General features: G+C 46.2%; 1 protein-coding gene across 1 annotated transcript; it reads left to right on the top strand.

The window, feature by feature from the left end:
* The first annotated feature begins 17,228 nt into the window (after positions 1-17,228).
* Positions 17,229-48,770, top strand: LOC137536822 (zinc finger protein 268-like). The gene is made up of 3 exons (XM_068259018.1): positions 17,229-17,253; positions 45,653-47,397; positions 48,462-48,770. The coding sequence occupies exons 1-3, from the start codon at positions 17,229-17,231 to the stop codon at positions 48,768-48,770; spliced, it is 2,079 nt and encodes a 692-aa protein (XP_068115119.1).
* The last annotated feature ends 23,319 nt before the right edge of the window (positions 48,771-72,089 follow it).

Here is a 72,089-nt window from a genome sequence, read left to right as displayed (position 1 = left end):
TGGGAATAGTAGTACACCGCTCGCTCAGCCACACTATATAGCATTGTGTTTACTGCCACTCTGTGTACACCGCTCACCCAGCACACTATATAGCATTGTGTTTACTGCCACTCTGTGTCTGCTGGGAACAGTACTACACCGCTCGCTCAGCCACACTATATAGCATTGTGTTTACTGCCACTCTGTGTACCTTGCTCAGCCACACTATATAGCATTGTGTTTACTGCCACTCTGTGTACACCGCTCACCCAGCACACTATATAGCATTGTGTTTACTGCCACTCTGTGTCTGCTGGGAACAGTAGTACACCGCTCGCTCAGCCACACTATATAGCATTGTGTTTACTGCCACTCTGTGTACACCGCTCACCCAGCACACTATATAGCATTGTGTTTACTGCCACTCTGTGTCTGCTGGGAACAGTAGTACACCGCTCGCTCAGCCACACTATATAGCATTGTGTTTACTGCCACTCTGTGTACACCGCTCACCCAGCACACTATATAGCATTGTGTTTACTGCCACTCTGTGTCTGCTGGGAACAGTACTACACTGCTCGCTCAGCCACACTATATAGCATTGTGTTTACTGCCACTCTGTGTACCTTGCTCAGCCACACTATATAGCATTGTGTTTACTGCCACTCTGTGTACACCGCTCACCCAGCACACTATATAGCATTGTGTTTACTGCCACTCTGTGTCTGCTGGGAACAGTAGTACACCGCTCGCTCAGCCACACTATATAGCATTGTGTTTACTGCCACTCTGTGTACACCGCTCACCCAGCACACTATATAGCATTGTGTTTACTGCCACTCTGTGTCTGCTGGGAACAGTAGTACACCGCTCGCTCAGCCACACTATATAGCATTGTGTTTACTGCCACTCTGTGTACACCGCTCACCCAGCACACTATATAGCATTGTGTTTACTGCCACTCTGTGTCTGCTGGGAACAGTAGTACACCGCTCGCTCAGCCACACTATATAGCATTGTGTTTACTGCCACTATGTGTACACCGCTCACCCAGCACACTATATAGCATTGTGTTTACTGCCACTCTGTGTCTGCTGGGAACAGTACTACACTGCTCGCTCAGCCACACTATATAGCATTGTGTTTACTGCCACTCTGTGTACCTTGCTCAGTCACACTATATAGCATTGTGTTTACTGCCACTCTGTGTACACCGCTCACCCAGCACACTATATAGCATTGTGTTTACTGCCACTTTGTGTCTGCTGGGAATAGTAGTACACCGCTCGCTCAGCCACACTATATAGCATTGTGTTTACTGCCACTCTGTGTACACCGCTCACCCAGCACACTATATAGCATTGTGTTTACTGCCACTCTGTGTCTGCTGGGAACAGTAGTACACCGCTCGCTCAGCCACACTATATAGCATTGTGTTTACTGCCACTCTGTGTACACCGCTCACCCAGCACACTATATAGCATTGTGTTTACTGCCACTCTGTGTCTGCTGGGAACAGTAGTACACCGCTCGCTCAGCCACACTATATAGCATTGTGTTTACTGCCACTCTGTGTACCTTGCTCAGCCACACTATATAGCATTGTGTTTACTGCCACTCTGTGTCTGCTGGGAACAGTACTACACTGTTTGCTCAGCCACACTATATAGCATTGTGTTTACTGCCACTCTGTGTACCTTGCTCAGCCACACTATATAGCATTGTGTTTACTGCCACTCTGTGTACACCGCTCACCCAGCACACTATATAGCATTGTGTTTACTGCCACTCTGTGTCTGCTGGGAACAGTAGTACACCGCTCGCTCAGCCACACTATATAGCATTGTGTTTACTGCCACTCTGTGTACACCGCTCACCCAGCACACTATATAGCATTGTGTACTCTGCCAGTCAGTGTGTATATTGCTGGAATCAGTAATACTCCACTCAACGTCAACCACTATATGAGCTCACCATGAGTTCCTCAGAGACCTCCGCTGTGAGCAGCACTCCCAACAACAGCAACAGCCAACGCCCCACGCAAGCTATAACATCCACCCCAGCAGCCAGTGGTCAGCAGCAGTCCTCCACGGAGGAGAACGTTGTGTCCATCGGTTCGGCGCCAGAGCGATTATTGAGGGCTGCCATTGAGGAGATGATGGGGCCTGATGTGGAGGAGGAGGTCGGGCTCAGGCCAGCATCCCAAGTTAATGTTGAGGACGATGAGGGGTCTGTGTCTGGGGATGTTGGGGTGGCAGAGGTGGTGGGTGGGTCAGACTCAGGAGAAGAGTTGTATGATGAGGATGATGATCGGGACCATCTGTATGTGCCTCAGAGTCCGACCCCGGAAAACATGTTGTATCGTGTGTTTAGGTACTAAAATCTGCGTTCCCACTTCCCAGTACTGCCCGGGTCCACGGATCCATATAATTTTTTGGACAGCACTATCAAACTGTGGTACTATGAGTGAGTTGCCATGGTCCTTCTGTGCTGTCACACTCACCTTCTGTCTGCAGATGGATTGTTCAACACAGCTACGCCATCTGACATGTAGTCCTTGACCATCTTCTCCAGGCGATTGGTGTTTTTTTTTTTTAAAGATTCTTTATTTTATTTTGAAGAAGAAAAAGCATTTTAAACAAAACAACAACAAGTGGTTCATCACAGTCTTGAACAAAATAAATACAGATAAAAATAACACTTAGTGGGGAGGGGCATTCCTAGCCACAGGTCAGATATAACATTCCAAACTATTGTGCACAACAGTTAAAATCCTAAGCCCAGGGGCCTATCCCTTCCCCCGTTATTAACGCTTAAAGAGTAAAACTGTAGTGTTACCACTATTAAACGGAGTATATGAAGAGGGGTAAGGGGAAAGAAAGAAAGAGGGGGAAGGAAAGAAAACCAGAGGAAAGGAGAGAAATAGAATGGGTCCTCTGAAGACCAGATCCAGAGAACCCATTAGAGTGAAATAAAGAAGGAAAGATTTATAGTAAGATCCGCACCGGGCCGAACCCAAATAGACCTTACATGATCTAGTAAAAAATCAGAATCAGAATCAGAATCAGAATTTATTTCGCCAAGCACGGTTGGACCGTGCCCGGAATTGGGTTTGGCACATTGATTGGCGCAGAGATAGTAGTAACACAGAGTTGGTAATAACACAGAAAAATAATAATACAACAACAACAACAAAATAATGCAGAGAAGTACAACAGAACACGAGCGATATAACAGAACAAGAGTAATACAACATTTGCAGTAGCGCAGTTACAGTTCCATCAGGAGTTACAGTGTGTAGCAGAGGGTATTGAAGCTAGTACAACTAGGCCAGCAGTAAGCAGGCAAGCAAGCAAGAGCAGCCGCAGCTAAAGTCGGGTCTTAGGCCGTAGATGGCAGCAGGGTGGGGAGGTTAGAGGCGTGAGAAGAGTTCAAGAGTCTAACGGCTGTGGGAAAGAAAGTGTTCATGCGCCTGGTGGTCTTAGCAGGGATGGACCGAAACCTCCGGCCCAGTTTGAGTCGGCTGAAAGACCTGTGACCAGGGTGAGAGGGGTCGCCCACAATTTTCAGTGCTCTATTACGCAGTCTGGTGTTATAGATGAGATCTAGAGGGGGGAGGGGTTTTCCGATAATCCTCTCCGCTGAGCTGATGACCCTCTGGAGTTTATATCTGTCGCTGGCGGTGCAGCTGGCAAACCAGACCAGAATGGATGAGCAGAGGACCGACTCGATTGTAGCTGAGTAGAAGGACCTCAGAAGTTCATGGGCCATGCCGAACTTCTTTAGTTGGCGAAGGAAGAAGAGTCTTTGTTGCGCTTTCCTCTGGGTTGCGGTAGTGTTTGCCCTCCAGGTCAGGTCATCAGAGATGGTTGTTCCCAGAAGGCGGAAAAAACTCAAGTTTATGAGGAAAAATGTGGAATCACCCCATTACGAAGGGGGAAATGTAAAATATTTATGTATCCTGGGGAATTTGTAGGTATTCTTCTGATTCTAGAAACATATCCCAGTGAATCCATGTACGTGAGAAGGCCTCATCCCTATCGTGTAAGGTGTGGGTCAAAGACTCCATCTGATAGACAAACTTTATCTCATTGATCCATTCCCTTATTGAAGGCACAGATTGTGATTTCCAGTGGCGAGCAATAAGGACTCTTGCAGCTTGGATCAAATGGCGAGAAAGAGAGCGCTTGAAATTTTTAAAGGGTTTTGGGGTATTATGAAGCAAGTAGTATGAGGGATCTTCAATCGGATCTCCGTCTGTTAAAATTTTAATGTATTTCTGGACCGATTGCCAAAATGGTTTTATAGCTTCGCAGTCCCAGAATATGTGGGTTAATGAGCCTACTGCATTGTCACATCGCCAACATTGAGAGCTAGTATTAGGGAAGATTTTATTTAATCTGCTCGGAGTCAGGTACCACATGGACAAGATTTTATAATTGGACTCTTTGATCTGAGAGGACATTGAGGCAGATTGATTTAGCGTGAGTATCTTCTGCCAACGCTCATCAGAAAATACACAGTTAAGTTCTGATTCCCATTTAGATTTGAGTTCTAGCGACCAGGTGGTATCTGAGAGCAGAAGTTGATATAACTGGGAAAGCGTTTTTTTAATGGTGCCTTTAGATAAACATAAATTCTCAAAAGTAGAGAGTGGTCTAGAAAGTTGCACCCTATTTCCCAGAGAACTGAGAAAGTGGACAAATTGCATGTGACTCCATTCGTCCAAAAATGGACATGAACGTGAGTCACGTATCTGTGAGAGTGGAATCCAAGCTTTATTTTGTATGAGGTCACGGCATCTAATTATGTCACCCATTCTCCAGCAGGCATAGCTTTGAGAAGAACAGCCTGGGGGGAATAATGGGTTGTTTAGTAAGGGCACCATAGGGGAAGGCCAAGGAGATAAATCTGGGAGATGGCGGACCCTAAAGAGAGCATTTAAGGTGGAGTTCACAGACAGATATTCATTTTGTATTTTAAAAGAGGACCAAGGATAAACACAAAGCTCCGTGCCAACAAGATCTTGCTCCAGTTGTACCCATCTTTTCTGATTGGAGTTCCTGTGCCAGTCAACTAGGCGAGTCAAGGATGCTGCGGAGTGATATTTTCCCATGTCCGGTACAGCTAAACCACCAGAATCTTTGGGCAGAACAAGTGCAGTGTAACGGATGCGTGGGGGCTTGCGTTTCCAGATGAACCGTGCAAACCGCTTCCGTAAAGTCTTAAAGTGTTCCGCTGGCAAGACTATTGGTATGGTTTGGTAAAGGTATAGTATTCTTGGTAAAATGTTCATTTTTATAATGTTGATCCTTCCTAACCAGGAAAAGCAAGGTTTGTCCCAACGCTGTAGATCGGAAGTTAGAGTTTGGGTCAAAGGGACAAAATTGAGTCTGTACAAATCATTTAGTGAAGAGGGAATACGTATGCCAAGGTATGTAATAGCTTGTGGTGGCCATTTATAAGGAAAGTTATTTTTGATCTGGGAACTTAAATTAGTTGGCATGGATACCCCCATAGCTTGGCATTTGTCTGGATTTATTTTAAAATTAGAAATGTATTGGTATGATTTTAATTCCAGTTCCAAAGAGGGGAGGGAAGTGTGGGGTTCTATCAGGTAAAATAGCAGATCATCCGCATAGGCCGCCACCTTGTGCTCTGAAGAGGGTAGTTGGGGGCCTCTGATATTCACATTCTTGCGGATAGTGCGTAGGAAGGGTTCTAATGATAAGGCAAATATTAAAGGGGAAAGGGGACAGCCTTGCCTTGTACCATTGGCAATAGGGAAAGAGGCGGAGACAACACCATTAACACGGACCTGTGCAGACGGGATGGAATAGAGTGACATAATCCACTGCAACATATGTTGACCAAGGCCTATATGTTGAAGTGTAGCCTCTAAAAAGCTCCAGTCAACCCTATCAAATGCCTTTTCGGCATCGGTGGATAAAAGAAGCAGAGGGGTATGTGTCTTATGCGCCCATTGGATAAGATCAATTGTGCGTATGGTGTTGTCTCTCGCCTCACGTCCTGGTATAAAACCAGCTTGGTCTGGATGAACTAGTGAATCCATAAGGGGGGAAAGCCTGTTTGCCAACACTTTGGCAAACAGTTTCAAGTCAGCGTTTAAAAGGGAAATGGGACGATAATTAGAGCACAGGGTGGCGTCCTTACCCGGTTTAGGAATAACCGATATCTGTGCAGATAGCATGTCTCTGGGTAGACTAGAGGGAGGAGCATCTTCCGATACTAAGGCATTAAGAAACGTCAGTAAGCGGTGGATCAGAATGTCTCCAAAGGTTTTATAATAATCAAGTGGGAGGCCGTCAGGACCGGGGGCCTTGCCAGTAGCTGAAGACTTTATTGCCTGTCTAAGTTCAAAGTCAGTTATAGGGGATTCTAGATCACTAACGATTTTTTCAGTCAATTTGGGCAGGCCAGCAGCTTGTAGATAAGTGTTTATGGCATGAGACCTTGCCTGGTTAGGAGGATCAGAGTTGTTAGATGGTAAGTTGTAAAGGGAATGGTAATAATCCCTGAAGACCTTGGCGATTGATTCAGATCTATATTTTTTAATTCCCGAACGGTCTTGGATATGTGCCACATTAGTGTGAGCATAGGTTTCCCGGAGGGCCCTAGCTAGCATTCTACTGCACTTGTTGCCAAACTCATAATATGAGCGTTTGCACTTAAGAGCCAAGTGTTTCTCCCTGTGGAAGAGAGAGGTTTTCAGTTTTTCCCTTTCCAATTGCAGATTTTGCAAATCAGCACATGATAAGGTTTTCTTGTGACGCGACTCCAGTACTCTAATAGTGTTTAAACTATGAAGAATGTCTTCCTGTCTTTTTTTGTGTCTGAAGCTCGCCTCTTGTATCATTTTCCCTCTAATGGTGCATTTGTGTGCTTCCCAGATTGAAGAAAGCGGGACTTCTTCAGTAGTATTTGTTAAAAAATACTCCTGAAGGGCGTAGGAAATGGAGTGTTTAAAGTCCTTATCTTGCAGAAGGGAAATGTTCAAACGCCATTGTCTAGGGAGGTGAGTTTTAGGGCGAATACCCAATTCCAGTGTAACCGGAGAATGGTCAGATAGCGTCATATTGCCAATCTCTGAGGAAATTTGTTCAGAGAGTAGATTTTGAGAGATAAAAATATGATCAATACGCGTATAGGAATTGTGTAAGTTGGAGAAAAAAGTATAATCGCGCCCGGATGGGTGCTGGATCCTCCAGATATCGACTAATTGGCGCTGAACCAATTCCCTCCTACACTTAGCAATTGCTCTGTTGGTCAGGGAGCTCTTACCGGTAGAGCAGTCCACAGATGGGTCCAGGATCATGTTAAGATCACCTCCCAGAATTAAGCTTCCCTCTGCGAAGCTATCAAGGGCATCGAGGGCCCTGACCAAAAAAGCCGGTTGCCCACTATTAGGGGCATAATAAGTGCCAAGTGTAAAAGTTCGGGATAAATAAGTACCTTTTATAAAAAGGAAGCGGCCGGAGTTGTCCTTGTGTTCCTGCAAGAAACGAAAATCGAAATCCTTGGACAGTAATATTGCTACACCTTTGGTTTTTGTGTCAGGCGAGTTACTGAAGAAGGCCTGAGTGTAATACTTATCAGTAAGTTTGGGGGCAGTATTTCCTTTGAAGTGCGTTTCCTGCAGGAACACAATGTGCACACGTTGTTTATGAAGTTGGCGTAAGAGGGCTCTACGTTTTTCAGGGAGGTTAAGTCCCTTCGTATTCAGGGTTTGAGTTTTAAGGAACATGAGGATGTGAATAGCGTGCTAAGGGTGAGGTCAGGGTCGGCCCGGCATAGATCTTTAGAAAACAAGAAAGAGACAGGAGAGGAAGAACATAGGAGAAAGAAGAGAAAAAGAGTAATGGGAAAGGAAAAATCCATATCCCATAGCATAATATTAACAAACTAAAAATTGTGCAACATAGATCTAAAACATTTGAAATAGCCTGTAAGGCCATAATGGGTGGGTTACGAAGGGACATTCCACACACAAGGAGTATCTCGGAGCCCCGGGCATACACATCTGTATAAATGGCTATGAGCCCATGAGAAGCTGGAAAACTGATAAACTGATTGACATTTGTATAGTCTTAAGATATGCACGGGGGAAGGGATGGCGGGGGAATAAAAGGAAAATATACGGGAGCGGGTATTGATTAAACCGCCATAATAATGTGTCTATAGGGACAGGATTAAACTCTCAGTGGAAATACAGCCGTGTATGTCACAGGGGTTGCGAAACATAAAAGTGCCCATTGAGATAAGAACCTATATCATGATGCACATGCAATATAACCATTAAAGGTAGAAAACAGACCAGCCACTGTGTAAAGGTCATACGTTTCGAACTGGGTAAAACAAATTAATGCAGGGAACAGGTGGTATATCAGCTATCGAAGTAAGTAAGTCCAGAACACCAGAAGAAAAAACAAAAAGAAAACAAAAACCAAAACAAGAGGAAAAAATGTGAGTCTTAGGTCCACTAAGTGCCTAGTTTAAAAAAAAAAAAAAACGGAAGTAAAAATAAGAGTGTTGATAGGTCACTCGTGAGAATAGTTCTTCAGAGAAAAGAAAAAGGGCTGAAGAAACACTTAAAACAACTCACAAGGATGAGTCACGCTGAACTTCTCTTGCCGGTTTCTTTTTCTGCGGTGGGTTAATCAGCAGTCGGTCAGGGTCCCATAGAGGAAGAGGTACTTGTTCGATCTCTAAGGATGAGCAAAAGGTAGGGACTTCAGCAGGAGTGCGTAAAATGGCTGAGCGGGAACCAATCTTTGCTTGAAGATTGAAGGGGAAACCCCAGCGGTAAGTCGCTCCCTCATCCTGTAAAGCTTGAAGAAGTGGCCGAAGTGCTTTTCTTTGGGCTAAAGTGAAGGGGGCCAAGTCCTGGTAGAGTGTGATCTGGGCTTCATCAAAGTCAATAGTACCGTGACGCCTAGCGGCTGCCATAATAGCTTCCTTAATAGGAAAATGGTGGACTCTGCATATAACATCTCTGGGCGGGGAGTCACCCTGAGGCATGGCGCGTAGAGCACGATGAACCCGATCCAGTCGGATCGGAGGTGAATGGATCTGATCGAGGACTTTATCAAATATAGCCTGTACAGTAGCTGGAAGATCCTCATTGCGTGTGGTTTCCGGCAGGCCGCGAATGCGGACGTTATTGCGGCGATTCCTATTTTGTAGGTCTTCTAGGCTGGATCGGTAAAAGTTATTCAGGGCAGTTTGTTTAATGGATGCTTCTTTAACCTCCCTGGCGGTAAGCCCGTGCTGAGCACGGGCTATGCCGCCGGGAGGCACCGCTCAGGCCCCGCTGGGCCGATTTGCATAATTTTTTTTTTGCTGCACGCAGCTAGCACTTTGCTAGCTGCGTGCAGTGTCCGATCGCCGCCGCTACCCGCCAATCCGCCGCTATATGCGTCGCCGCAGCTGCCCCCCCTCCCAGACCCCGTGCGCTGCCTGGCCAATCAGTGCCAGGCAGCGCCGTGGGGTGGATCGGAGTCCCCTTTGACGTCACGACGTCGATGACGTCGGTGACGTCATCCCGCCCCGTCGCCATGGCGACGGGGGAAGCCCTCCAAGAGATCCCGTTCTTTGAACGGGATCTCTTGATCTCCGATCGCCGGCGGCGATCGGAGGGGCTGGGGGGATGCCGCCGAGCAGCGGCTATCATGTAGCGAGACCTCGTCTCGCTACATGAAAAAAAAAAATTTTTTTCAAAAAAAAACGTATTTGCTGCCCCCCTGGCGGATTTTTACAAACCGCCAGGAGGGTTAAGGAGCTGTACATCTCGTTGTAGCTGAGAGATATTTGCTTCTGCTCCTGAGACCCTGTCTGTCAGGCCAGTAACCTCTTCACGCAGAGCAGCAGCTTCAGACCTCGTGGTGGTCAAAATGAGGTCAGTCTGTTTATCTAAGTCTTCCTTTGTTGGGAGGCTTCGTAAAAATTCCCAGATGTCCTCTAGACTTTTAGCCGAGGGAGAGGATGATAAATTGCCAGGGGCTGCTGCTGGGCCAGCTTGGTCTGTCATCTTGATCTTGTCAGGATTAGAGCGTGTGGTTGGGCCTGTGAAGTACTTCGCCACGGAGTTAGTGACAGTATTTACGACTGAGGTCTGGTTCTGTCTTGTTCCTCGTTTGTTCCCCCGTGCTGTGGTGGTATCAGGGAGAGGATTAGTTTCAGAATGCTTCTTCATTATAGGCAAAAAGACAGCTCTCAGCCCGGAGCTCCGGGAAGACACGTCCTCACAGTTTCATGCCTGGCTCCGCCCCCCAGGCGATTGGTGTTGGAGGACGTGGAACTGCCCGATTGCTGTTCTGTGGGCTGCTGCATGGGTGTCAGAAAATGTTCCCACTCCAAGGACACTGCCAATACCATTCCCTTTTGGGCACTAGCAGCAGCTTGTGTTCTTTGCTGCCCTCCTGGTCCTCCTGGGTTTGCTGAAGTCAGTCTGTCGGCGTACAACTGGCTAGAGAAGGAGGAGGATGTCAATCTCCTCTCTAAAGTCTCCATCCTCAAGGGCCTGCGGGAATTGTTCCATTTTTGACCTGTCTGACACTTTCTTCAATCAGTTTTTTAACATTGTGTTTGTATAAACTGGATATAAACCCAGTAATTGGTGTTGTCCAGAATAATGAATAATAATGAATAGTGAATAATGCGCGGGCCGCGTTCAATGCAGTCTAGCATGAATTGAGCCATGTGTGCCAGAGAGTCCTGCCAGACTCCTCTGTCTTCATGTTCTTGTGAGCGTTGTGATTGTTGTGATGCACCATATTCGTCACCAGCATCACTTTCTTCCTCTTCTGCTGTCCATTCCCGCTAAATTGTGAAAGTCCAACGTGCACCGCTCTGTCCCTCGGCAGTGGGGGCATCCAATTCCTGCTCCAACTCCAGCTGTTCCTCGTCCTGTTCTTTGTCATAGCTGGGACCAGCGTTTCCTGAGGCCGGTTGCCTGATGTTGGTATCATCACGCTGATCGTTTTCATCTTCAGATTCCCCCACTTGCATCATGCCAGCGGTTTCCATCTTCAACATTGATTTCTTCAGTAAACACAGCAGTGGTATTGTAATGCTGACTGTAGAGTTGTCACTGGTCAGTCACAAGCAACGTGGATTGCTCAAAATTTTGGAGGACTTGGCAGAGATCCAACATGGTGGCCCAATCAGATCCACAGAAGCTTGGTAGCTAGCTGCTGGAATGCGCCTCGGCACTGCGCAAAAGCGTGCTAGCATGTGCAGTGTAGAATTCCAGCGCGTAGGGAGGGACATCACCCAGCGAGCGATGGTGCGCTAGATTGAAGCGCTCCTGCATCTCTTGGTGAGTCCTTCAGAAGCGGTACTGGACTTTAAAAAATGTTTTTTTTTGTTTTCCTTCAACAGAAGATCTGCCACGTTGGAGTGAGGAGGACGCCGCCGACTAGTGATGCTCGGATACCCCTTTTTATAATTCGAGTTTGGTCGAATTCGAATAGTAAATTATTTGAATTCGGTCGAATATTCGAGTCGAATATTTTTTACTAGAAACTGTAGGTGGCTATGAGCGCTCCTCAATTAGATCTAAGTGTATCTCAATCAAAACTATGTATATCAAAAATACAGAAAATTTAGATAAATGAACATAAATGTCCCTCCGTATCTATGGATCGCCACACAGTGGGGGGTAAACACCCTATTTGCATATATAGTAGTTATCTGTGCAGGCGCTCAACATCAAGTCCCAACAATAGTGACAGTTCCAGTATTTCAAATCAATAGCAATAGTTCCAATTTCTGATAAACTTCATAGGTTAATGGTGACAATTCAAATAGCTGATAATCTTCATATACTCCACTTAAACAGACAGACCCACACTGGGTACTCTCACCGGATTTGTAGGCTGATTATATTACAGATCAGCTAAAACGCGTATTTTTGATGATATCCCATCGGTCTTCAGTAGAGATTGTATCTAGAACTCAAACAGGGATACAGGGACATAGCGTAATCCAGTATATACTATAACAAATGACAAGTGTAGCACTTTCACCCATACAGTGCCAAAAACCGTGATGACCCTCCACCGGTACTATGAAGGTAATGTTAACCGCTCACCAGATCACAGGGCTGACCACTTGTAGGAGATCAGCTAATGCGCTTTGTGATCCGCCTTCAAAGTATGCAGCCTTCTTCCTGATTGCCTTAAACTCAAAAACAAACGCTGCATAGCGTAACTCTGTATTTATTAAAAAGATTAAAATCACAGCAATACACTCACAAACATCCTTGAATCATGCGCATGTAAATAAATCCTCAGAAGGTCTCGTTAGCGTCCGTTTTCATCTACAGCGTGTCTCCCAGCTCACACTCGTACGGAAGCTCCGCCTTACTAGTTTCGTCATCTATGACTCATCAGAGGCTGTCCCCGGAGTGTGTGGGAGACACTTATCAATGCTTCATATGCTAATTTCGCTTCCGCACGGTGCTGCGTTTCAAGTCTCGCTGCTGCTCTAAGCATCTACTTCCTAGTTGTAAACCAAGCCTCATTTTGGATCTCCCATTGATCCCAACGGATATGTTACTCTATTCTCTACCTCTCCATAGTGTTTATACACATAGTAACAATATCTCCTAACTCTAAATAAAACGGTGCTAATGAGGCCATAAATAGTTTAAAAACACTAAAATCAATTGCAATCAAAAAACCACATACAGCTTTTATAAATATCCTTCATTACACCGGAATTCCAATCTTCTGCGCCGCGGTGAGCTAAAAAATTATCCCTCTGCACAGTCCAAATCTATTCAGTATTGTGTATCTATATCTTAAACATAATCCCCAATCCTAATGCAGGATATAAAGTTATATATACATAACCCCAATTAAAGTGCTCAGTGCGTCACAAAAGTGTAATCCTTTTGCATATCCATCCATATATTCCACTATTACACAATTACATAATAAGGTATATATATAAGGTATATATATACATGTAACCTGCTTAACTCATCCAACTATTATAACTGGGCTCCCAAGACCAGTTACGTGTGTTTCATATGTGCCTATTTTGTATCGTGAGTGTTTCCAAGGGCACTATTTGTACTGTGCCCCAACCTAGGGGGGTTGATAAAGGTTCTTCTAAGTTTAAAGTGACAGTGCCAGGGTATGAAGAAAGATAGGGACAAAAAAGGGGCAGAGAGGGAAGGGGGAGGGAGGAGGGAAAGGGGGGGAGAGGGGTTGGAAGGGGGTGAGGGGGGGGGGGTTGATACTGTGCAAAATGTGTGCAAAGTTATAAAGTGCCTATTCTAATCATCAGCTATAAAGCAGTTCAAGTCTAATTCCACATTCAGCCCGCCCGGGACCATTGACTTGAAGGTGTATATCCATTTCGTTTCCATTCTTGAAATTTCTCTCACCTTGTGGCACCCACGCCATCTTGTGTTAAGTTTTTGCAGTGCACAGAAATGCATTCCACTAGGATCCCTTTGATGTTTTTCTGCAAAATGTTTTGATAAATTATGACTCATAAATCCCTTTTCGATATTTTTCACATGTTCATTGATTCTCTCCTTTAGTCTCCTTTTAGTGCGGCCTATATACTGAAGGCCGCACGGACACCAAACAATATACACCACGTACGTGCTATTACATGTGATGAACTCTTAATTTTGAAACTCTCCCTTGTAACGTAGCATGCATTTTGCTGCTGCCTGTGTGCTTGTGCCATGCGACAGGGATTGCATTGTCTGCATGGAAAGAATCCTGTTTGTCCCCACATGTCCCTGTTGTCATATCTTGGTTCATCTATGCACGGCTTCACAAGGCTCTTTTGTAAGTTACTAGCTTTCCTGTAAATAAATTTTGGTACTGGGGGTATGTTTCGTTTTAAAAGGGGATCATTTTGCAACAGACCCCAATACCTTCTAATAATTGTTTCCACTTCTTTATACTATGTATTATAATCAAGACAGATAGCATAATCAAAACCTGCCCTGTTGTCTACCCCATCTTTGTCTGCAAGGAGTGCTCTCCTTTCAGTTTGTCTAATTCTTCCTAATTCCGCCCTTAATGGGGCTTCTTGGTATCCCTTTTCCATAAATCTGTTCAACAGGATTTCAGCCTGTGTTGTATAGTCAGAATCTTCGGTGCAATTCCGTCTAATCCTGGTAAATTGGCTTCTTGGGATGCTCTTAAGCCATGTTTTATGGTGGCAGCTTTTTATGGGTATGTACGAATTCCTATCTGTAGGTTTAAAAAACGTTCTAGTGGTCAACCTAGTATCCTTTTTGGAGATGACCACATCCAAAAAATCAATTTCATTCTCATCCCATTTGGCTGTTAGCTTGATACCTTTTTGATTATCATTGAGCCAACTGATGAATGTTTCCAATTCCAATTCTGTACCCCTCCATATCCAAATGAGGTCATCAATATACCTCCGCCATGTTATCACTTGTCTACTATTTGGATGTGCCAACGTGCCAAGCTCCCAATCATCCATAAATATATTTGCAACGCTAGGTGCAAACTTCGCCCCCATGGCGCATCCCAGGGTCTGTAGATAATATTGTCCTCCATACCAGAAGTAGTTGTGTGTGAGGGAAAATTTGAGCAGTTCCAAAATAAATTTGATTTGTTCTTCTCTCAGTGTTGTGTAGACTTCCAGGGCTTGTTTCACTGTTCTGATTGCCTCTGAATGAGGAATTATAGTATATAGGGATGACACATCAGCCGTAACTAGAATGTCACTACTAGAGACCTGTGTGTTATCCAATATTTGTAATAACTGTTTAGTGTCTCTCAGCAAGAGAGTTAATTTGGCCACCACAGGTTGTAGGAAGCTGTCCACATACTCGCCAACTCTTTGATTCAGGGACCCTATCCCGCTGACTATTGGTCTACCAGGAGGTTTCTGAATATCCTTATGAATCTTTGGGTTATGATAAATGACCGGGATCCTGGGTGCATCAATAACCAGATATTTAAACTCCGCATCTGTCAGGATCCCCTGATCTAACCCACTTCTAAGGATCTGCCTAAGTTCTTCCATGTATATCCTGGTAGGGTCCCCTTTCAACTTTTTGTATGTCAAATGGTCTCCGAAGATGGCTTCCATTTCTGCCTTATATTGATTTCTGTGCATGATAACAACACCCCCGCCCTTGTCAGCCGGTCTCACAAGGACCTCTTTATTCTGACTCAGTTTCTTAATTTGTTGAAATTCCCTCCCCTCTTTCTTGATTTGGATCTTCTCCAAGTCTTTAAGCACCATATTCTTAAATACCTGAACTGTGCTGTCCCGGGCATTATCTGGTGGATTGAATGTGGATCTATTTTTGAGTGAAGTGTGTACATATGGTTGCCTGGTGTCAACCGTGTTTGCTCTGGTATTGGGCCCCTCCTTGGACAAGAAGTATTTTTTGATATTTAACTTCCTGACATATTTGTTAACATCAATGAATGCAGAAAATTTGTTGAGACTTTGTTTTGGGGCATATTTTAGTCCTTTATCCAACATCTTAATCTCCCCCTGTGACAGTGGTACCCCACTGATGTTGAAAATTCCTTCTCCAGTCGTTACCTTCTCCTTTTTATGGCATCTTCCTGCCCTTCTACCTCGTCGATGCCCCTTTTTCTGATCATTCTCTGGTTGTACTCTAAATTCTCCCATTGTCCTCCTGGTGATTCCCCCCCTAAAAAATTGTGGTGCACTATTTCTGCCGTGTGTCTCTCTAGGGGCTCATACCGATTAAACGTAGGGAATGTCCCATCTTTTTCCCTGTCCGGATAATGGTATTGAGTAGATTGATTATACCTTTTGTTGGGATCATAATATGGGCCCTTATATTTGTTCCTATGAGGGCCTGCATAACTCAGATATGCATTGTCCCTCACCTGTCCATATCTTTGCTGTTGCCATTCATCCTCAGATGGTCTTCTAACAGGTGGTTGCGGTCTTCCCCTTGGGGTTTGGTGATACTGATAACTTCCTCTAATCTCTCTGTCAGTGGGTCTCCCTATGTTTTGATTAATCGTATTCACCTGGCTTTGATTAACTCCTTGATTATGCTTTTGTTCTGCATGTGCTCAATGTTGTGCTACACTCTGTTGTGCCTGACTATTAGTTTCTGTGGTTTTCTTTCGCTTATTTTGCTCTACTTGCCATTTATATGCTGTTTTATTTTTGTATTCCTGCCAGTCATTTTGAAATCTTTTAATTCTGATCTCACTAACATCTTTTTCATTTCTCTGTATGTTTTTAGTTAATACTGCAGCATTTTCTACAAAACTTTCCTCCTCTTTGAATTCCTCCATCTTAGTTTTTATCTTCTCTATCTCCTTGCCTAGCTTTTCCAATCTATTTTGTTTCCTTTTCCCCAAAATTTTCAGGAGCCCAACCCCACATTGGTTCAGATAATCTCCCAACTCCTTGTCGGATTCATCATTCTCCTCCCCATCTGTTGGTAGGATATCCCACCTGAACCGTCTAGGGATAATGCCTTCTTTTGCACATTTATTTAAACTAGCCAAATCCCACCAGGTGGTGGTTTCCCTAATCATTAGGGTTTGCAATTGTCTGAATAATGTGTCCACATTTTGGTACTCAGTACCAGGTTCTGTTACAAATACTCGGTCTAAATCAATAATCCCTCTACTCCTAATATTAAACATCTCCATTATTGTTGAGTGTGCAGCCCTACCACAAATTACCGTATAGACTAGAAACTGTAGGTGGCTATGAGCGCTCCTCAATTAGATCTAAGTGTATCTCAATCAAAACTATGTATATCAAAAATACAGAAAATTTAGATAAATGAACATAAATGTCCCTCCGTATCTATGGATCGCCACACAGTGGGGGGTAAACACCCTATTTGCATATATAGTAGTTATCTGTGCAGGCGCTCAACATCAAGTCCCAACAATAGTGACAGTTCCAGTATTTCAAATCAATAGCAATAGTTCCAATTTCTGATAAACTTCATAGGTTAATGGTGACAATTCAAATAGCTGATAATCTTCATATACTCCACTTAAACAGACAGACCCACACTGGGTACTCTCACCGGATTTGTAGGCTGATTATATTACAGATCAGCTAAAACGCGTATTTTTGATGATATCCCATCGGTCTTCAGTAGAGATTGTATCTAGAACTCAAACAGGGATACAGGGACATAGCGTAATCCAGTATATACTATAACAAATGACAAGTGTAGCACTTTCACCCATACAGTGCCAAAAACCGTGATGACCCTCCACCGGTACTATGAAGGTAATGTTAACCCCTCACCAGATCACAGGGCTGACCACTTGTAGGAGATCAGCTAATGCGCTTTGTGATCCGCCTTCAAAGTATGCAGCCTTCTTCCTGATTGCCTTAAACTCAAAAACAAACGCTGCATAGCGTAACTCTGTATTTATTAAAAAGATTAAAATCACAGCAATACACTCACAAACATCCTTGAATCATGCGCATGTAAATAAATCCTCAGAAGGTCTCGTTAGCGTCCGTTTTCATCTACAGCGTGTCTCCCAGCTCACACTCGTACGGAAGCTCCGCCTTACTAGTTTCGTCATCTATGACTCATCAGAGGCTGTCCCCGGAGTGTGTGGGAGACACTTATCAATGCTTCATATGCTAATTTCGCTTCCGCACGGTGCTGCGTTTCAAGTCTCGCTGCTGCTCTAAGCATCTACTTCCTAGTTGTAAACCAAGCCTCATTTTGGATCTCCCATTGATCCCAACGGATATGTTACTCTATTCTCTACCTCTCCATAGTGTTTATACACATAGTAACAATATCTCCTAACTCTAAATAAAACGGTGCTAATGAGGCCATAAATAGTTTAAAAACACTAAAATCAATTGCAATCAAAAAACCACATACAGCTTTTATAAATATCCTTCATTACACCGGAATTCCAATCTTCTGCGCTGCGGTGAGCTAAAAAATTATCCCTCTGCACAGTCCAAATCTATTCAGTATTGTGTATCTATATCTTAAACATAATCCCCAATCCTAATGCAGGATATAAAGTTATATATACATAACCCCAATTAAAGTGCTCAGTGCGTCACAAAAGTGCAATCCCTTTGCATATCCATCCATATATTCCACTATTACACAATTACATAATAAGGTATATATATACATGTAACCTGCTTAACTCATCCAACTATTATAACTGGGCTCCCAAGACCAGTTACGTGTGTTTCATATGTGCCTATTTTGTATCGTGAGTGTTTCCAAGGGCACTATTTGTACTGTGCCCCAACCTAGGGGGGTTGATAAAGGTTCTTCTAAGTTTAAAGTGACAGTGCCAGGGTATGAAGAAAGATAGGGACAAAAAAAGGGGGAGAGAGGGAAGGGGGAGGGAGGAGGGAAAGGGGGGGAGAGGGGTTGGAAGGGGGTGGGGGGGGGGGGGGGTTAGATACTGTGCAAAATGTGTGCAAAGTTATAAAGTGCTTATTCTAATCATCAGCTATAAAGCAGTTCAAGTCTAGTTCCACATTCAGCCCGCCCGGGACCATTGACTTGAAGGTGTATATCCATTTCGTTTCCATCCTTGAAATTTCTCTCACCTTGTGGCACCCACGCCATCTTGTGTTAAGTTTTTGCAGTGCACAGAAATGCATTCCACTAGGATCCCTTTGATGTTTTTCTGCAAAATGTTTTGATAAATTATGACTCATAAATCCCTTTTCGATATTTTTCACATGTTCATTGATTCTCTCCTTTAGTCTCCTTTTAGTGCGGCCTATATACTGAAGGCCGCACGGACACCAAACAATATACACCACATACGTGCTATTACATGTGATGAACTCTTTAATTTTGAAACTCTCCCTTGTAACGTAGCATGCATTTTGCTGCTGCCTGTGTGCTTGTGCCATGCGACAGGGATTGCATTGTCTGCATGGAAAGAATCCTGTTTGTCCCCACATGTCCCTGTTGTCATATCTTGGTTCATCTATGCACGGCTTCACAAGGCTCTTTTGTAAGTTACTAGCTTTCCTGTAAATAAATTTTGGTACTGGGGGTATGTTTCGTTTTAAAAGGGGATCATTTTGCAACAGACCCCAATACCTTCTAATAATTGTTTCCACTTCTTTATACTGTGTATTATAATCAAGACAGATAGCATAATCAAAACCTGCCCTGTTGTCTACCCCATCTTTGTCTGCAAGGAGTGCTCTCCTTTCAGTTTGTCTAATTCTTCCTAATTCCGCCCTTAATGGGGCTTCTTGGTATCCCTTTTCCATAAATCTGTTCAACAGGATTTCAGCCTGTGTTGTATAGTCAGAATCTTCGGTGCAATTCCGTCTAATCCTGGTAAATTGGCTTCTTGGGATGCTCTTAAGCCATGTTTTATGGTGGCAGCTTTTTATGGGTATGTACGAATTCCTATCTGTAGGTTTAAAAAATGTTCTAGTGGTCAACCTAGTATCCTTTTTGGAGATGACCACATCCAAAAAATCAATTTCATTCTCATCCCATTTGGCTGTTAGCTTGATACCTTTTTGATTATCATTGAGCCAACTGATGAATGTTTCCAATTCCAATTCTGTACCCCTCCATATCCAAATGAGGTCATCAATATACCTCCGCCATGTTATCACTTGTCTACTATTTGGATGTGCCAACGTGCCAAGCTCCCAATCATCCATAAATATATTTGCAACGCTAGGTGCAAACTTCGCCCCCATGACTACTGAATAGATTTGGACTGTGCAGAGGGATAATTTTTTAGCTCACCGTGGCGCAGAAGATTGGAATTCCGGTGTAATGAAGGATATTTATAAAAGCTGTATGTGGTTTTTTTGATTGCAATTGATTTTAGTGTTTTTAAACTATTTATGGCCTCATTAGCACCGTTTTATTTAGAGTTAGGAGATATTGTTACTATGTGTATAAACACTATGGAGAGGTAGAGAATAGAGTAACATATCCGTTGGGATCAATGGGAGATCCAAAATGAGGCTTGGTTTACAACTAGGAAGTAGATGCTTAGAGCAGCAGCGAGACTTGAAACGCAGCACCGTGCGGAAGCGAAATTAGCATATGAAGCATTGATAAGTGTCTCCCACACACTCCGGGGACAGCCTCTGATGAGTCATAGATGACGAAACTAGTAAGGCGGAGCTTCCGTACGAGTGTGAGCTGGGAGACACGCTGTAGATGAAAACGGACGCTAACGAGACCTTCTGAGGATTTATTTACATGCGCATGATTCAAGGATGTTTGTGAGTGTATTGCTGTGATTTTAACCTTTTTAATAAATACAGAGTTACGCTATGCAGCGTTTGTTTTTGAGTTTAAGGCAATCAGGAAGAAGGCTGCATACTTTGAAGGCGGATCACAAAGCGCATTAGCTGATCTCCTACAAGTGGTCAGCCCTGTGATCTGGTGAGCGGTTAACATTACCTTCATAGTACCGGTGGAGGGTCATCACGGTTTTTGGCACTGTATGGGTGAAAGTGCTACACTTGTCATTTGTTATAGTATATACTGGATTACGCTATGTCCCTGTATCCCTGTTTGAGTTCTAGATACAATCTCTACTGAAGACCGATGGGATATCATCAAAAATACGCGTTTTAGCTGATCTGTAATATAATCAGCCTACAAATCCGGTGAATATTTTTTACTATTCGATTCGACCTCGGACTTCGACCTCACTATTCGAGTCGGTATTCGAGCTCATTATTCGAGCTGACTATTCGAATTGACCTTAAATAGCTTCCAACACTTGTTTTGAGGGTGAATGATGCAAGAAACATCTTTTTTTCCAAGTAACAACAGCAAGTGATTATGTGGGGATGTTCCTTTAAAAAAAAAAAGGTGGAAAGAGAAGTTGTGTCCAAAATGTTGTTCAGTACTGTATATACTTCTTCTTCTTCTTTATCTTCTATATCTTCTTCTTCTTCTTCTATATCTTCTTCTTCTATATCTTCTTCTTCTTCTTCAAAAAACCCTCCCTGGACCCAGATGCAATGACCAGCTACAGACCTGTCTCTAACCTCCCCTTTCTGGGAAAGCTAATTGAAAAAGCTGTATACCTCCAGCTAGAAGCCAGAATCCTACAAAATAACAGTTATGACCCGTTCCAGTCTGGCTTCAGGAAACACCACAGCACTGAAACTGCCCTCATCCAAATATGCAACCACCTGCTCATGGCAAGAGACCGAGGAGAGTGCTCGATCCTCATACTGCTAGACCTTTCTGCAGCCTTTGACACAGTTGACCATGACATCTTGATAAACAGGCTACAGGAATACTGCGGCATTGATGGCATAGTACTTCAGTGGTTCCAATCCTTCTTGAGTGGCAGAACCCACAAAGTGTCTATGGGGCCCTTCCTGTCCACCCCTGTAACACTTAAGTATGGGGTGCCCCAGGGCTCAATCCTCTCTCCCCTGCTTTTCACGATTTACATGCTACCGTTGGGAAAACTAATCCAAAAACAGGGCCTGACATACCACTGCTATGCAGACGACACCCAACTATATCTTTCCTTCAAGCCTGGTGTGACAGACCCAACTCTAACTATAAACGCCTGCTTACGTGAACTACAGCAATGGATGAATGACAACTGGCTGAAACTAAATGCAGACAAAACTGAAGTCCTTCTGATTGGAGGGCAGAGCATGATAACAAAACAACTTAACTTGCAGTCTTCACCACTGGGAATAGGAGGCACGGATCTACGCAGCTCTGATCATGTGCGTAGCCTGGGAGTTCTAATTGATGGGGATTTAAACTTCAGAACTCAAATCTCTGCTGTGGTGAAATCATCCTATTTTCACCTGAAGAACATTGCAAAAATCAAGCACCTCATACCCCCAGAAGATCTGCCAACCTTAGTCCACGCCTTCATCACATCCCGACTGGACTACTGCAATGCTCTCTACACTGGCCTTCCAAAAAAGGCCTTGTACCGCCTACAGCTGATACAGAATACTGCTGCCAGACTGCTAACCAACCAACCCCGTCACTGCCACATAACGCCAGTCCTGCATTCCCTTCACTGGCTACCTATAGAATGGAGGGTCCTATTCAAGATCGGCCTACTGACATTTAAATCCCTGAATAATCTAGGCCCTGGATACATGAAAGATATGTTACAGCTGCGAAGCAATCCCCGCATTCTCAGATCCACAGGTTCTAATAATCTAGTCATACCCAGAGTCCACTTAGAAACTTTTGGTCCCAGAGCCTTCTGTCATGCTGCCCCTACGTTTTGGAACTCCTTACCTCAACAGATCAGGACAGCCCCATCCCTGGACGTGTTTAAATCCAGACTGAAAACCCACCTGTTCAGTCTGGCATTTGCAGAAATATAACTTTTGTTGTGTGAATACTTCATCCTACTAATTACTGAATCTGAGAGAGCCTAAGCGCTTTGAGTCCTATGGGAGAAAAGCGCTATAGAAATGTTATTGTATTGTATTGTATTCTTCTATATCTTCTTCTATATCTTCTTCTTCTTCTTCTATATCTTCTTCTTCTTCTTCTATATCGTCTTCTTCTTCTTCTTCTTCATCATCTTCTTCATCATCATCTTCTTCTTCTTCATCTTCTTCTTCTTCATGTTCTTCATCTTCTTCTTCTTCATCTTCTTCATCTTCTTCATCTTCTTCATCTTCTTCTTCTTCATCTTCTTCTTCATCATCTTCTTCTTCATCATCTTCTTCATCTTCTTCATCTTCTTCTTCTTCATCTTCTTCATCTTCTTGTTTTCAATCATTTTTATTAAAGTTTTAAATTTTAACATATCATGTAAAAGACCACAGCATTTTTGTAATACATGGTATATAAGCAAATAAGTTGGCGTTTGCATAGAAAAGCGAAACTGTTAACACAGATTAAGGGTAAAGACCATTCATTTGATGTTACAATTATTAAACCGAGTAGTGCAGCCAAGGGATTTAAAAACAATGTATGTAATGGAAACAAAGGTTACATATTAATAAACCTAAAGAAGAACAATCAACATTTGTCTCTTCATCCAGGTATAATGGGTAGGGTGTGGAGCCTATAGTGTGCGATTTAAAGGGAGTCAGGAACCACCCTTTCATGAAGCCAAAGAGGCCGGGTAGGACCAGACTCCCTGCAATAAATGGGTTAAAAGTTTAATTGGCCTAATCACCAGCGTGACTAGGCGGTGCTGAGTTACAATATTCACCAGGGAGGGAAGTATATTAGGGATAGGTCATGGCGTTACTCAGCTGTTTTCTATGAGGAATAATAAGCCAACACAAGTTTCAAATAGATAGTAAGTGATTGAGTATTAAACGTATGGAAATACGCAAAGGTAGGAAAGAGACAGAGAGTGAAGAATAAGAAGTAACGACAAGGAAGTATAGGAAGTAAGGGAGGGGGAGTGAACTTCCAGGAGATTGAGAGCCATAAAAATACATCCAACCAGCACATCGTTAGATCAGGTAGCTTGAATCCAATTGTCATAGTCCGGGCCATAAAGGTATTTTATCAAAGGTTGCCAAATTTTGGTAAATTTCCCCATTTTATCTTCTATTCTGGCTCTTAGTTTTTCGAAAAATAGGATGCGTCCAAGTCTATTCCTAACTTGGTCTATTGATAGAGACCTAGAGCTCCAAGCAGAAGCTATAGTAAGTTTAGTGGCAATAAATATGTAGTTAACTAGGGAATTTTGAGCATGGGATAGTTCAGTGTAAGGAAGGCTCAAGAGAGCATGAGCAGGGTGTCTAGGAACATGCACATGAAGTAAGGATGATATCCAGGTACATACCCTCATCCACAATCTCCTGGCTATACTACAGGACCACCAAATGTGACCATGGGTGCCCTGAGAGGGACAACCCCTGAAACAGTTGGGAGTATTAGACCTATTAAACTTAGCTAGTCTGGATGGTACTAAGTACCAACGGAGAAGTACCTTATAGTTGATTTCTAATAGGTCGGCATTGATTGAGGTAGTAGGGATATTGTTCCAGATGGCTAGAAGATCCTCGTGATCAATTGAAATATTAAGGTCTTTTTCCCAATTTTGAATGTATGTTGGCGTATTTGTGTTACGTATTAGTGTCAGTTCTTTGTAGATTAAGGAGATGATTCCAGGGGAGAGGGGGTCTGTAGCACAGATATTTTCGAATGTAGTCCGCGAAAGAGGAGAGTTGGAGTATGAGAGGTGTTGCCTTACAAAGTGGGTGATCTGCATATAATGAAAGGTTTCGGATTGAGGGATTTGATTATGTTCCCAAAGGTATGTAAGCAAAAGAGGGCCTGAAGATGAGGATAGATCGTAGACTCTAGTTCGGTGATTGTTTATCCACCATAGATATGGTTTCGAATTAGATATTGCTGCAGGAAATTCTGGGTTACCAATAAAGGATGCTAACGGCCTATGGGGGGATAGTAACCTAGCAGAATATTTGCAAGTATCCCATATTTTGAGGGAATGCCCTATTATTGGATTATTGATTGTTTTCCTGAGATGAGGAGGTATCCATAAGAGATTGCTTACATTGGCTGGCTGTGTTAGATGGTTCTCTATGTCTACCCATGAGGGTGTATTCTTTTCGGAGTGCCAGGAGGTCAATTGGGCGATTTGAGACGCTTGGTAGTAGTGGAAAAGATTTGGAACTCCCAAGCCACCCTCAGCCTTTAGGTTAGATAGATATTTTTTATTTACCCTTGGTTTTCTAGGGTACCATATAAAGTCGAGTATTTTTTTCTGTAAAGAGGCTAGAATGTGGGAGGGAAGTGGAATTGGAAGGACTCTAAAGACATAGAGAAGTTTGGGTAAGAATGTCATTTTTATCGCCGCTATCTTCCCAAACCAGGAAATAGAATATCTTTTCCAGCATTCTAATAAGGAAATCAGTTCCTTGATAAGCACTGGATAGTTGTGTTGGAATAGAGTCTCATAGGCGTTGGTGAGAAAGATCCCTAGATAAGGGAGTCTGTGCTGTTCCCAGTGAAATTCGAACGTGTCCTGTAGGGCTTGCATCAGGCGAAAGGGAAGATTGATATTTAGGGCTTTAGATTTGGTTGCATTAATTTTAAGTCCTGAGATATGCCCATATTGATTAAGTATATTAATCAGCGTGGAGATAGATTTGGTGGGGTGTGTGAGGCAAACTATCAGGTCATCGGCAAAAAGGCCAACACGGTGATCTTTCCCTCCTAAATATATTCCGCCAATGTCTGGGGAATTTCTAATGAGAATTGCTAGAGGCTCAATTATAAGAGCGAATAGGAGTGGGGATAGAGGACATCCTTGTCGGGTTCCTCTTGTGATCGGGAAGGTGGAGGATTTAAAACCATTATATTTGATAAAAGCTGAGGGAGATGAGTATAGTGCCTTGACCCAAGTGAGAAAATTTTTACCAAAACCCCATTTACACAGAGTTTGTGTTAGAAAAGCCCAAGAAACTGAGTCGAAAGCTTTTGTGATATCTAAAGACAAAAGGAGAGAGGGTTGGTGACTGATTTTGGCGTGGTGTATTAGATGTAGTAATCTTCTAATACTATCACTTGCTTGCCTTTGGGGCATGAAGCCCACTTGATCCTTAGCTATTAGGTTAGAGATATCCGTGGATAAGCGAGAGGCAAGGATTTTAGCTAGGAGTTTAAGGTCTAGATTAAGTAATGAGATTGGCCTAAAGTTAGACCAAAGGGAGTGATCTGTGCCTGGTTTGGGGATCATGCTTATACTAGCTGTAGTGGAGTCTGCATGAAAATGTGCATCGCGAAGTATGCTATTAAAAGCCTTTACTAGTTCAGGAGCTAAGACATCTGCAAACTTTTTATAGTAAATGGCTTGGAAGCCATCAGGCCCAGATTGTTTATTAATTTTAAGGGTTTTGATCGCCTGTTGCACTTCAGGAAGGGTTACCTCTGCTTCTAATCGTTCGTTGAAACCTAGTGGGAGGGGGGGGAAGGGAATGTCTGAAAGGAAGTTGTGGATTTGTTTGGTTGAGGCAGAATCTGAGGTATTGTATAGCCGTTCAAGATTAACACGAAAGGTGTCTACAATTTTGATTGGATTCGCTGAGCTCTGATTCTTTCCCACTTGTAGGTTAATTGGTTTGAACGTATTGTCTGATTGGCGTAATCGTCTTGCTAGGAGAGTGTCGGGTTTATTACTTTTTAGGTAAAATTTTAGCTTGGCCCTTGATAAGTGTTTATCGGCCACTTCGGTTAAGCATAAGTTAAGTGCCTCTTCTGCTCTAGATAGCTCTCGTTTGGTTGTTGAATTGGGGGAGGCAGTGAATTGGTCATATTTGGCTCTATGCTCTTCTTCTAGTTTTATAATAAGTTTATGTTTTTCCCTTTTTCGCCTAGAGGCAAGCTGAATCACTTCTTCATCTTCTTCATCTTCTTCTTCTTCTTCTTCTTCATCTTCTTCATCTTCTTCTTCATCTTCTTCATCTTCTTCATCTTCTTCATCTTCTTCTTCTTCTTCATCTTCTTCATCTTCTTCTTCTTCTTCATCTTCTTCTTCTTCATCTTCTTCATCTTCTTCTTCTTCATCTTCTTCATCTTCTTCATCTTCTTCATCTTCTTCTTCTTCATCTTCTTCTTCTTCTTCTTGTTCTCCTTCTTCTTCTTCTCCTTCTTCTTCTTCTTCTTCTTCTTCTTCTTCTTCTCCTTCTTTTTCTATATCGTCTTCTTCTTCTTCACTTATTTCTCTTTTATATTTTTTTTAAAGAAATGCAGCTATTTTTGAGCGTAATAAATAGCTGGTTGCGCACGCATGTTAGAAGCGCCATTGTATGTGCTCCCTGGCAGTGGAAACACACAGACAGCAGGAGGTAAATTCAGCAGCAGGAGGAGGAGGATGATTGTGTGGCAGCAGGCAGTCAATGAGGCAGGCAGCGAGACGAGACATAATAGGCTGTGGTACCTAGCGGTGGTACCAGGCCGTAAATACACAGCATGTTGTGAAGCCCACATCATGTCCAATACACAACTGGGACAACACAGTTTTCAACCCGGGCACCTCAGAAAAATTAAACCTTTTTTTTTTTTTTTATGGTTTATTTGTTTTGTTTTTACAACAAATTACACAGACAGATATAGCTATTGTTTGACGTAATAGCTGGTGGCAGAGTGACAGCAGAAGGTAATTCTGTGTACCCTGGCAGTGGGAAACACAGACAGACAGCAGCAGCAGCAGGAGGAATGGAGGAGTAATGTGAGCAACTATTGTTTGACGTAATAGCTGGTGGCAGAGTGACAGCAGAAGGAAATTCTGTGTACCCTGGCAGTGGGAAACACAGACAGACAGCAGCAGCAGCAGGAGGAATGGAGGAGTAGTGTGAGTGTGGCAGCAGGCCAGGCAGGCAGCGTGACATAATAGCCCTGGTACCTAGCGGTGATAGCAGGGCTGTAAATAAACACAGCAGGAGGTCCCAGACAGCAGTCGTGCAGCCCACATCGTGTCCAATACACAACTGGGACAACACAGTTTTCAACCCGGGCACCTCAGAAAAATTAAACCTTTTTTTTTTTTATGGTTTATTTGTTTTGTTTTTACAACAAATTACACAGACAGATATAGCTATTGTTTGACGTAATAGCTGGTGGCAGAGTGACAGCAGAAGGTAATTCTGTGTACCCTGGCAGTGGGAAACACAGACAGACAGCAGCAGCAGCAGGAGGAATGGAGGAGTAATGTGAACAACTATTGTTTGACGTAATAGCTGGTGGCAGAGTGGCAGCAGAAGGAAATTCTGTGTACCCTGGCAGTGGGAAACACAGACAGACAGCAGCAGCAGCAGGAGGAATGGAGGAGTAGTGTGAGTGTGGCAGCAGGCCAGGCAGGCAGCGTGACATAATAGCCCTGGTACCTAGCGGTGATAGCAGGGCTGTAAATAAACACAGCAGGAGGTCCCAGACAGCGGTCGTGCAGCCCACATCGTGTCCAATACACAACTGGGACAACACAGTTTTCAACCCGGGCACCTCAGAAAAATTAAACCTTTTTTTTTTTTTATGGTTTATTTGTTTTGTTTTTACAACAAATTACACAGACAGATATAGCTATTGTTTGGCGTAATAGCTGGTGACAGAGTGGCAGCAGAAGGTACTTCTGTGTACCCTGGCAGTGGGAAACACAGACAGACAGCAGCTGCAGCAGGAGGAATGGAGGAGTAATGTGAGCAACTATTGTTTGACGTAATAGCTGGTGGCAGAGTGGCAGCAGAAGGAAATTCTGTGTACCCTGGCAGTGGGAAACACAGACAGACAGCAGCAGCAGCAGGAGGAATGGAGGAGTAGTGTGAGTGTGGCAGCAGGCCAGGCAGGCAGCGTGACATAATAGCCCTGGTACCTAGCGGTGATACCAGGGCTGTAAATAAACACAGCAGGAGGTCCCAGACAGCGGCCGTGCAGCCCACATCGTGTCCAATACACAACTGGGACAACACAGTTTTCAACCCGGGCACCTCAGAAAAATTAAACCTTTTTTTTTTTTTATGGTTTATTTGTTTTGTTTTTACAACAAATTACACAGACAGATATAGCTATTGTTTGGCGTAATAGCTGGTGGCAGAGTGGCAGCAGAAGGTAATTCTGTGTAACCTGGCAGTGGGAAACACAGACAGACAGCAGCAGCAGCAGGAGGAATGGAGGAGTAATGTGAGCAACTATTGTTTGACGTAATAGCTGGTGGCAGAGTGGCAGCAGAAGGAAATTCTGTGTACCCTGGCAGTGGGAAACACAGACAGACAGCAGCAGCAGCAGGAGGAATGGAGGAGTAGTGTGAGTGTGGCAGCAGGCCAGGCAGGCAGCGTGACATAATAGCCCTGGTACCTAGCGGTGATACCAGGGCTGTAAATAAACACAGCAGGAGGTCCCAGACAGCGGTCGTGCAGCCCACATCATGTCCAATACACAACTGGGACAACACAGTTTTCAACCCGGGCACCTCAGAAAAATTAAACCTTTTTTTTTTATGGTTTATTTGTTTTGTTTTTACAACAAATTACACAGACAGATATAGCTATTGTTTGACGTAATAGCTGGTGGCAGAGTGGCAGCAGAAGGTAATTCTGTGTACCCTGGCAGTGGGAAACACAGACAGACAGCAGCAGCAGCAGGAGGAATGGAGGAGTAATGTGAGCAACTATTGTTTGACGTAATAGCTGGTGGCAGAGTGGCAGCAGAAGGTAAATCTGTGTACCCTGGCAGTGGGAAACACAGACAGACAGCAGAAGGGCAGTACACAGCAGCCCACTGTAGGTGTAAAATGTGTGGCTGCAGGCGACGTAATAGTCAAAGTGAACCAGGCTGGCTTAGTGAGCAGGAGCCAGAAGGTGGTAAAGGGTGGTAAGGCACATTAACGATGGTTCTTAGCCAGTTCATGTCCCCCTCTCGCCGACAACAGGGGCCAGGAACTCGCCTTCCACCCACGCCTGGTTCATCTTGAGAAACGTCAGTCTGTCCACAGACTTGTGAGACAGACGTGAGCGTTTCTCGGTGACCACGCCACCAGCTGCACTGAAGCAGCCCTCGGACAGCACGCTGGAAGGGGGACAGGACAGCACTTCCAGGGCGTACTGCGCCAGCTCGCTCCAGATCTCCAGGCGCTTGACCCAATACTCCATGGGATCAACAGGGGCATCGCTGTCAAGCCCGCTGTAGGACCCCATGTAGTCAGCCACCATTCGGGTCAGGCGCTGGCTGTGACCGGAGGAGGATGCTGCTGCATGCACCTCCTCTCTAGTCACTGCTGCTGGAGCCTCTACAGTCCTGTAGAGCTCGTTGCTGAGAGACAGCAGGTCTGTGGGGCACTTGCTGCTGGATGCAGGCACCTGCTGCTGCCTCTGTGCTGGCTGGACAGTGGGGGTGGAAGGCTGGGGGAAGGCTTCCTCCAAGCGCTCAACAAGGGCCTGCTGCAAGCTCCTTATTTGTTGCGCTGGGTCTCCACCTGCAGGCGGCAGGAACTGGCTCAACTTCCCCTTGAGGCGTGGGTCCAACATCATGCTGATCCAGATGTCCTCCCTCTGCTTCATCTGGATCACCCTGGGGTCCTTGCGCAGGCACGTCAGCATGTGCGCTGCCATTGGGAAGAGGCGGGCCACGTGTGCTGGCACATCGGCGGCAGAGCTGTCCTCATCCTCCTCCTCTCCCTCCTCAGCCTCATCCTCTCTCCACCCCCGCACCAACTCAGCTGCACTGTGCTGATCCCCCTCATCAGCAGCACGGTCAGGGACCTCCACCATGTCCTCCTCCTCCTCCCCCTCAGAGGTGGACTGTGCAGCTGCATGACGCTCCTGCTGGTCCAAGGCTGCCGATCCCTGTTCCAGCAAAGCATCGAGGGCCCTGTTCAGCAGACAAACCAGGGGCACCCACTCGCAGACCATAGCATGGTCCCTGCTCACCATGTTAGTGGCCTGCAGAAAGGGAGCCAGCACTAAGCACACCTGCTGCATGTGCCTCCAGTCATCATCGGGGACGATGGACGGGATGTTGCTGGTCCTGTCCCTTCTCTGAGCGGCGGACACAGTGGCCAGGGCAAGGTACTGGTTGACAGCGTGCTTCTGTTCAACCAGACGCTCCAACATCGCCAGGGTGGAGTTCCAGCGAGTCGGAACGTCAAGGATCAGCCGATGGCGTGGCAGCTCCAGCTCCTTTTGCACGTCTTCCAGGCTCGCACAGGCTGCAGCCGAGCACCGGAAGTGACGCACAATGTTCCTTGCCGTTTCCAGCAGTTCGCCCATCCCCTGGTAGGTGCGCAAGAACTTCTGCACCACCAGGTTCAGCACGTGGGCAAGACAGGGGATGTGGGTCAGGTTTCCCCTGTCTATTGTGGCAACCAGATTGGCCCCATTGTCGGCCACCACCTCTCCGACTCTGAGGCCTCTGGGGGTCAGCCAAATCCTCTCCTGCTCCTGGAGTTTGGCCAACACATGGGTTGCCGTCAGTTTGGTCTTCCCAGGGCTGACCAAGTGCAGCAGCGCTTGGCAGTGGCGGGCCTTCACGCTGCTGCTGAGGCGGGGGGTTTTGACAGGTGTGCCGGAGGATGGCAGAGGATCGGAGGAACCTGCTGCAGTTCCCCTGACACTGCGGGGTGGCACCACCCACTGTGTTGCTGCTGCTGCTGTGCCCGCTGCTGCTCTCCCATCCTTACCCCCTTCCACCAAGCTGACCCAGTGGACAGTGAAGGACAGGTAGCGGCCTGTCCCGAAGCGGCTGCTCCAGGAGTCCATGGTGACGTGGACCCTTTTACCAACCGCGTGCTCCAGCCCTCGCTCCACATTGGCCATCACAAAGCGGTGCAGTGCAGGAATGGCCTTGCGGGCGAAGAAGTGTCTGCTGGGGAGCTGCCAGTCTGGGGCTGCACAAGCAAGCAGCGCACGCATGTCGCTTCCCTCCTGCACGAGCGTGTACGGCAGGAGTTGGGAGCACATGGCCCGTGCCAGCAAGCCGTTCAGCTGCCGCACGCGATGGCTGCTGGGAGGCAGAGCCCTAACCACCCCCTGGAAGGACTCGCTCAAAAGGCTCTGGCGTGGCCTTTTGCTGGCACGGGAATCAGCAGACACAGCAGAGGAGGCCACTGAGGACTGGCTGCCAGAACAGGCCTCAGTGTCGGCGGCAGGAGTTGCAGAGGGGGGAGGAGCAGTGCGTTTCCGCACTCCTGCTGGTGCTGCTGGAGGAGCAGGAGGGCGGGTGGCTGCTGTTGCTGCTGCTGCTGCTGCTGAAGGCTGTGCAGTGATGGGTGTGGTGCCACTGCCAGCACCAGATGCCTTCAGCCTCTGGAACTCCTCAATGGAAATGTTTCGCAGCAAGGTGGTTGATGAGCGAGCTGGTGCTGAACTTTAAGGGGTCTGCACCTCTGCTCAACTTCCGCTGACAGTGGTTGCAAGTGGCGTACTTGCTGTACACTGTGGGCATGGTGAAAAACCGCCAGATTGGTGACAAAAACAACCCCCTACGGCCTGGAGCCGCTGCTGCCTGTCTCCCTGTGGTGGTTGGGGCGGGGGCTTGGGTGCAGCTGGTGGTGGTACTGGCAGATGCTGCTGCTGCTGCTGCTGAGCCTGAGACACCAGCAGGCTGTGGGACCTGCCTACTGCTGCCAATGCTTGCAATGATGTGCCTCCTTGCAAGGCCCACAAGCGCATCCTCCTCCTCCTCAGAGCTGCTGATGACGACATCCCCAGGAGCTGGTGGCACCCAGTCTTTGTCTGTCACCGTGTCATCATCATCATCCCCCTCCTGAAACATGTCCTGCTGGGATGATGACCCCCCAAACTCCTCTCCTGATGCATGGATGGGCTGCTTGACTGTCGCCACAGTCTTGCTGTCCAATCCCTCCTCCCCCAAAGTGCCCATCAGCATCTCCTCCTCAAAATCGCCAACAACAGCAGACAATACCCTGATGGTGCCTGGGGTAAAAAAACTGCTGAGTGACATGTCGGCGACTGACGGTGAACTGGCCTCCTCCCCAGGCCCTGCTGGGCGGCTGCTGCGAACAGGGGTGGTGATGGTGGTGGTGAGGGTGGAGGCCTCGGATGCAGAGCTGATGGCGGGCTGCTCATCCTCTGTCATCAGATGCACCACAGTGGCTGCATCCTTTTCCTCAATGGGACGTTTCCGACCCGGCTGGAGGAAAATCGGAGAAGGTGCTACACGCTGCTGCTGCTGTGTCTCTGCAGCGTGAGTTGCAGATGCTCCTGCTGGGCGGCGCCCAAGGCGTCCACGGCCAGTGGCTATAGGAGGAATGTTAGCCACTGACGCTGCTGCTGCTGCGGAACTGTGCATGGTGGCGCGGCCGCGGCTTGCCACAATGCTGCTCCCTCTCCTCCTGATTCCTTTGCTGCCCTTCCCCTTGCCCAAACCGCGCTGGCTGCCACTTCCAGACATCTTAGATGTTTTGGGCGTAAACACAAAAGTTTTTAAAAAGGGCGGGTGAAAAGTGGGGTACTTTAATGGAGTGGGTTGGTGGGTGAGGTGACACTAATCACTAAGTGATTAGATCGCTAACTGATTAGTACAGTACAAATACAAAATACAATAATCGGTAATCAGTAAGTGTGAACAGTGAACAGTGAGTGTGTCCCCTAGTACACTAACTAGAAAATACAATAATCAGTAGTAATCACTCAGATTCAGTAGAAGGAAATAGAGTGTGTGTACACTACAGACAGTGAGTGCACGCACGCGCACACACGCGCAGGAGCTAGCCTATGAACAGTGACTGAGTGAGTGTCCCTACCCTAGTACAGTAAGTAAGTAGTATTAGTCAGGAAGTACAACTAGAAATTACAATAATCAGATTCAGTAGTAATCACAAGGAAATAGAGTGTGTGTACACTACAGACAGTGCACGCGCACACACACGCAGGAGCTAGCCTATGAACAGTGACTGAGTGAGTGTCCCTAGTACAGTAAGTAAGTAGTAACAGTCAGGAAGTACAACTAGAAATTACAATAATCAGTAGTAATCACAAGGAAATAGAGTGTGTGTACACTACAGACAGTGAGTGCACGCACGCGCACACACGCGCAGGAGCTAGCCTATGAACAGTGACTGAGTGAGTGTCCCTAATACAGTAAGTAAGTAGTAACAGTCAGGAAGTACAACTAGAAATTACAATAATCAGTAGTAATCACAAGGAAATAGAGTGTGTGTACACTACAGACAGTGAGTGCACGCACGTGCACACACGCGCAGGAGCTAGCCTATGAACAGTGACTGAGTGAGTGTCCCTAGTATAGTAAGTAAGTAGTAACAGTCAGGAAGTACAACTAGAAATTGCAATAATCAGTAGTAATCGCAAGGAAATAGTGTGTGTACACTACAGACAGTGAGTGCACGCACGCGCACACACGCGCAGGAGCTAGCCTATGAACAGTGACTGAGTGAGTATTCCTAGTACAGTAAGTAAGTAGTAACAGTCAGGAAGTACAACTAGAAATTACAACTTAATCAGATTCAGTAATCAGTAGTAATCACAAGGAAATAGAGTGTGTGTACACTACAGACAGTGAGTGCACGCACGCGCACACACGCGCAGGAGCTAGCCTATGAACAGTGACTGAGTGAGTGTCCCTAGTACAGTAAGTAAGTAGTAACAGTTAGGAAGTACAACTAGAAATTACAATAATCAGTAGTAATCACAAGGAAATAGAGTGTGTGTACACTACAGACAGTGAGTGCACGCACGCGCACACACGCGCAGGAGCTAGCCTATGAACAGTGACTGAGTGAGTGTCCCTAGTACAGTAAGTAGTAACAGTCAGGAAGTACAACTAGAAATTACAACTTAATCAGATTCAGTAATCAGTAGTAATCACAAGGAAATAGAGTGTGTGTACACTACAGACAGTGCACACGCACACACACGCAGGAGCTAGCCTATGAACAGTGACTGAGTGAGTGTCCCTAGTACAGTAAGTAAGTAGTAACAGTCAGGAAGTACAACTAGAAATTACAATAATGAATCAGTAATCAGAAGGATATAGAGTGTGTGTACACTACAGACAGTGCACGCACACACACACGGTCACACGCAGGAGCTATGAACAAACAGTGACAGTGAGTGTCCTAGTACAGTTATATAACTACAATACAAAATACAATCACTCAGTAGCTAGTAAAGGACAGCAGAAATACTGGTATGGATGAGAAATAAACTAACAGAGGACAGGAGAGAACAGCTGAGCTGCCCACACAGGCAGGCCCTGAGGCCTAAAGTTGTGTAAGCTTGCCTGCAGCAGCTGGCTCTCTAGTAACACACAAGCTACTAACTAAAATACAATGTCTATCTAACTAACAACAATATAGGTGTATATAGGAGGTGTATGTGAGCAAAAACGCTAGGTAAATGACCACAATAAAGCTCTTGCTAAGCCAAAGCACAAAGGAGCAGATCTCTCTCTGTACAAAGTCAGGCAAGGACGGAAAAACCTAACATGACGGCCGCTATTTATAGGGTAGGGGCTGGCCAGGGTCCCCCTCAGTGATTGGCTGCCGTCAGAGGGCCTGGGAGCCCTCTGATTGGCTCTGAGGACATCAATCTGGGCTATGACGCTATTCGAGCTCGGTATTCGAGCTCGAATAGCGCTGTTAGCTCGAATAGCGCGAATAGTGAATGTGCTATTCGAGTTCACTCGAATAGCCCATTCGAATATCTCCAGCTATTCGGAGCTCGAATACCGAGCTCGAATAGCTGAAAAAGAGCTCGAATATTCGAGCTACTCGAATATTCGAGCTCTGTTGAGCACCACTGCCGCCGACCCCGACACCAAGCTGAACCCCGGCGAACTCCAAGCAGAGGATCTTCTGGAACCCTCAAGGCTTTGAGCAAGCTGAGGAGGATCAGCAGTCCCGACGAGACCTCTCCTCATATGTGACTGTGTGCAGTGGAGTAGAGCTCCCCAGAACAACCTCTCACTTGTCACTTTGTCACTGGTCACTTTGTCACTTTGTCATTTTGTCACTTTGTCACTTGTCACTTTGTCAGTCACTTTGTCACTTTGTCACTGGTCACTTTGTCACTTTTCACTTTGTCACTTGTCACTTGGTCACTTGTCACTTGGTCACTTGTCCAGATGATCTCGGTACACCTCCTGCAATTCAAATTCCTGCACACATTGCTCTGGGATTTGGGTGTGATGAATGATGCATCTAACTGGCCACCGGAGGCAATTAAGGCCTTCAAAACATTGAAAGCAGCTTTCTGTTCCGCCCCCATTTTGCGTCATGTTGAGTTGTTGACGTCATGTTCATCCTCAGCCTCGCCTTGCATTTCAGTGCGAGGTGCATTTTCCACAGAAAAAGGTTGTGAATCCGGGCACAACATTTGTGGCTGTTCCATTGACCTTTCACAGGTAGAAGATTGTGGGGGTGGGAATAGCTCCTCCGAATAGCCTATTGTGTCCTGAAAACTACTCATTGCATTGCTTTGCGCACACATTTTTTTTGTCCTCATGCAAGGCCTGAGTTGCGCCTGAAAGCGTGGCCTTCTCCTCCTGCGCCTCCTCCTGTTCCATCACGTCTGCTGCTGCTGGGTTAGCGTTGCCGCCCGGTCCCTGTTTATTGAACCTCTTATCTTTATTACATTTATGACTGCATGGCGGTACAAAGCATGCTATCCGCACGCTTCTTGTCCTCATGCAAGGCCTGGGTTGTTGTGTCTCAAAGCGTGGTCTTCTCCTCCTGCGCCTCCTCCTGTTCCATCACGTGTGCTGCTGCTGCTGCTGGGTTAGCGTTGCCGGTCCCTGTATATGGAACCTCTCATCTTTATTACATTTATGACTGCATGGCGGTAAAAAGCATGCTATCCGCATGCTTCTTGTCCTCCTGCAAGGCCTGGGTTGTTGTGTCTCAAAGCGTGGCCTTCTCCTCCTGCGCCTCCTCCTGTTCCATCACGTGTGCTGCTGCTGGTGCTGGGTTAGCGTTACCGGTTCCTTTTCCTGGAACCTCTTCTCTGTATTACATTTATGACTGCACGGCGACAAAAAGCATGTTACCTGTACAAAGAAACATGACATTTTCCACATTTAAAAGACAGTTTTTCCTTTGAAACTTTACAATCAATTTTCTCAAAAACTATAAGCTCTTTTTCAAATATTTTTTTCCCTCTTGTACCCACTCCCAAGGTGCACATACCCTGCAAATTTGGGGTATGTAGCATGTAAGGAAGCTTTACAAAGCACGAAAGTTCGGGTCCCCATTGACTTCCATTATGTTCGGAGTTCAGCGCGAACACCCGAACATCGCGGCGATGTTCGGCGAACGTTCGCGAACCCGAACATCTAGGTGTTCACCCAACACTAGCTACAGCATGTAAAAAAAAAAAAAACATTTATCAACTTATTCCCTCCACCTCACACAAATGACGCCCCCTTTCCGTAGTCACATGAACTGTAGCCTGCAAAATCCTCCCCCCCCACCACCACCACACATACACACATACACAATTTATAATCATTTCCAAGCCAGCCGCTTTGTCTGTAATTCCTTCCACCCCTCCCCCATTTTTTAAATGCTACACTTCCTACAGCTTTAGGGGCAGTGGTGCTCACCGCCAGGTCGTGATCACGCTTACGCGTGGATTCACGACCATTTTGACGCATTCCGCCTCGGACACGCTAAGCCATGAATAGATTTTCAACCACGAAAATCTGCTTCGGCTTCGCGTGAATGCGGACAGAAATCCGCATTCACGCTTGTGAAACCCGGCGCTGAAGTCGTGGTTAGCGGAAATGCGTCAAACTATGCGGAAGTGACACATTGCAGGCCAATCAGAGGGCCCCAGCCAGGCCCTATCAACCAATCACAGGAGGGGAGCTATGCCCTCCCCTCCTGAATATAAAGCGGCGGCCATGATGGAAAAGCTCTGTCCTTGCTAGACTGTGGTGCTGAGAGGATTATCTCCAGGCCATTGTTGTTTGAGCAAGTGCATTTATTGTGTTAAAAACAAAGCGTTTTTTTTGCTAACACTGCTCTTATACTGTACACAGTTAGCTAGTCAGTGAGTGATTGCTGTAGTTAGTTGTAGTCAGTGTAGTGTAGTGGGAGTTTGGGAGTCTAGTGATTATTTAACTGTGTGTAGTGCAGGCAGGTTCAGTGCTGCAGTGTAGTCAGTGTAGTGGGGGTGGGGATTATCTGTGTGTAGTGCAGGCAGGCAGGTTAGTGCAGCTGCAGTGTTCACTTGTATATTCCAGTGACAGTTATACACTTGTAGTATTTGCAGGCAGCCAGTCACACCGCCGGCGCCGCCACTCTCTGCCAGCGCTGTTCATTCATTCTGTCAGTGACCTTGTGCCGTGCCCAGTGCCCACTGCTCGCTCGCTGGCATATAAGCATCTCATTACACAGTGTGACATCCTTGTGTGCCCACTGCATCCTTCAGTGACCTAGTTGTATATCCAGTGCCCACTGCTGTGCCCACTGCATCCTTCAGTGACCTTGTACTGTGCCCACTGCATCCTTCAGTGACCTAGTTGTATATCCAGTGCCCACTGCTGTGCCCACTGCATCCTTCAGTGACCTTGTACTGTGCCCACTGCATCCTTCAGTGACCTAGTTGTATATCCAGTGCCCACTGCTGTGCCCACTGCATCCTTCAGTGACCTTGTACTGTGCCCACTGCATCCTTCAGTGACCTAGTTGTATATCCAGTGCCCACTGCTGTGCCCACTGCATCCTTCAGTGACCTTGTACTGTGCCCACTGCATCCTTCAGTGCCGTTGTACTGTGCCTGGTGCATCCTTCAGTGACCTTGTACTGTGCCCACTGCATCCAGTGATTCATTACTAGCAACATGTCTGGCAGGGTTTCGCGGGGTGAGAGGAAAGGGAGTTCAATTGCCTCAGCCACTTCTGGGACTGCTCCACGTCCAGGGAGAGGACGCCCAGCTGTACGTGGTCGTGATGCAGCAGAAAGGGGGGCAGCGAAGCCTGGGCCGAGTCAGCGGCCAAATCCAAATATTTTAAAGTTTCTGGTCCCCGTGTGGTGGTTGAGCAAATGGAACCTGACGTACTCATGGACATCATGACTTCCTCCCAGACCTCTACTGTGAGCACCACTCCAAGCAGCAGCAGCAGCAGCCAACGTCCCACGCTTGTTGTGACATCCACCCCAGCACCCACTGGTCAGCAGCCCTCCCAGGATGACAGCGTTCTGTCCCTCAGTCCGGCATCTGGGAACCTGCTGATGCAAGAAGCTCAGGACTTACTGGGGACTGATGTGGCAGAGATTGAGATCGGGCCACAATCACAAGCGTTGTTGAGTTCTGGTGATGAAGAAGAGGGGTCTGTGTCTGGGGATGTAGGGACAGAAGAGGAGGCGGGGGAGTCAGAGGAAGAGCTGGATTATGATGATGCTGCTGATGATGACGACGTTGTGGACCCTAACTATGCGCAGCCTGCTGAGTCCGGGGAAGAATGGTCAGAGCAGGATGACGAGTCACCTCGGCCTAGGCAAGGATATCGCCATATGTCAGGCAGGGGCAGGGGCATCGGCAGCAGTGGGCGTGGAGGAAGTAGACAGGACACTGCTTCAGCCGGCACCACCACCATGCAACCCCCGGCAACTACTACCACACATTGTTCCGCTGCACCCTCTGCTAGTGGGGGCCGCAGTAAATTAAAGTCACCAGTGTGGGATTGCTTTGACGAATGTACTGATGACAAAAGGTATGCGGTGTGCAGGTTATGCAGCAAAAGATTGAGCCGTGGGAAAAGTCTGAGAAAGATGGGTACCTCATCCCTCCAGGGCTACCTGAGAAGCCGCCACTGCCGCGAGTATGCGGAGTTTAAGAGGAAGCAGGCACTGCTGGCAGGGGTTCCTGAGAGCAGAAGGCCCACCAGCACAGCAGCATCATCCCTCCCTCAGGGTCGTGAATCCCCCACAGCAGCAGCAGTAGTAGCACGCAAGCGCTCTTCCACCTCGGCTACTCAGGACACAGACATTGAGGCTGGCAGCCAGTGGTCGTCTCTTTCCTCTGTCTCCCCTGCATCCCAGCGTCGTCAGACCCTGCTGAGCGACACCTTTCAGGGTCTGACCAAGCCTCTGCCTCCAAGCCACAGGCGGATCCGCAAACTAAATGGCTTGCTGGCCCGGGCCATGGCATCACAGCTGCTTCCCTACTCCCTGGTGCAGGAGGGGAGCGCCATGCGGACGCTGCTCCAATTTGGCATCCCTGAGTAGCAAGTCCCCAGTCGCCACTATTTCAGCAGGAGCGCGATCCCAGCACTCCACAAGTTTGCGGTGGAAAACGTGGCCCGTTCCCTGGACTACTCTGTGGGCAAGCGGGTCCACGTGACCATGGACTCGTGGAGTAGCAGATTTGGGACAGGTCGCTACCTGTCCTTTACGGCCCACTGGGTGACACTGATGGAAGGGAGGGAGGACAAGAGCGCATCAGCCCAGCTAGTGGTGCCACCACGCGGGATCAGGGGGGATGCAGAAGGGTCCTGTCACGACACTCCCTCTGCACCCGGAAAGCAAGCCCGCCTCGGCAGCAGCAGCGCCAAGCCTCGGCACTGCCAAGCCCTTTTAAAATTGGTGACCCTGGGGAAGGAGAGGCTTATGGCCACCAACGTCCTGGCCGCCCTCAGGAAGCAGGAGCGGAGGTGGCTGACCCCCAGAGGCCTGGAAGTGGGGTATGTGGCAGCCGATAAGGGGGCCAACCTGGTGGCAGCAGTGCAGCAGGGAAACGTCCTCCAGCACATCTCCTGCTTGGCCCACGTGCTCAATCTTGTGGTGCAGCGCTTCTTGCGCACCTACCAGGGGATGAGCGAGCTGCTGCAGGATGCCCGGGCGGTGGTACGCTTTTTCCGCCTGTCAGCCACTGCCTCTGCACTGTTGTCCACCTTACAGCAGCAGTATGGAAGGCCACAACACCGGCTGATCATCGTCATGCCAGTTCGCTGGAATTCGACTCTGGACATGTTGGAGCGGCTGTGTCAGCACAGGCTGGCTCTTAGGGCCTACATGCTAGACCCAAGTGTCCCCAGCAACCAGCAAGTCCCCATGATTACTGCCACTCAGTGGACACTGATGCAGCAAGTATGCCTGGTGCTGAGTCCCTTCCTGGAGGCAACCAAGATGGTCAGTGAGGAGCGGGCCTCTGTGTGCCAGTGGGTGCCCTTGGTTTGTCTAATGGAGCAGGCAATGGACAATTTAATTGAGCGTGGGGATGAAGCCCTGAGGCAGTTGGAAGAACAGGAGCAGATGGCAGCACAGTCCAGCTCAGAGGAGGGCTCACAGCAGGTAGTGGAAGAGTTGGAGGTCCCTAACCTGAATGAGGAGGAGGAGGAGGAGCAGAGTGCAGCAGGCATTGTACGTGGATGGCGGTTTGAGTAGGACAACGACATGGCACAGGAAGAGGACAGGCATGCGTTATGGGACAATGGCGAGGACGAGGAAGATCTTGCTGGCAGGGCCCACTTGTTTCCCATGGCTGTGCACATGTTGCGCTGCCTTCGCAGGGACCCCTGGGTGATCCAGATGCGTTCAAGGGAGGACATCTGGATTACCTTGATGCTTGATCCCCGTCTGAAGGGGAAGCTGGGAGACTTCATGACGCCATCCACCACCGAGCAACGCACAAGGGAGTTGAAGGAGGCCCTTGTGCGCAGACTACTGGAAGCATTCCCCCAGCCTTCCACCCCCACTGTAACTGCTCTGCCAAGCCAGCAAGAGGTGCCTGCCATTGCCACTAGCAGCACAACAACAACCACCAGCAGCAGCAGCAGCAACTGGCGCCCCGGAGACCTGAAGAGCCTAAGCAAGAGCCTGTATGCAGTGCAGCAGCCCAGAACAGAGGTGCTCGCCACAGCATCCACCACCAACCAGCACAAGCAACGACTGACCACCATGGTGTCTGACTATATGGGGTCATCCAGCGGGCTCAATGACACCGACAGCCCCGTGGACCCCTTGGAGTACTGGGTCAAGAGACTGGACATCTGGAGCGAGCTTTCCCAGTACGCCCTGGAACTCCTATCCTGCCCTCCTTCCAGTGTCCTCTCAGAGAGATGCTTTAGTGCGGCCGGTGGCGTGGTCACAGAGAAGCGCTCTCGGCTCTCCCACGCCTCTGTGGACAAACTCACCTTCCTGAAAATTAACCAGGCTTGGGTGGAAGGTGAGTTCCTGGCCCCTATTGTCGGACACAGGGGGACATGAAGTGGCTGCTGCATGTGCTGTTGTTAACTATGCCTGCCTTTATAAAGACAGTTACTACCTGCCTAGTGCCTACCTTGGTTAATTTTTTGGTGTTATGGTACTACTACCAGTAAGTTGCCATGGTACTCCTTCTGAGCTGCTGAACTGACCGCCCGCTTTGTCCTCCTGACTCAGTTGCTACTACACTCTGCGTTCACACTGCCCGGGTCACTGGGTGCATTTAATTTTTTGGCCAGCACTATGACGCTGTGCTACTACTACTACCACCAGTATGTTGCCATGGTCCTTCTGTGCTGCTGAACTGACCGCCCGCATTGTCCTCCTCCTCCTGACTCAGTCGCTTCCACCAATGTACTCTGTCTGCGTTCACACTGCCCGGGTCACCGGGTGCATTTAATTTTTTGGCCAGCACTATGACGCTGTGCTGCTACTACTACCACCAGTATGTTGGCATGGTCCTTCTGTGCTGCTGAACTGACCGCCCGCATTGTCCTCCTCCTCCTGACTCAGTCGCTTCCACCAATGTACTCTGTCTGCGTTCACACTGCCCGGGTCACCGGGTGCATTTAATTTTTTGGCCAGCACTATGACGCTGTGCTGCTACTACTACCACCAGTATGTTGGCATGGTCCTTCTGTGCTGCTGCTGCTGCTGAACTGAACGCCCGCTTTGTCCTCCTCCTCCTCCTGACTCAGTCGCTACCACGGTACCACCAATGCACTCTGTCTGCGTTATCACTGCCCGGGTCACCGGGTGCATTTAATTTTTTGGCCAGCACTATGACACTGTGCTACTACTACTACCACCAGTATGTTGGCATGGTCCTTCTGTGCTGCTGCTGCTGAACTGACCGCCCGCATTGTCCTCCTCCTCCTGACTCACTCGCTTCCACCAATGTACTCTGTCTGCGTTCACACTGCCCGGGTCACCGGGTGCATTTAATTTTTTGGCCAGCACTATGACGCTGTGCTGCTACTACTACTACCAGTATGTTGCCGTGGTCCTTCTGTGCTGCTGAACTGACCGCCCGCATAGTCCTTCTCCTTCGCTACCACCACTGCACTCTGCGTTCACACTGCCCGTGTCCACTGACAACTCTGCTGCGATGTCATTGCTAATTGCTGCAAAAAAAAAAAAAAAATTACAAAAACCTCTCTGGGGCCTTTTTGGCGACAGCCACTCATCCTCCTCCAGCGGTACCTTCGCCGCCAAGTGCCATTGGAACTCGCCTTCACCTCTTTGATTGCTTAACGCGTATATCCCTTTTTAAAACCACGTATTACCAATTAATAGCCCCATTTACAGTGGTGATTTGTCTTTAAAAGCCATTAAAAAAAAAAATTGGAATTTTTTATGTTGAAGTTATGTTGCCCCTTATCACCTCGATAATCCATGCAATTTGGGGGATTGTAGCATGTATGGGGGCTTTGTTATTAACGTTAAAAGAAATTCCGCCTCCGGGCGGGAATCCACGCGTGATTACGCCATTCACGGCAGAAAATCCGCGTGGTTGCGTGGACGCGGACGAAAATCCGCATGCGGCGAGGCCGAATGCGGATTTTTTTTTGCAACCACGCGGATTGCCGAATTCGTGGATGAGACACATCCGAGCACCCCTGTTTAGGGGTACAAGCACCAAACTTTCCGCACTTCTTTGCTTCATAGCAGCTTCCTGTGCTTTACCAAGCGATCCCACCCTCCGCACCCCTGAGATAGACCACCGAAGACCCCTTTTTTGCCATTGACTTTGACAGAGAAAATGTTATAATCGCTGCCAGTTGTAGTTTTGAAGCTGCCGTCTCCAAACTTGAACCATTTATTCTTGATGTCAACATGAATTAAAATGTGAATTTTGAGGACAAGCCTTATAGTGGTTGGAGCTTAAAACATCCAATCATTATTTAGCTATTTTCTAATCGCTGCCAAAAGTACTGTTTTGAAGCTACAGTCAACTTGGACCAAATACTCTTGACACCGGCAACTTTCCAAAATTCAGGAAAAGTGTGTGGAGCCTACAACAGCCAATCAAATTTCAGACATTAATTTTAAAAATGTAAATGGTTGCCATTGTTAATAATAGTGTGCTCAAACTTGGTAGAGTGGGTCACAGGGTGACTGGGATCAAAATTAGACACAATCAGATTTTTCCAATCAAATTGCACAATTGGTCCAATCTGACTGGTCCATTCTGATTGGTTTAATTGTGCAATGTGATTGGTCCAATCTGATTGGTAAAATTGTGCATTCTGATTAGTCCTATTACGCAATGGGATTGGTCTAATCGTGTAATGTGATTGGTCCAATTTGATAAGTCCAATCCTGCAATGCGATTGGTCCAATCTGTGTGGTCCAATCTGATTGCTCCAATGTGATGGATCCAATTGGATTGGTCCAATCTTTCAATTTGATTAGTACAAAGTGATTGGGCTGCTATAATTGGCCCAATCATCCAATGTGATTGGTGTAAACGTGCTGTTCAAATGGTCTTGTCAGATTTTACCAATGGAATTGCACGACTCATCAGTCTGATTGGGCCAATCATGCAATTCAATTGGTACAATCTGATTAGCACAATCTAATAGGTCCAGTCGTGCAATCCTTGCCTGGGCAATGTACCACATGCCACCAGCTAGTAAAAAATAATTCTGAAAACATATTCCACCAATTCACATGCATCTCCTCCAACAATCAAATGAGCTGCAAACCCCACCCCCACTCTTCTTATAGAGCTGCAGCAAGTAAAATTCTCTCCACCTCACCTGCATTAGGGCCTATTTCCACTACACACAGATTGGATGCAGAATTGATGCAGAAAAACTGACTCCAATGAATGCCTATGGGAAAATCTTCATCAGAAAAATTGCGTTTAGTGGAAACAGGCCCATAGACATTCATTGGAGTCAGTTTTTCTGCGTCCATTCTGCATTCAATCTGCGTGTAGTGGAAACAGGGCCCTTAGTGAGTATTAGTGAGTATAAGGAAATCTTTAGGGAGGCTGAACAAAAAGGCTCAACATGCTGCATCCAGCATGCAGGCCACACTTTGGGGATCACATGTGTAGAGGAAGGCCTTGTAAATGACTTAGCTTGCAGCTGCGGATACACTAGGGTAATGTATTTCAATGGGAGTGTGCACACCAGAGCGGGAGGAGTTTTGCAGAAACGAATCCTCCCGGGGTGAGGCATTTTTTGGATTGCGGAGGTGTTTCTGCCTCAATGTTAAGTATAGGAAAAACGCAAACCGCTCTGAAAGACGGCAGATCAGAGCGGTTTGTCAGGCGGTTTTGTTACAGAAGCTGTTCAGTAACAGCTTTACTGTAACAATATATGAAATATGCTACACTGAAATCCGCACCAGCAATCCGCAAAACGCTAGCAAAACGCCTCATAAAAATAAATAAAAAGCGTTGAAAAATCTGCTAGCATTTTGCGGATCTGCTAGCGGGTTTTAGTGTGCACCGGGCCTAAGAGTGAGATCTGAGAAATAATTGGTTCAGTCTATATAAATATTGTATCAAGCATGGGTTTCTTTTTTTTTCTTTTACACATTTTTGGAGAATGGGGGGAGAATGCAAAATATGTTTTCTTTACAGTTCCTCCAGTATATTGTCAAGACTGATATCTGGAAGTCGCTCACCTATCTGTGCAAGCAAAATGCAGCAATTTCACCCCTAAACACCACCTTTGGAGCAGTCCATATCACCAGGTCATCACTACCACAACTAACTATCAATTAAAGAATCCTCAATAGTATCATCAATTCCATATACAATATTATGGTGATAGAATGGAGGGCCCATGCATAAGAATAAATAATTTGTCAATTAGTTAGAATACTTGCCTTTTCACATAGACTTTAACTGCTGGCTTCATTTGTATAATTCTCATTTTGGCTTTTTAAAGTTTAAGTTTGGAACATCAAATCTCCCATCAGCTGCACAGACTATAATATAAGGAACAATGAAATGAAAAGAAACAAATAAAACAGATATTATAGAGAGTTTTGTTGTAAGTGATAAATGACAGTTGTTTCTGTTACAGTGGTTGTTACATGTTCCAAGAGAACTTCCAAGAAAACAGACATCATGCCAGATTCCATCCATGGTGACCAGGAACCAGAAGAGCAGAATGTGACAGATGACAGATTAGTGACATCAGATGAACAGGGTGACAGCAGCAATGAGTCACAGTACAACCCCTCTAATGATGAGCTGGAGTCCCACTCTGACACAGAGAAGCAAGAGCAAAAGACAACATCCAAAGGAAAGTCAGAGTTCTCCTGCAATACTTGTGGGAAACACTTTGCATCCAAATCCTATCTAACTATCCACCAGAGGCTTCATACGGGAGAGCGGCCTTATGAATGTTCAGAGTGTGAGAAACGTTTCACTCAAAAATCATCTCTTCATACTCATCAGAGTATCCACACTGGGGTGAAGCCACTTCACTGTAATGAGTGTGGGAAGAGGTTTGATCATAAATCAAAGCTTATAATCCACCAGAGATGTCATACAGGAGAAAGGCCTTTTCAGTGTACTGAGTGTGGGAAGAGTTATGCTACAAATAGTATACTTACTACACATAAACTGTCCCACATGGAAGTCAAACAATTTTCATGTTCTGAGTGCACTAAAACCTTCCCCACCAGAGGCAAACTACAACTCCACCACCTTGTCCATACCGGAGAGAAGCTGCATGAGTGTCCTGAGTGTGGGAAATGTTTCTCTAGAAAGTCACATCTCAGCAGCCACCTGACAACCCATAGCAAAGACACACACTATAAGTGTTCCAAATGTGGAGAAGGTTTCCACCTTAAAAGTCACCATTGTCATCATGAAAGCTGTCATGAGAAAAGTCACGCAGGAGAGAAACCATTTGAGTGCCATGAATGTGGGAAGGGGTTTTCCACTAAGTCTGTTCTTCATGTACATGAGAGAAGTCACAAAGGAGAGAAACCATTTAAGTGCCGTGAATGTGGGAAGGGGTTTTCCACTAAGTCTGATCTTAATGTACATGAGAGAAGTCACACAGGAGAGAAACCATTTGAGTGCTGTGAATGTGGGAAGGGGTTTTCCACTAAGTCTAATCTTCATAAACATGAGAGAAGTCACACAGGAGAGAAACCATTTGAGTGCCGTAAATGTGGAAAGGGGTTTTCCACTAAGTCTGTTCTTCATATACATGAAAGAATTCACACAGGAGAGAAACCATTTAAGTGCCGTAAATGTGGAAAGGGGTTTTCCAGTACGTCTGAACTCAATGCACATGAGAGACGTCACACAGGAGAGAAACCATTTGAGTGCTGTGAATGTGGGAAAGAGTTCACCACTAAGTCTGAGCTTCATATACATGAGAGAAGTCACACGGGAGAGAAACCATTTAAGTGCCATGAATGCGGGAAGGGGTTTTCCCAAAAGTATAATCTTTATAGACACGAGAGAAGTCACACAGGAGAGAAACCGTTTCAGTGTCGTGAATGTGGGAAGGGGTTTTCTACTAAGTCTCATCTTCCTAGACATGAGAGAAGTCACACAGGAGAGAAACCATTTCAGTGCCGTGAATGTGGGAAGAGGTTTTCCACTAAGTCTCATCTTCATATACATGAGAGAGGTCACACAGGAGAGAAACGATTTGAGTGCCATGAATGCGGGAAAAAGTTATTTACCAAGTCTGGCCTTCATATACATGAGAGAAGTCACACGGGAGAAAAGCCGTTTGAGTGCCCTGAATGTGGGAAGGAGTTTTCCACTAAGTCTAGTCTTCATAGACATGGGAGAAGTCACACAGTAGAGTAACCATTTGAGTGCCCTTAATGTAGGAAGGGGTTTTCTAATAAGTCTGGTCCTCATATACATGAGAGAAGTCACACAGTAGAGAAACAATTTAGTGCTGTGAATGTGGGAAGGGGTTTTCCACTATGTCTGATCTTAATGTACGTGAGAAGAATGTGTGGGAGTGGGAAGCAGTATTGTGGTAAGAGAGCCCTACGTCATCACCTCTCTTCTTTGCATATATTAACTCAAGCATCCAGTGTATCCAGGACCACAAATAATGCCCAGATATTATCCCATACAGATCAGGGTCCTTTACAGAGTCCCAGATCTAGTCTTAGCTCCCCTAAAAAATGTATGAGTGTTCTGAATGCCCCAAAGTATTTACACAAAAAAACTCACTTTACTGCCCACTGGAGAATTCACACTGGTGAAAAAACATTTGCATGCCCAGATTGTGGGAAGAGCTTTACTCAGAAAGATCAGATGGATGCACATAAATTGAAACAACACGGAGGAGAGAAGACATTCAATGTTCTGAATGTAGCAAATGCTTTTTTCAGAAATCTGACCTCATATACCATATGAGAGGCCACACTGGAGAGAGACCTTTTACCTGTTAAGAGTGTGGGAAAGGTTTTAAAGTGAAAGCAAATCTGGTCACTCACCAAAGAACCCACACTGGAGAAAAGCCATACTCTTGCCCCATATGTGACAAATCTTTTGCTGACAGTGACTCTCTGACAAAGCACAAGATAATTCACACAGAGTAGAAACCTTTTGTGTGCTCAGAGGGTGGGAAAGGCTTAGTGCCTTAGCTTGACGCTCGATTCCCGTCAATTGGTTTATTTCCGACATGTCCGATTCTCATTTTGATGGATCGTTAGATCGATTTGGCATTCTTTACATAACAATCGACATAACAATCATCAAAATGCGCTTGGAAATGCTCGGAAATAAACGAATCGACGGGAATCAAGCGGCGGTGTGAATCCAGCATTAGGCGGATCCCGCACCTAAAGTGTCATCAGAGGATCCACACTGGTGAGAAACTTTTTGTGTGCACTGAATGTGGGAAGGTCTACAAAGATAAAGGAACCCTCATCCTACACCAGAAAAACCACACTGGGGACAAACGTTTTACCTGCTCTGAATGTGGGAAAAGATTCTCTATAAACTCTGAGCTTATCAAGCACAGGATGACACACAGCGATGAGAGACCTGCCCCTTGTCTGGAGTGTAGGAAATGTTTTAGCAATAAGAAGAATCTGGTCATACATCAATGGAGCCACACTGGAGAGAAACCATATGAGTGTCAAGAGTGTGGAAAATGCTTCATCGATGATGGAAACCCTGGAAAACATGTGAAAACACACACAGCTCTTTAGATTCAAAGTGTGGGCTCTCTAAAACAAAAGGGCTGACACAGCGCTGGTCAAATCAAAAGTTTCTCTTATTGTTAGCTTATAGCATGAGCTGGTACCCCAAATCTGAAAGACAAGAAGAACAACAAAGCACCTCTCTGGTGTATTAACTTTTTAAACACAAACACAACAATATCAGCTTACTCTTATGAAGAGTGGAGTCTGGTATGCAGTACTAGGAAGCCACTGTGTTCCCATTCATTGATCAGTATACTAATGGACGGTGAAGAGAACGCGTACAGGTGCCCACACGGTGGGTGATCACGGAGAGATATTTATATCTATGCCCCTAGGAGTTTATACAAAGTCCTGCGGGGTATAGATACACTGCCTCGGGGATTAACTAGTTAAAATAAACATTGATTACATTTCAAAATTACTCCTAACCCTCCCCCCCCACCATATAGCCATCATCATCAAGTGACAACTGGAACACATTATCCATACTCCAGTTGTCTCTAAATTTGTAAAGGTGCTCTTTATCCTTGTCATGGGATTATCAAAGAAACTAGTTGGCTTCATTTCAACATTGTCTTTTTTTCCTGTTGTAAAAGATGATGATGAGGAAGGGATTCCTCTGAAGTATTTAGAGCTCTAGTTTCTTAGTGTATTTGGTGAGATCTGTCTCATAATAAATAGTGTTGGGCGAACAGTGTTCGCCACTGTTCGGGTTCTGCAGAACATCACCCTGTTCGGGTGATGTTCGAGTTCGGCCGAACATCTGATGGTGTTCGGCCAAACTGTTCGGCCATATGGCCGAACTAAGAGCACATGGCCGAACGTTCCCCGAACGTTCGGCTAGCGCTGTGATTGGCCGAACAGGTCACGTGTAGTGTTGGGCGAACATCTAGATGTTCGGGTTCGGGCCGAACATGGTCGCGATGTTCGGGTGTTCGAGCCGAACTCCGAACATAATGGAAGTCAATGGGGACCCGAACTTTCGTGCTTTGTAAAGCCTCCTTACATGCTACATACCCCAAATTTACAGGGTATGTGCACCTTGGGAGTGGGTACAAGAGGAAAAATTTTTTAGCAAAAAGAGCTTATAGTTTTTGAGAAAATCGATTTTAAAGTTTCAAAGGGAAAACTGTCTTTTAAATGCGGGAAATGTCTGTTTTCTTTGCACAGGTAACATGCTTTTTGTCAGCATGCAGTCATAAATGTAATACAGATAAGAGGTTCCAGGAAAAGGGACCGGTAACGCTAACCCAGCAGCAGCACACGTGATGGAACAGGAGGAGGGCAGCGCAGGAGGAGAAGGCCACGCTTTGAGACACAACAACCCAGGCCTTGCATGAGGACAAGAAGCGTGCGGATAGCAATTTGCATTTTGTCGCCATGCAGTCATAAATGTAATACAGATGAGAGGTTCAATAAACAATAAACAGTAATTGGTGTTGTCCAGAATGCGCACAATGCGTGGGTCGCGTTCAATGCAGTCCTAGGCCGAAGAGGTCATAGCCTAGGGTCACAAAAACCTGTTTATTTGGGCAATTTCAATGGTGGCGAGTCTGACGTACATAAATCGCAGCAATGGCCGTTAGCAACGTCTGAATCTCACAAAATGTCTCATGCAGGTAGAAGACATATTGTTAGACTTGGGCTCCAAAGATGGGTTCCCTACATCTCTGCAAACCAGAGTTACAGGGCTCCAAATTTGGTAAAATCCCCCATAGGCTTTCATTGGGCCTCCTATTTACAGTTCCAAAATCTCACATCTTTTCAAAGGGCAATTGCTCAGCAGTGGCACATTTTCTAGCATTGTAGGGACCCTTAGGGGGAACATGACTGGTGAGTTTCGGGCCCCTAGGCCAAAGAGGTCATAGCCTAGGGTCACAAAAACCTGTTTATTTGGGCAATTTCAATGGTAGTTATGCTGACGTACATAAATCTCAGCCATGGCCGTTAGCAACGTCTGAATTTCACGAAATGTCTCATGCAGGTAGAAGACATATTGTTAGACTTGGATTCCAAAGATGGGGTCCCTACATCTCTGCAAACCAGAGTTACAGGGGTCCAAAATTGGTAAAATCCCCCATAGGCTTTCATTGCCTCCCTATTTCACTTTCCAAAATCTCACATCTTTTCAAAGGGCAATTGCTCAGCAGTAGCAAATTTTCTAGCATTGTAGGGACTCTTAGGGGGATCATGACTGGTGAGTTTTGCCACTGCTGAGCCATTGCCCTTTGAAATGGTGTGAGATTTTGGAACGGTAAATAGTAGGCCCAATGAAAGCCTATGGGGGATTTTACCAATTTTGGAGCCCTGTAACTCTGGTTTGCAGAGATGTAGAGACCCCATCTTTGGAATCCAAGTCTAACAATATGTCTTCTACCTGCATGAGACATTTCGTAAGATTCAGACGTTGCTAACGGCCATTGCTGCGATTTATGTACGTCAGACTCGCCACCATTGAAATAGCCCAAATAAACAGGTTTTTGTGACCCTAGGCTATGACCTCTTTGGCCTAGGGGCCCGAAACTCACCAGTCATGTTCCCCCTAAGGGTCCCTACAATGCTAGAAAATTTGCCACTGCTGAGCAATTGCCCTTTGAAAAGATGTGAGATTTTGGAAAGTGAAATAGGGAGGCAATGAAAGCCTATGGGGGATTTTACCAATTTTGGACCCCTGTAACTCTGGTTTGCAGAGATGTAGGGACCCCATCTTTGGAATCCAAGTCTAACAATATGTCTTCTACCTGCATGAGACATTTGTGAAATTCAGACGTTGCTAACGGCCATGGCTGAGATTTATGTACGTCAGCATAGCTACCATTGAAATTGCCCAAATAAACAGGTTTTTGTGACCCTAGGCTATGACCTCTTTGGCCTAGGGGCCCGAAACTCACCAGTCATGTTCCCCCTAAGGGTCCCTACAATGCTAGAAAATTTGCCACTGCTGAGCAATTGCCCTTTGAAAAGATGTGAGATTTTGGAACTGTAAATAGTAGGCCCAATGAAAGCCTATGGGGGATTTTACCAATTTTGGAGCCCTGTAACTCTAGTTTGCAGAGATGTAGAGACCCCATCTTTGGAATCCAAGTCTAACAATATGTCTTCTACCTACATGAGACATTTCGTGAGATTCAGACGTTGCTAACGGCCATTGCTGCGATTTATGTACGTCAGACTTGCCACCATTGAAATAGCCCAAATAAACAGGTTTTTGTGACCCTAGGCTATGACCTCTTTGGCCTAGGAGCCCGAAACTCACCAGTCATGTTCCCCCTAAGGGTCCCTACAATGCTAGAAAATTTGCCACTGCTGAGCAATTGCCCTTTGAAAAGATGTGAGATTTTGGAAAGTGAAATAGGGAGGCAATGAAAGCCTATGGGGGATTTTACCAATTTTGGTCCCCTGTAACTCTGGTTTGCAGAGATGTAGGGACCCCATCTTTGGAATCCAAGTCTAACAATATGTCTTCTACCTGCATGAGACATTTCGTGAAATTCAGACGTTGCTAACGGCCATGGCTGAGATTTATATACGTCAGCATAACTACCATTGAAATTGCCCAAATAAACAGGTTTTTGTGACCCTAGGCTATGACCTCTTTGGCCTAGGGGCCCGAAACTCACCAGTCATGTTCCCCCTAAGGGTCCCTACAACGCTAGAAAATTTGCCACTGCTGAGCAATTGCCCTTTGAAAAGATGTGAGATTTTGGAACTGTAAATAGTAGGCCCAATGAAAGCCTACGGGGGATTTTACCAATTTTGGAGCCCTGTAACTCTGGTTTGCAGAGATGTAGAGACCCCATCTTTGGAGCCCAAGTCTAACAATATGTCTTCTACCTACATGAGACATTTCGTGAGATTCAGACGTTGCTAACGGACATTGCTGCGATTTATGTACGTCAGACTCGCCACCATTGAAATAGCCCAAATAAACAGGTTTTTGTGACCCTAGGCTATGACCTCTTTGGCCTAGGAGCCCGAAACTCACCAGTCATGTTCCCCCTAAGGGTCCCTACAATGCTAGAAAATTTGCCACTGCTGAGCAATTGCCCTTTGAAAAGATGTGAGATTTTGGAAAGTGAAATAGGGAGGCAATGAAAGCCTATGGGGGATTTTACCAATTTTGGACCCCTGTAACTCTGGTTTGCAGAGATGTAGGGACCCCATCTTTGGAATCCAAGTCTAACAATATGTCTTCTACCTGCATGAGACATTTCGTGAAATTCAGACGTTGCTAACGGCCATGGCTGAGATTTATGTACGTCAGCAAGTCTGGCCTTCATATACATGAGAGAAGTCACACGGGAGAAAAGCCGTTTGAGTGCCCTGAATGTGGGAAGGAGTTTTCCACTAAGTCTAGTCTTCATAGACATGGGAGAAGTCACACAGTAGAGTAACCATTTGAGTGCCCTTAATGTAGGAAGGGGTTTTCTAATAAGTCTGGTCCTCATATACATGAGAGAAGTCACACAGTAGAGAAACAATTTAGTGCTGTGAATGTGGGAAGGGGTTTTCCACTATGTCTGATCTTAATGTACGTGAGAAGAATGTGTGGGAGTGGGAAGCAGTATTGTGGTAAGAGAGCCCTACGTCATCACCTCTCTTCTTTGCATATATTAACTCAAGCATCCAGTATATCCAGGACCACAAATAATGCCCAGATATTATCCCATACAGATCAGGGTCCTTTACAGAGTCCCAGATCTAGTCTTAGCTCCCCTAAAAAATGTATGAGTGTTCTGAATGCCCCAAAGTATTTACACAAAAAAACTCACTTTACTGCCCACTGGAGAATTCACACTGGTGAAAAAACATTTGCATGCCCAGATTGTGGGAAGAGCTTTACTCAGAAAGATCAGATGGATGCACATAAATTGAAACAACACGGAGGAGAGAAGACATTCAATGTTCTGAATGTAGCAAATGCTTTTTTCAGAAATCTGACCTCATATACCATATGAGAGGCCACACTGGAGAGAGACCTTTTACCTGTTAAGAGTGTGGGAAAGGTTTTAAAGTGAAAGCAAATCTGGTCACTCACCAAAGAACCCACACTGGAGAAAAGCCATACTCTTGCCCCATATGTGACAAATCTTTTGCTGACAGTGACTCTCTGACAAAGCACAAGATAATTCACACAGAGTAGAAACCTTTTGTGTGCTCAGAGGGTGGGAAAGGCTTAGTGCCTTAGCTTGACGCTCGATTCCCGTCAATTGGTTTATTTCCGACATGTCCGATTCTCATTTTGATGGATCGTTAGATCGATTTGGCATTCTTTACATAACAATCGACATAACAATCATCAAAATGCGCTTGGAAATGCTCGGAAATAAACGAATCGACGGGAATCAAGCGGCGGTGTGAATCCAGCATTAGGCGGATCCCGCACCTAAAGTGTCATCAGAGGATCCACACTGGTGAGAAACTTTTTGTGTGCACTGAATGTGGGAAGGTCTACAAAGATAAAGGAACCCTCATCCTACACCAGAAAAACCACACTGGGGACAAACGTTTTACCTGCTCTGAATGTGGGAAAAGATTCTCTATAAACTCTGAGCTTATCAAGCACAGGATGACACACAGCGATGAGAGACCTGCCCCTTGTCTGGAGTGTAGGAAATGTTTTAGCACACAGGGAAATGTTCCCCCTAAGGGTCCCTACAATGCTAGAAAATTTGCCACTGCTGAGCAATTGCCCTTTGAAAAGATGTGAGATTTTGGAAAGTGAAATAGGGAGGCAATGAAAGCCTATGGGGGATTTTACCAATTTTGGACCCCTGTAACTCTGGTTTGCAGAGATGTAGGGACCCCATCTTTGGAATCCAAGTCTAACAATATGTCTTCTACCTGCATGAGACATTTGTGAAATTCAGACGTTGCTAACGGCCATGGCTGAGATTTATGTACGTCAGCATAGCTACCATTGAAATTGCCCAAATAAACAGGTTTTTGTGACCCTAGGCTATGACCTCTTTGGCCTAGGGGCCCGAAACTCACCAGTCATGTTCCCCCTAAGGGTCCCTACAATGCTAGAAAATTTGCCACTGCTGAGCAATTGCCCTTTGAAAAGATGTGAGATTTTGGAACTGTAAATAGTAGGCCCAATGAAAGCCTATGGGGGATTTTACCAATTTTGGAGCCCTGTAACTCTAGTTTGCAGAGATGTAGAGACCCCATCTTTGGAATCCAAGTCTAACAATATGTCTTCTACCTACATGAGACATTTCGTGAGATTCAGACGTTGCTAACGGCCATTGCTGCGATTTATGTACGTCAGACTTGCCACCATTGAAATAGCCCAAATAAACAGGTTTTTGTGACCCTAGGCTATGACCTCTTTGGCCTAGGAGCCCGAAACTCACCAGTCATGTTCCCCCTAAGGGTCCCTACAATGCTAGAAAATTTGCCACTGCTGAGCAATTGCCCTTTGAAAAGATGTGAGATTTTGGAAAGTGAAATAGGGAGGCAATGAAAGCCTATGGGGGATTTTACCAATTTTGGTCCCCTGTAACTCTGGTTTGCAGAGATGTAGGGACCCCATCTTTGGAATCCAAGTCTAACAATATGTCTTCTACCTGCATGAGACATTTCGTGAAATTCAGACGTTGCTAACGGCCATGGCTGAGATTTATATACGTCAGCATAACTACCATTGAAATTGCCCAAATAAACAGGTTTTTGTGACCCTAGGCTATGACCTCTTTGGCCTAGGGGCCCGAAACTCACCAGTCATGTTCCCCCTAAGGGTCCCTACAACGCTAGAAAATTTGCCACTGCTGAGCAATTGCCCTTTGAAAAGATGTGAGATTTTGGAACTGTAAATAGTAGGCCCAATGAAAGCCTACGGGGGATTTTACCAATTTTGGAGCCCTGTAACTCTGGTTTGCAGAGATGTAGAGACCCCATCTTTGGAGCCCAAGTCTAACAATATGTCTTCTACCTACATGAGACATTTCGTGAGATTCAGACGTTGCTAACGGACATTGCTGCGATTTATGTACGTCAGACTCGCCACCATTGAAATAGCCCAAATAAACAGGTTTTTGTGACCCTAGGCTATGACCTCTTTGGCCTAGGAGCCCGAAACTCACCAGTCATGTTCCCCCTAAGGGTCCCTACAATGCTAGAAAATTTGCCACTGCTGAGCAATTGCCCTTTGAAAAGATGTGAGATTTTGGAAAGTGAAATAGGGAGGCAATGAAAGCCTATGGGGGATTTTACCAATTTTGGACCCCTGTAACTCTGGTTTGCAGAGATGTAGGGACCCCATCTTTGGAATCCAAGTCTAACAATATGTCTTCTACCTGCATGAGACATTTCGTGAAATTCAGACGTTGCTAACGGCCATGGCTGAGATTTATGTATGTCAGCATAACTACCATTGAAATTGCCCAAATAAACAGGTTTTTGTGACCCTAGGCTATGACCTCTTTGGCCTAGGGGCCCGAAACTCACCAGTCATGTTCCCCCTAAGGGTCCCTACAATGCTAGAAAATTTGCCACTGCTGAGCAATTGCCCTTTGAAAAGATGTGAGATTTTGGAAAGTGAAATAGGGAGGCAATGAAAGCCTATGGGGGATTTTACCAAATTTTGGACCCCTGTAACTCTGGTTTGCAGAGATGTAGGGACCCCATCTTTGGAATCCAAGTCTAACAATATGTCTTCTACCTGCATGAGACATTTCGTGAAATTCAGACGTTGCTAACGGCCATGGCTGAGATTTATGTACGTCAGCATAACTACCATTGAAATTGCCCAAATAAACTGGTTTTTGTGACCCTAGGCTATGACCTCTTTGGCCTAGGGGCCCGAAACTCACCAGTCATGTTCCCCCTAAGGGTCCCTACAATGCTAGAAAATTTGCCACTGCTGAGCAATTGCCCTTTGAAAAGATGTGAGATTTTGGAAAGTGAAATAGGGAGGCAATGAAAGCCTATGGGGGATTTTACCAATTTTGGACCCCTGTAACTCTGGTTTGCAGAGATGTAGGGACCCCATCTTTGGAATCCAAGTCTAACAATATGTCTTCTACCTGCATGAGACATTTCGTGAAATTCAGACGTTGCTAACGGCCATGGCTGAGATTTATGTACGTCAGCATAACTACCATTGAAATTGCCCAAATAAACAGGTTTTTGTGACCCTAGGCTATGACCTCTTTGGCCTAGGGGCCCGAAACTCACCAGTCATGTTCCCCCTAAGGGTCCCTACAATGCTAGAAAATTTGCCACTGCTGAGCAATTGCCCTTTGAAAAGATGTGAGATTTTGGAAAGTGAAATAGGGAGGCAATGAAAGCCTATGGGGGATTTTACCAAATTTTGGACCCCTGTAACTCTGGTTTGCAGAGATGTAGGGACCCCATCTTTGGAATCCAAGTCTAACAATATGTCTTCTACCTGCATGAGACATTTCGTGAAATTCAGACGTTGCTAACGGCCATGGCTGAGATTTATGTACGTCAGCATAACTACCATTGAAATTGCCCAAATAAACAGGTTTTTGTGACCCTAGGCTATGACCTCTTTGGCCTAGGGGCCCGAAACTCACCAGTCATGTTCCCCCTAAGGGTCCCTACAATGCTAGAAAATTTGCCACTGCTGAGCAATTGCCCTTTGAAAAGATGTGAGATTTTGGAACTGTAAATAGGAGGCCCAATGAAAGCCTATGGGGGATTTTACCAAATTTGGAGCCCTGTAACTCTGGTTTGCAGAGATGTAGGGAACCCATCTTTGGAGCCCAAGTCTAACAATATGTCTTCTACCTGCATGAGACATTTCGTGAGATTCAGACGTTGCTAACGGCCATTGCTGCGATTCATGTACGTCAGACTCGCCACCATTGAAATTGCCCAAATAAACAGGTTTTTGTGACCCTAGGCTATGACCTCTTCGGCCTAGGACTGCATTGAACGCGACCCACGCATTGTGCGCATTCTGGACAACACCAATTACTGTTTATTGTTTATTGAACCTCTCATCTGTATTACATTTATGACTGCATGGCGACAAAATGCAAATTGCTATCTGCACGCTTCTTGTCCTCATGCAAGGCCTGGGTTGTTGTGTCTCCAAGCGTGGCCTTCTCCTCCTACGCCGCCCTCCTCCTGTTCCATCACGTGTGCTGCTGCTGGGTTAGCGTTACCGGTCCCTTTTCCTGGAACCTCTTATCTGTATTACATTTATGACTGCATGCCGACAAAAAGCATGTTACCTGTGCAAAGAAAACAGACATTTCCCGCATTTAAAAGACAGTTTTCCCTTTGAAACTTTAAAATCGATTTTCTCAAAAACTATAAGCTCTTTTTGCTAAATTTTTTTTCCTCTTGTACCCACTCCCAAGGTGCACTAGTGTTGGGCGAACAGTGTTCGCCACTGTTCGGGTTCTGCAGAACATCACCCTGTTCGGGTGATGTTCGAGTTCGGCCGAACACCTGATGGTGTTCGGCCTTTTAAGTTCGGGTTCGCCCCGAACTACTAATTGGCCGCCGAACAGGGCCGAACAGGGCCCCTGTTCGGCCGAATACTGCCCCCCTATGGGGTCGCAGGCATAAGGGGGGAGCATGCCCTGATCGCGGGGGGGGGGGTCGGAAATACCCCCCACCCCCTCCGCTAGCGCCCCCCCCCTCTGCCCGCTTCCCCATACAAAAGTTTCAGGAAGTACCGGTCCGGTGGTAGTGGGTGGCTGGCAGTGGGCGGCACTGTGAAGTGAGTGACTGAGGAGGAGGAGTCCGGAGAGTGACGCGTTGAGGGAGGCCGGGCAGCGGGCGGTTCAGCAGTAGTACCGTACTACTGCTGAACCGCCCGCTGCCCGGCCTCCCTCAACGCGTCACTCTCCGGACTCCTCCTCCTCAGTCACTCACTTCACAGTGCCGCCCACTGCCAGCCACCCACTACCACCGGACCGGTACTTCCTGAAACTTTTGTATGGGGAAGCGGGCAGAGGGGGGAGCGCTAGCGGAGGGGGTGGGGGGAATTTCCGACCCCCCCCGCGATCGGGGCATGCTCCCCCCTTATGCCTGCGACCCCATAGGGCCCCCAAAAGCGGGATGTTCGGGGAGTTCGGGGTTCGGCCCGAACATGCCGAACATTGCGGCCATGTTCGGCGAACTTTCCCGAACCCGAACATCCAGGTGTTCGCCCAACACTACTCTGTACTCCTTTAATACAATATTATCCACCTGGTGGATGGGTGTGATCACCTACTCTTTTTTCTATGGAGAGCGACTTCTTTTAACCTGAGTGGGGACAGGTCTAATTTCCCCATAGGCGAAGAAAGTGGCTGCCTATAATCGGCAACCTATACTTGTGAGTATAATCTTATTTATATTAATACCAATTGTGCTATCAATAATACACTATTGGGGGCTCCCGGTTGTATCTCCTTTTCTTCTCTCTCTGCTCACCGATAGTACCCACCAGCTCCTCTGGTGAGGTCTAGTCAAACTATTCAGTTACTGTTGCACCAAGCACTATACACCTTGTTATTCTGCTAGCTATACTTGCATTATTGGTGATTCTGCAGATCACCACATAATCAGGTATAGCGTCTGTATTATCGGTGATACTGCAGATCACACATAATCAGACGTCTGTGTTGCTACACCAATCGTTACAGTTTGGTTCCCCCTGAAAAATTCTATGTGCCCACAATAAGATTAGCATCTTGTCTGGGGTTACATAGTTACATAGTTACATAGTTATTTTGGTTGAAAAAAGACATACGTCCATCGAGTTCAACCAGTACAAAGTACAACTCCAGCCCGTCCCCCACATACCCCTGTTGATCCAGAGGAAGGCGAAAAAACCCCCACCAGGCATGGTCCAATTAGCCCCAAATGGGAAAAATTCCTTCCTGACTCCAGATGGCAATCAGATAAAATCTCTGGATCAACATCATTAGGCATAACCTAGTAATTGTAGCCATGGATGTCTTTCAACGCAAGGAAAGCATCTAAGCCCCCTTTAAATGCAGGTATAGAGTTTGCCATAACGACTTCCTGTGGCAATGCATTCCACATCTTAACCACTCTTACTGTAAAGAACCCTTTCCTAAATAAATGGCTAAAACGTTTTTCCTCCATGCGCAGCTCATGTCCTCTAGTCCTTTGAGAAGGCCTAGGGACAAAAAGCTCATCCGCCAAGCTATTATATTGCCCTCTAATGTATTTATACATGTTAATTAGATCTCCTCTAAGGCGTCTTTTCTCTAGACTAAATAAACCCAGTTTATCTAACCTTTCTTGGTAAGCGAGACCTTCCATCCCACGTATCAATTTTGTAGCTCGTCTCTGCACCTGCTCTAAAACTGCAATATATTTTTTGTAATGTGGTGCCCAGAACTGAATTCCATATTCCAGATGTGGCCTTACTAGAGAGTTAAACAGGGGCAATATTATGCTAGCATCTCGAGTTTTTATTTCCCTTTTAATGCATCCCAAAATTTTGTTCGCTTTAGCTGCAGCGGCTTGGCATTGCGTACGATTATTTAACTTGTTGTCGATGAGTACTCCTAAGTCCTTCTCCAAGTTTGATGTTCCCAACTGTATCCCATTTATTTTGTATGGTGCTAGACCATTGGTACGACCAAAATGCATGACTTTACATTTGTCAACATTGAATTTCATCTGCCATGTATGTGCCCATATAGCCATCCTATCCAGATCCTGTTGCAATATGACACTATCTTCCTGAGAGTTGATGATTCTGCACAATTTTGTATCATCTGCAAAAATAGCAACATTGCTCACTACTGCATCTACTAGGTCATTAATAAATAAATAGAAGAGCACTGGACCCAGTACAGACCCCTGTGGGACCCCACTGCTAACAGTCTCCCATTTTGAGTACGATCCATTGACCACAACTCTTTGTTTTCTGTCCATTAGCCAGTTCCCTATCCATGCACACAAACTCTCCCCCAGTCCTTGCATCCTCAACTTTTGCACCAGACTTCTGTGGGGAACAGTGTCGAAGGCCTTTGCAAAGTCCAAGTATATCACATCTACAGCATTCCCAATATCCATATTAGCATTCACTACCTCATAAAAGCTGAGCATGTTAGTCAAACAGGACCTGTCTTTAGTAAACCCATGTTGATGCTGAGAAATAAGATTATTTTCTACTATGAAGTCATGTATAGTATCTCTTAGTAACCCCTCAAATAGTTTGCATACAACTGATGTTAAGCTTACAGGTCTATAATTTCCTGGATCAGATTTTTTGCCCTTCTTAAATAATGGGAAAACGTGGGCTGTACGCCAATCCACTGGGATTCTGCTAGTTGCAAGAGAGTCACAAAAGATAAGATAAAGGGGCTTAGCTATAACTGAACTTAATTCTCTTAGGACCCGAGGATGCATGCCATCCGGGCCAGGTGCCTTGTCTATTTTTAATTTATTTAGTCTTGCCTTTACTTCTTCCTGCGTTAAGTATTTAATATTACAGTTAGAAGATTGAGACTCTTCTGCCTCTGTAATTTGCAACAGTGCTGTTTCCTTTGTGAAGACAGAAGCAAAGAAAGCATTTAATAACTCTGCCTTACCTTGGTCATCCACCATTGAGTTCCCACCCTCATCCTTTAGGATTCCTATACAGTCAACCTTTCTTTTTTTAGAGTTGATGTACTTGTAAAACTTTTTGGGGTTAGATTTGATTAGTGTTGGGCGAACATCTAGATGTTCGGGTTCGGGCCGAACAGGCCGAACATGTCCGCGATGTTCGGGTGTTCGACCCGAACTCCGAACATAATGGAAGTCAATGGGGACCCGAACTTTTGTGCTTTGTAAAGCCTCCTTACATGCTACATACCCCAAATTTACAGGGTATGTGCACCTTGGGAGTGGGTACAAGAGGAAAAAAAATTTAGCAAAAAGAGCTTATAGTTTTTGAGAAAATCGATTTTAAAGTTTCAAAGGGAAAACTGTCTTTTAAATGCGGGAAATGTCTGTTTTCTTTGCACAGGTAACATGCTTTTTGTCGGCATGCAGTCATAAATGTAATACATATAAGAGGTTCCAGGAAAAGGGACCGGTAATGCTAACCCAGCAGCAGCACACGTGATGGAACAGGAGGAGGGTGGCGCAGGAGGAGAAGGCCACGCTTTGAGACACAACAACCCAGGCCTTGCATGAGGACAAGAAGCGTGCGGATAGCATGCTTTGTACCACCATGCAGTCATAAATGTAATAAAGATAAGTGGTTCAATAAACAGGGACCACGCGGCAACGCTAACCCAGCAGCAGCACACGTGATGGAACAGGAGGAGGCGCAGGAGGAGAAGGCCACGCTTTGTGAGACACAACAACCCAGGCCTTGCATGAGGACAAAAAGCGTGCGGAGAGCATGCTTTGTACCGCCATGTAGTCATAAATGTAATAAAGATAAGAGGTTCAATAAACAGGGACCACGCGGCAACGCTAACCCAGCAGCAGCAGCAGCAGCAGCACACGTGATGGAACAGGAGGAGGCGCAGGAGGAGAAGGCCACGCTTTGTGAGACACAACAACCCAGGCCTTGCATGAGGACAAAAAGCGTGCGGATAGCATGCTTTGTACCGCCATGTAGTCATAAATGTAATAAAGATAAGAGGTTCCATAAACAGGGACCGGCAACGCTAACCCAGCAGCAGCAGCAGCAGCAGCACACGTGATGGAACAGGAGGAGGCGCAGGAGGAGAAGGCCACGCTTTGTGAGACACAACAACCCAGGCCTTGCATGAGGACAAAAAGCGTGCGGATAGCATGCTTTGTACCGCCATGTAGTCATAAATGTAATAAAGATAAGAGGTTCCATAAACAGGGACCACGCGGCAACGGTAACCCAGCAGCAGCAGCAGCACACGTGATGGAACAGGAGGAGGCGCAGGAGGAGAAGGCCACGCTTTGTGAGACACAACAACCCAGGCCTTGCATGAGGACAAAAAGCGTGCGGATATAGCAGCAATGCTTTTTGCCGCCATGCAGTCATAAATGTAATACAGATGAGAGGTTCAATAAACAGGGACCGGAAACGCTAAACCATCCCAGATGTTCATCGGTCATGTTACTTGGTTGGGGTCCAGGAGTGTTGCGTAGTCGTTTCCAATCCAGGATTGATTCATTTTAATTTGAGTCAGACGGTCTGCATTTTCTGTGGAGAGGCGGATACGCCGATCTGTGATGATGCCTCCGGCAGCACTGAAACAGCGTTCCGACATAACGCTGGCTGCCGGGCAAGCCAGCACCTCTATTGCGTACATTGCCAGTTCGTGCCAGGTGTCTAGCTTCATGCCCGGTTTCAGGTCCAGCGGTGCCAGCCACAAATCCGTCTGTTCCTTTATTCCCCTCCAAATTTCCTCCCCTGTGTGCTGCTTATCCCCAAGGCAGATCAGCTTCAGCAACGCTTGCTGACGCATGCCAACAGCTGTGCTGCACTGCTTCCACGATCCTACTGCTGCTGGTGCTGGGTTAGCATTTCCGGATGAGGTACAGCTTTGAGATGCGTTGGAGGAGAAGGAGTCAGAGAGGTAGGTGCTGCTGTTGTTATCCAGCTGTTTGCGGCGTGGGCAACACCCGCGCCGTAGCAGGTGAGGAATCGCTGCCAGGCTCCACAAGGTTCACCCAGTGCGCGGTAAGGGAGATGTATCGACCCTGGCCGAACGCACTCGTCCAGGTGTCAGTGGTGAGGTGAACCTTGCAGGCAACGGCATTCTTCAAGCTTCGGGTTATTTAGCTGACCACGTGCTCATGCAACTCAGGCACTGCAGAGCGCGCAAAGTGGTAGCGGCTGGGAACAACGTAACGTGGGATGGCCACTGACATCATGCCCTTGAAGCTGTTTGTCTCCACCACTCGATATGGCAGCATTTCGCAGGCCAGAAGCTTGGCTATGCTGGCTGGCTGTTACTGCCACGGCCCGGGGGTCATTTGCTGGCAATTTCCTCTTGTGCTCAAACATCTCAGAGACAGACAACTCAACCGTAGCGCTGCACACCGAAGGGCTGTTGGTTGTTGTGTTTGATGAACACTGGGAGACCTCAAGAGCACTAGTCCGGAAAGTGACAGTGTCAGCATCGTCTGATGTTTGTGAATGTTGTGAACCACGCAATGGCTGGGCTACTGCTGCTGCTGAGGCGGGTCTGGTGGTGAGTCTGGTGAACCCAAGGGAGGCAGTGTTGCTGGTGGTACCCTGTCCTGCCGCGTTTGCCCACAGAGTGGGATGTTTGGATAGAATGTGGCGGCTCATGCTGGTGGTGGAGAGGTTGTTAATACTTTTCCCCCTGCTCAGGCGGGTCTTGCACACCTTGCAAATCGCCATGGTAACATCCTCAGTGCAGTCTTCAAAGAAAGCCCAGACTTTAACTGGCTGAGGACTCGGACCTCGTGCGTGATGTGCTGGTGCTGCTTAACCCACTGCTGGACGCTTGAGAGGTCATCCAAGTAATTATCTGGTCCTGTTCTTTTGGATCTGTGAGGGTTGTTGTCCTGGACAACATGGGCAGTATTGAGTGGGTTTTCTTGGGTGCTCCCCTGTGGCCTGTACGTGAACCGTCAGGGGAAACACCTCTTCCCTTGCCCCTCCCTCTTTCACCGGATTTCTTCCTCATTTCACTTATCCTTAAAGTACACGCTGACTGGCAGCAGTACAGTGGCAGTACAGAAATGCTATACAGTGGTGGGTGAGCGGTGTACCACTATTGTCAGCAGTGACACAGAGCACAATGCTATACAGTGGCGGGTGAGCGGTGTACTACTGTTCCCAGCAGACACAGAGTGGAAGTAAACACAATGCTATATAGTGTGGCTGAGCCGTGTACACAGAGTGGCATTAAACACAATGCTATATAGTCTGCTATATAGTCACCCCGAACAGGGTGATGTTCTGCAGAACCCGAACAGTGGCAAACACTGTTCGCCCAACACTACTGGGAGGGAACGCAGATTTTAGTACCTAAACACACGATACAACATGTTTTCCGGGGTCGGACTCTGAGGCACATACAGATGGTCCCGATCATCATCCTCATCATACAACTCTTCTCCTGAGTCTGACCCACCCACCACCTCTGCCACCCCAACATCCCCAGACACAGACCCCTCATCGTCCTCAACATTAACTTGGGATGCTGGCCTGAGCCAGACCTCCTCCTCCACATCAGGCCCCATCATCTCCTCAATGGCAGCCCTCATTAATCGCTCTGGCGACGGACTGATGGACACAACGTTCTCCTCCGGGGAGGGCTGCTGCTGACCACTGGCTGCTGGGGTGGATGTTATAGCTTGCGTGGGGCGTTGGCTGTTGCTGTTGTTGGGAGTGCTGCTCACAGCGGAGGTCTCTGGGGAACTCATGTTGAGCTCATATAGTGGTTGACGGTGAGTGGAGTATTACTGATCCCAGCAATATACACACTGACTGGCAGAGTACGCAATGCTATATAGTGTGGCTGAGCGGTGTACACAGAGTGGCAGTAAACACAATGCTATATAGTCTGGCTGAGCGAGCGGTGTACTACTGTTCCCAGCAGAATCAGAGTGGCAGTAAACAATGGTATATAGTCTGGCTGAGCGGTGTACACACAATGCTATATAGTCTGCTATATAGTGTCAGTAAACAATGGTATATAGTCTGGCTGAGCGAGCGGTGTACTACTGTTCCCAGCAGAATCAGAGTGGCAGTAAACAATGGTATATAGTCTGGCTGAGCGGTGTACACAGAGTGTCAGTAAACAATGGTATATAGTCTGGCTGAGCGAGCGGTGTACTACTGTTCCCAGCAGAATCAGAGTGGCAGTAAACAATGGTATATAGTCTGGCTGAGCGGTGTACACAGAGTGTCAGTAAACAATGGTATATAGTCTGGCTGAGCGAGCGGTGTACTACTGTTCCCAGCAGAATCAGAGTGGCAGTAAACAATGGTATATAGTCTGGCTGAGCGGTGTACACAGAGTGTCAGTAAACAATGGTATATAGTCTGGCTGAGCGGTGTACACACAATGCTATATAGTCTGCTATATAGTGTCAGTAAACAATGGTATATAGTCTGGCTGAGCGAGCGGTGTACTACTGTTCCCAGCAGAATCAGAGTGGCAGTAAACAATGGTATATAGTCTGGCTGAGCGGTGTACACAGAGTGTCAGTAAACAATGGTATATAGTCTGGCTGAGCGAGCGGTGTACTACTGTTCCCAGCAGAATCAGAGTGGCAGTAAACAATGGTATATAGTCTGGCTGAGCGGTGTACACAGAGTGTCAGTAAACAATGGTATATAGTCTGGCTGAGCGGTGTACACACAATGCTATATAGTCTGCTATATAGTGTCAGTAAACAATGGTATATAGTCTGGCTGAGCGAGCGGTGTACTACTGTTCCCAGCAGAATCAGAGTGGCAGTAAACAATGGTATATAGTCTGGCTGAGCGGTGTACACAGAGTTTCAGTAAACAATGGTATATAGTCTGGCTGAGCGGTGTACACAGAGTGTCAGTAAACAATGGTATATAGTCTGGCTGAGCGGTGTACACAGAGTGGCAGTAAACACAATGCTATATAGTCTGGCTGAGCGAGCGGTGTACTACTGTTCCCAGCAGAATCAGAGTGGCAGTAAACAATGGTATATAGTCTGGCTGAGCGGTGTACACAGAGTGTCAGTAAACAATGGTATATAGTCTGGCTGAGCGGTGTACACAGAGTGTCAGTAAACAATGGTATATAGTCTGGCTGAGCGGTGTACACAGAGTGGCAGTAAACACAATGCTATATACTCTGGCTGAGCGAGCGGTGTACTACTGTTCCCAGCAGACACAGAACAGTGAACAGAATGCTATATAGTGTGGCTGAGCGAGCGGTGTACCACTATTCCCAGCAGACACAGAACAGTGAACAGAATGCTATATAGTGTGGCTGAGCGGGCGGTGTACCACTATTCCCAGCAGACACAGAACAGTGAACAGAATGCTATATAGTGTGGATGAGCGAGCGGTGTACCACTATTCCCAGCAGACACAGAACAGTAAACAGAATGCTATATAGTGTGGCTGAGCGAGCGGTGTACCACTATTCCCAGCAGACACAGAACAGTGAACAGAATGCTATATAGTGTGGCTGAGCGAGCGGTGTACCACTATTCCCAGCAGACACAGAACAGTGCACAGAATGCTATATAGTGTGGCTGAGCGAGCGGTGTACCACTATTCCCAGCAGACACAGAACAGTAAACAGAATGCTATATAGTGTGGCTGAGCGAGCGGTGTACCACTATTCCCAGCAGACACAGAACAGTAAACAGAATGCTATATAGTGTGGCTGAGCGAGCGGTGTACCACTATTCCAAGCAGACACAGAACAGTGAACAGAATGCTATATAGTGTGGCTGAGCGAGCGGTGTACCACTATTCCCAGCAGACACAGAGTGGCAGTAAACAGAATGCTATATAGTGTGGCTGAGCGAGGTACACAGAGTGGCAGTAAACAGAATGCTATATAGTGTGGCTGAGCAAGCGGTGTACTACTATTCCCAGCAGACACAGAGTGGCAGTAAACAGAATGCTATATAGTGTGGCTGAGCGAGGTACACAGAGTGGCAGTAAACAGAATGCTATATAGTGTGGCTGAGCAAGCGGTGTACTACTGTTCCCAGCAGTGACACAATGACAGGGGGGACCCTGGCTAGCGTGGCTGGAGCGCGAACTACCCTGCCTGCCTACCCAAAGCTAAACCCACAGACAAATGGCGGAGATATGACGTGGTTCGGGTATTTATTTACCCGAACCACGTGACCGTTCGGCCAATCAGAGCGCGTTCGGGTCCGAACCACGTGACCCGTTCGGCCAATCACAGCGCTAGCCGAACGTTCGGGGAACGTTCGGCCATGCGCTCTTAGTTCGGCCATATGGCCGAACGGTTTGGCCGAGCACCGTCAGGTGTTCGGCCGAACTCGAACATCACCCGAACAGGGTGATGTTCTGCAGAACCCGAACAGTGGCGAACACTGTTCGCCCAACACTAGATTTGATATCCCTAGCGATTTGATTTTCAGCTTCGATCTTTGCCAGCCTAATTTCTTTTTTACAATTTTTATTGCACTCCTTATAATTGCTTAGTGCAGCCTCAGTCCCCCCCTGTTTTAGGACCTTATAGGCATTCTTTTTCCTCTTCATTTTATCCCTAACCTTTCTATTCATCCATAGAGGCCTTTTTTTATTCCTAGACATTTTGTTTCCATATGGGATATACATACTACAATATTGATTGAGAATACGTTTAAAAGCTTGCCATTTCCCTTCAGTGTCGTCCCCTTGTAGTACATTATCCCAGTTCACCAAACTTAGTGCCTGCCTAATTTGATTGAACTTTGCTTTTCTAAAATTCATAGTTTTAGTGGTCCCGCTGCCCCGTGGCCTATCAGTCACCAGATCAAACGTTATCATGTTGCGATCACTATTTCCCAAATGTTCTTGAACCTGCACATTTGATACATTATCTGGTCTATTAGAAATGATCAGATCCAGTAACGCATTCCCCCTAGTTGGTTCCGTTACCATTTGAGTCAAGTAATTGTCTTGTAGTGCTGCCATAAATCTGCTGCTTTTACCAGAATGGGTAGCCTCAATACCCCAGTCAATGTCTGGAAAGTTGAAGTCGCCCATAATTATGACCTCGTTTTTACTTGCAGCTTTTTCAATCTGCTGTAGTAATCGCAGTTCTGCAGCTTCATTAATAAGAGGTGGTCTGTAGCATACCCCAATAAGCAATTGGCAACTTTTATTTCCACCATGAATATTTACCCAAACGGACTCCACATCTTCGCAATCTTCCTCCATCTCATCGTTGAGGACAGCTGTAAAAGAATTCTTAACAAAGAGACAAACCCCTCCACCTTTTTTCCCTGTTCTATCCCTCCTAAACACATTGTATCCTTTTAAATTAGCTATCCAGTCATGGCTTTCATCCATCCATGTCTCGGTTATTCCCACAATGTCATAGCCTTTGTCATTCAGAATGAACTCTAGTTCGTCTATTTTATTTGCAAGGCTCCGAGCATTGGTTACCATGCACTTTATATTTTTACCAACACATTTACCAATTTTGTTTACACGAAATGGGCTACTTGAAGTTTTACCAACCTCCTTAATCTTTACACTGTCCCCACCCCCCTCTTCACCCCCCATAATGTTAGGCTCCCACTGTCTTTTTACCTTATCTTGTCTACATATTGAGACTTTATCCTCCCGCCTCCCCCCAGATCCTAGTTTAAAATCTCCTCCAACCGTTTAGCCATCTTCTCCCCAATGCAGCTGCACCCTCCCCATTAAGGTGCAGCCCATCCCTGCTGTAGAACCTGTAGCCGACTGCAAAGTCTGCCCAGTTCTCCAGGAACCCAAACCCTTCCTTCCTACACCAATTTCTCAGACACTTATTTAACTCCCTAAGCTCCCTCTGTCTCTCAGATGTAGCGCGTGGCACTGGCAGTATTTCAGAGAACACCACCTTGGAGGTCCTTGCTTTAAGTTTATCTCCAAGTACCTGAAAATCATTTTTGAGGACCTTCCATCTCCCACTAACTTTGTCATTGGTGCCAATGTGTACCATGACAGCTGGGTCATCCCCAGCCCCACCCAATAATCTGTCAATTCTTTCCGCTACATGCCGAACCCGAGCACCCGGGAGGCAACAGACTGTACGGCATTCACGGTTTCTTCGACAGATTACCCTATCTGTGCGCCTAATAATTGAATCCCCTACCACCAGTACCTGTCTAGCCTTAGCTGCACTCCTATTCCCTTTCTCGTTACAGCAGTCTGCCCCTTGGTTGCTAAGGAGCACATCCTGCTGCAGCATTGCTACTCCTGAATCATCCTCCCCAATATTACGCAAACAAGCATACTTATTAGTGAGGGACAACTCGGGACTAGCCTCCCTGTCACTTTTTCCCTTACCCCTTCTAACTGTGACCCAACTAGCGGCTACCTCTGCTTCTTGCTCCGGCTTTACTCCACCCACCTCATCTTCACCGATTCCATCCAGTGTCTGGATCGTGAGATCCAAGCTCATCTCCATGTTGTGTATGCGTCTCAGTGTTGCGAGATGCTTATTTAGCTCTGCGACTTCCGCCTCTAACTGAGCAACACGCACACACCCAGGGCAACAGTAAACACCCTCAATCCGCTGATCAAGGGGTAAAAGGGGAAAACCGTTATTTTTATTTTACATAATTTAGTAGTATTGTCATGCACAAAAGACGCACATTAGTTTACAAATTATTGTTCCAACCTCTGTCACCAACATCCATCATGTAGTGAACAAAGACAAACCTAAAACATTGTGCCAATTACATATGGTGGCACTGTCATTCTGATTGCGTCATTCTACCTTTGCCATGTTTGTCAGACTATGGGCCCGATCCAATTCATCTTTTCTCCTAGGTGATATTTTCACTTCTTATCAATAAAATGCCCTTTAAGGCACCAGAAAGCAAAAAAATACTCTGATTACTTTTGACAGTACTTTTTTACCTACTGCAGGGTTGAATTGCAGGGTTCTGAAACGTTATTTTCAGCATATTATCAAAAATTATCTCCTAGAAGGAAAGTTAAGAGAAAAAAGTGAATTGGATCAGGCCCTATGGCCCTTGTTATTTCAAGTTTTTCCCTAAGTATTCTCCTTGGAGAACATTTTTCATCTTTTGTTTAAAACAAAAAGTACCAAATAGTAGGTTAAAAAGTACTGTCAAAATTATTTTATTGCTTTCTGATGGGTTAAAATGCATTTTATTGATAAGGTGTGAAAATATCACTTAGACAAATACTTAGGAAAAAAGGGAATTAATTAAGTGTCACTGGCTCTGTCCCACGCGTTTTGTCAGAAGGTCTGACTCATCAGGGCCCTTAACCACTTAAAGAGGAACTCCAGTGAACATTTTTACTGTTGGCAGGTGATGTAGCTGCTGCATGTTTTATTGGCAGTTGGAAACAGCTGTAAAAAGCTATTTGTCACAATGCAACAAGGTTCACAGACAGGAAACTGCCAAGAGTACCTACTTTTCTTGTTTCTTGTGGGAGGGGTTTCACCACAATATCAGTCATACAGCGCCACCTGATGGTCTGTTTGTGAAAAGGAATAGATTTCTTATGTAAAAGGTGGTATCAGCTACTGATTGGGAAAAAGTTCAATTATTGGTCGGAGTTTCTCTTTAAGGACTGCAGTCTTAAAACCCTTTAAAGGGAAGGTTCAGGGAGGGGAGTAAAAAAATAGAAATCAATTTCCACTTACCTGGGGCTTCCTCCAGCCCGTGGCAGGCAGGAGGTGCCCTCGCCGCCGCTCCGCAGGCTCCCGCTGGTCTCCGGTGCCCGACCCGACCTGGCCAGGCCGGCTGCCAGGTCGGGCTCTTCTGCGCTCCAATGCCCGGCACTTCTGCGTCCCACGCGGGCGCGCTGACGTCATCGGACGTCCTCCGGGCTGTACTGTGCATGCGCAGTAGCTCTGCGCATGCGCAGTACAGCCCGGCGCACGTCCGATGACGTCAGCGCGCCCGCGTGGGACGCAGAAGTGCGGGCATTGGAGCGCAGAAGAGCCCGACCTGGCAGCCGGCCTGGCCAGGTCGGGTCGGGCACCGGAGACCAGCGGGAGCCTGCGGAGCGGCGGCGAGGGCACCTCCTGCCTGCCACGGGCTGGAGGAAGCCCCAGGTAAGTGGAAATTGATTTCTATTTTTTTACTCCCCTCCCTGAACCTTCCCTTTAAGGACCAGACACTTTTTTTCCAGTCAGACCACTGCAGCTTTAACGGTTTATTGCTCGGTCATACAACCTACCACGTAAATGAATTTTACCTCCTTTTCTTGTAACTAATACAGCTTTCTTTTGGTGCTATTTGATTGCTGCTGTGATTTTTAGTTTTTATTATATTCATCAAAAAAGACATGAATTTTGTCAAAAAATGATTTTTTTAACTTTCTGTGCTGACATTTTTCAAATAAAGTAAAATTTCTATATACATTTTGTCCAAATTTATTGTGCTACATGTTTTTGATAAAAAAAATCCAATAACTAAGTGTATATTTATTGGTTTGGGTAAAAGTTATACAAACAATGGTGCAAAAAGTGAATTTACCCATTTTGAAGCATCTCTGACTTTTCTAAGCACCTGTCATGTTTCATGAGGTGCTAGAATTCCAGGATAGTATAAATACCCCCCAAATGACCCCATTTTGGAAAGAAGATATCCCAAAGTATTCACTAAGAGGCATGGTGGGTTCATAGAAGATTTTATTTTTTGTCACAAGTTTGCGGAAAATGACACTTTGTGACAAAAAATAAATAAAAATAAAAACAAAGTTTCTGTCACGGACGGTTGCGG

Source organism: Hyperolius riggenbachi, chromosome 10 (assembly GCF_040937935.1).
Source record: "Hyperolius riggenbachi isolate aHypRig1 chromosome 10, aHypRig1.pri, whole genome shotgun sequence".
In the NCBI taxonomy this organism is placed as follows: domain Eukaryota; kingdom Metazoa; phylum Chordata; class Amphibia; order Anura; family Hyperoliidae; genus Hyperolius; species Hyperolius riggenbachi.
Note: the sequence above shows the minus strand (reverse complement) of the source record. Positions and strands in the feature narration are given on the sequence as shown.

Bases quoted from the DNA above. Each gene is read 5' to 3' on its own strand.
- LOC137536822 (XM_068259018.1), top strand. From the start codon at position 17,229: ATGACCCTCCACCGGTACTATGAAG. The intron at 17,254-45,652 runs GTAATGTTAACC...TTTCTGTTACAG, and splicing joins CCTCCACCGGTACTATGAAG to TGGTTGTTACATGTTCCAAG. The intron at 47,398-48,461 runs GTAGAGTAACCA...GAATGTGGGAAG, and splicing joins GACATGGGAGAAGTCACACA to GTCTACAAAGATAAAGGAAC.